The following is a 58,098-nucleotide window of genomic DNA, read 5'->3' on the forward strand; positions in this document are numbered from 1 at the left end:
TATGGACACATAAGAAGTGCAGCAATATCAAAAGAAGGCTAACTGGGAAGACAGTTTTTGTGTGGCAAATGCTCGGGTGCAACAAACACTGAAAATGTGCAGAAAACAGCTTCTGTCACATGCCAGGGGGAAAAACTAGAAGTAGTTGATAGCTTCCATTACCTAGTCAGTAGCAGGGGTGGATGCTCTGAGAGTGTAGCTGCTAGAATAAGAATAGCCTGGACATAGTTCAGAGAGCTCCTACCTCTGCTGGTGACAAAGGGACTCTCGCTCAGAGTAAAAGGTAGACTGTATGATGCATGTGTACAAACAGCCATGCTACATGGCAGTGAAACATGGACCATGACTGCTGAGGACATGTGTAAGTTTGCAAGGAATTAAGCTAGTATGCTCCATAGTATGTGTAATGTCAATGTGCATACATGACAGAGTGTAAGCGCCCTGGGAGAAAAGCTGGACATAAGCATCAGATGTGGTCTGCAAGAGAGACGACTATGCTGGTATGGTCATGTGTTGCGAATGGATGAGGACAGCTGTGTGAAAAAGTGTCACACCCTAGCAGTAGAGGGAATCTGCGGATGAGGTAGTGAAGCACAGCCTTCGAACGCTGGGCCTCATGGGGGCAATGACAAGTGACAGAGACCTTTGGAGATATGCTGTGCTTGAGAAGACCCGGCAAGCCAAGTGAGACCACAACTGTGGCCTATGCCAGAGCGGCGTAACTGGCCCATCTAAGAGTACCCTTCAATCATTGGGCGATAAACTGCACTTGCAAAGACCTGATGAGTCAAGTGAAGTCATTGTTGTGGCTGATGCCAGTACCACCTGATTGGCACCCGTTCTGGTGGCTCACAAAAAGCACCATTCGTGCATGATCGTTGACAGTGCCACTTGACTGGCTCTCATACAGGTGGTATGTAAAAACCTGATGTATAGTAGCCATCAAGGGACATTGATATCTTACATAAATGTTTGCATGTGACCACCCTGAATGTACCCTGTTCTCCTTCTGCAAGGATGGCATTTTTTTTTCCATTCCTTCTTCAGTGCTTGTCATTACCAATCAGTGGATCCTCCACTGCCAATGTCCATGTTTTGATATTTTCCTCCATCTTGATCTGTGCTAACAGATTCCCCTGGTGTTGTTATCTTTCCACTAATCCATGCATTGTTTCTATGTTCTAGACAGCTAATACACAGAACTTCTTGCCGCACCATAGTTCAAATACATTTGATAATTGCTCACCACTTTTCTTCAGGGCCCAGCACACACAACCTTATAATGCAATACTCCATATGATTTCAATAGCTATTTCTTTACTTCTAAACATATCTCTGTTGACCTCCAAGTGTTTCTGAGCTGCACAGATGATTGCCTTGCTGTACCTAGTTGTACTTTTATTTCATGTCTGCTGTTATTACCAGTTGTTATGCTTTTTAAAATATACACAATATATGTCTGACTATCTCAACACAAACTTGGTAAAAAGGAGTGAAGAGCTGTTCTTCACTCCTGCTCCAGAGCGTTGGCTGCGGGGTCATTCCGAAAAGCTCTACCTGCGACGATTTCATCTCAATCGAAGGAGAGGAGCTTTCTCTGTCCGGGATGCGGATCCGTGGAACAAGCTGCCAGACGAGATGGTGAAGATGCTGACGACCGCTTTGTTCAAAGCCTCCCTTGACCTCAAGTGGCCTGAACTCTTTACATGAACACCACCCTGTACTTAACTCCATGTCCCCCTACATGGCCTTGCTATTTGCTTTTGAGCCAAATTAACTAACTAACTAACTAACTAAATGTTTGCATAATAATGTGACCTTATTTTGGAACAATAAATCCCAAATATTAGATATTTATATCAAGAGGAGACACATATATAAGTCTTCAAATTGGCAGCAATATATTCCAAAATTTATTCCCTTAATTGTTTTGCTTCTTACAACTGATATATCAGTTCACAATGTCATCAAAGAAATAGATTATGTTAAAAATATACATATATAAATTAGTTTTACAAAGAATAATTTTGGATTAATTTTCATGCAGAAAAGAAGAAGCAATCAATTTTCTTTGGTCTTTAATCATTAAGGACATGACTGAGCCATTTCTAATTAATAGCCCAAACAATCATAGCTTTCTTTTTTACACATTTTCAAATCATTTTTGTGAGGTTGCATTGGTGCCGCAGACCTCACTTAAAGGTTTCTCAAACAGTTTAATCCATGGTAATCAAATGAGCAGGAATTATAATCTGATCTTTCCCAAAGTTATTTAAAGATAGGATCTACTTTTGGTGTAAAAAGAAGGAACAAAGCATCATCAGTTGCAACAGACTTGTGAAGCAATTTTCACTTTTGGCTTTTTGGAAATGTAGAGACTTTTTTGCCAATTGAAAGTTCATAAAGTGACAAAGAAATTAATTGAGAAACTGTTCAGAACACTTAGGAAATTTCTGGTTCTAAAGATTAAAAACAATTTCTTAAAATCATCATTTGCACTTGTTATTTGAAAGTTGAGTTTCTGGACACAGAATTTCATATATTTTATATTTTCATTCCTTATTAAACAGTAGTTCAAATCAAGAACATACAGCTGAATGTTGCAGAATCTTCAAGTTATTTTCAAGTTGTTTTGTAGGCGCAACAGCAGAAGCACTTTCACTGGCCAGCTTTAATACGGGGCAAAGTTTTTAGTTTATGTGCTTTTATCTTGAGTTTGTTCTGGAAAGAAAATACATAATTTAAGACATCACATTTATTATTAACAGCTACACCATCCCAATTATTAAAAATTAATCTATTTATTAACAAATATATCACATACATTATTAAAAATACAGTACTTATTATCAAAAATCAATCAATGCATTGTTGAAAGTTATCCCACTTATTAAGAGCTCATCAATTAAGATATGAAAAAACTATATTTCAAAAAATAATAAGGATAAATAAAGGGAAGGAAACCATGACAACTGAATGAAAGATGCTTCGAATAAGTGGCAAGATTTTAAATGGGTGATGACATTTCAGTGAATAATATTTCAAATGAGTGATGACAAACATTTTAATCAGACAAAAGTCAATAACAACAAGTGTAACAACAACAACAAATGTATCACTAATTGGTTCTCTTCTGCTGTTGGGTATCTCAGTAATATTGTTTTCAAGCCTTTCTTTTACTACAATCTCTGTTTACATCAACAACAAAAACCCTCAATGATTATATATACTCTTTTACTCGTTTCAGTCATTTGACTGCAGCCATGCTGGAGCACCGCCTTTTAGTCGAGCAAATCGACAGTAGGACTTATTCTCTGTAAGCCTAGTACTTATTCTATCAGTCTCTTTTGCTGAACCGCTAAGTTATGGGGATGTAAACACACTAGCATCAGTTGTTAAGCAATGTTGGGGGGACAAACACACACACACACACATATATATATATACATATATACGACGGGCTTCTTTCAGTTTCCGTCTACCAAATCAACTCACAAGGCTTTGGTTGGCCCGAGGCTATAATAGAAGACACTTTGCCCAAGGTGCCACGCAGTATTACTGAACTCGGAACCATGTGGTTGGTAAGCAAGCTACTTACCACACAGCCTATAAATTGATGCGCTAGTTAGCAGGCCAGAGTCTCATTAGTTATCGAAATCAACCAGACGGATGGCTCTACCAACTAAGAACAGCTGTGTATCACCACCCACCAAATCGAGAAAGAGCTATCGATCTGTCGATCCTACCGGTGTCCAGACCGGGTGAATTTTCCCATATATAGATAAAAAGTTCCACAATTACTAATGTCATCTCATTGTGAGATGCATGCACGTGCATGAATAACACTGTTAAATCTTCATCCCAAAGATCCTATTCAGAACCAGAAAATATTTCAGATCTCATCCTGGATGGATGGAAGCACTCCGTCGGTTACGACGGCGAGGGTTCCGGTTGATCCGAATCAACGGAACAGCCTGCTCGTGAAATTAACGTGTAAGTGGCTGAGCACTCCACAGACACGTGCACCCTTAACGTAGTTCTCGGGGATATTCAGCGTGACACAGAGAGTGACAAGGCCGGCCCCTTGAAAATACAGGTACAACAGAAACAGGAAGTAAGAGTGAGAGAAAGTTGTGGTGAAAGAGTACAGCAAGGATCACCACCATCCCCTGCCGGAGCCACGTGGAGCTTTAGGTGTTTTCGCTCAATAAACACCCGCAACGCCCGGTCTGGGAATCGAAACCGCGATCCTATGACCGCGAGTCCGCTGCCCTAACCACTGGGCCATTGTGCCTCCACAAAGATCTCATCCTAATATTATAGTGAATATAAAGTGAAGGCCAATGTACTTGATATAGTGAGGAACAGTGAATGGCTGAAAAGGGATGATGAAACCTTGTTGGAGACGTGATGTGTGGGTGTGAGGCAGATACCTGTTTGCTTGTATGGCAAGTCACACCTGAATGACTCTACAATTTGGATCATGGTGATGATCCTGAAATGGACTAAGATCAAATACTAGTCAGTCAATCCAGTAGATGGGGACCTCCTGGAAAGTGGGGGTGCTTAAAGCCATTGAGAGGAATGCCCCAAAGTCTTTAACTAATTGTACTTGCACAAGCAAGCTGTTTCTGAGTTTCTAAGTAAGATGATGAGAAAAAAAAAAGTGATACCTAAAATTACTAATTCTGATGAAGTCAGGGGAGATAACTTCAGTATTTCAATTAATTATAAAAGAATAAATGGAGACTGATTTTTTTTAGTAGTATGGTGATAATTGTGGACATGTTTCAGTGTTATTAAATATCATCAGCAAAAGCATAGTTTAACCATTATGTAAGATCTTTCAATGATAACAAAGAGGTATATGGGATTTTAATGAATGAACACTAAATAGCATGAGGAGATTTTTCTCACCCAATTATTCTGTACCAAGGTACATATATCATCATCATCACTATTCATTACCTATTTCTTTATTACCCACAAGGGGCTAAACACAGAGGGGACAAACAAGGACAGACATAGGTATTAAGTCGATTACATCGACCCCAGTGCGTAACTGGTACTTAATTTATCGACCCCGAAAGGATGAAAGGCAAAGTCGACTTCGGCGGAATTTGAACTCACAACTATTCATTACCATTCAACATCCAGCTTCCTTGATGGCATGGATTAGAGGGTTTAACAGGATCTGAAGAGTTGGAGGACTGCAACATGCTCTAGTGTCTACCTCTGCATACTTTTCTACACCCAGATGCCTTCCTAATGCCAGCCACTTTACACAGTGTACTGGATGTTTTTATCATGGCACCAGCACTAGTGGTGACTGCCTTGTAACTTGTAAGGTTAAGGCCTAAAATAGCTTTTATTATTATTAATAATAATAATAAACTAATTCATAGCTTATCAGTCTGAAACACCAGTACTATAGACTACCTAAAGTAATGTGAAGATGTACATAATTTTCCTTTGAGTTTTGTACAAACTTTCATATAAGTTTCTAAAGCCATCACAACTAATATGAATCCAAAATTTAATATTATTTTTCCTTTCTCTCAAAGATAAGAGCAATTAGTGATTAATCTACTTGACTGTTGATTATACAAACAAATTATCAACTCTGAATAAAATATGTGATAATTGAAACTGAAATATAAAATTGTTGCAAGGGTTATAAAATTTATATATATACCATCTTCCTCAATTCTCTGCTTTCCACAGTGAGTAACCATACAGATTCTCAAAAAGAAACTGTTCTGATTCCTCACCCTTTCTCCCATACTTTAATCCCCTTCCCCCTAGCATAAAACTGATCCCACCTTGCCTGAGGTTCATAGTTCCACAAGCTGCATGGTGACCTCAATAGTATTGGTGAGATGAAAACAAAAAAAAAACACACACACAATACACACTGTAAAGTAGATGGTATTATAAAGGGCATCTGACCATAGACACCATGCCAAAGCAGATATTGGAGCATGATACAGTATTTGTATCATCGGGTCCTGTCAAAACCCATCCAACCCATGCAAACATGGAACATGGGAATAAACAATGATGAAACTGTATCAATGGCCTTTTTTTTTTATCTGTCATAAACATTCTGAAAATCTGTACCTGAAAAGTTCTTCTCCAAGGTACTGGCCTGGAGAAGGTTATTTTATGGAAGGCAAGCAGTTGTTCATGTAGGCATGTCTCCTCTCTTCATGCCACTGATGTTGCCCAAAGGAAGGGTAATGCTGACATACCTTATCACAGGTGTTAATGTGTACAACACACAAAGCTGAAACAGATGCCACAAGTTTTATGATCTGATGCTCTCATGGTTCCACAAATCAACTGACTTGGACAGACACTTTGTTTTTACTCATCTCCACAAGGACGAAGCGTTAACCTCAGGAAGGTCTGAACTCAAACAACCAGAACAAATCCAACAAAGCACTCTAATGCCCTACCAGCTCTGCTAATTTGCTATCACTGTTATCATACATGCTGCCATGGATCGGACGGTTTGACAAGATCCTTAAAACAACTGCATCACACTACAATGTCAGTACTGATATGGTTTTTACAACTGGATACTCTTTCTGACACCAAATACTTTACAGAGTGTTTAAGTGCCCTTTTCCATGGTACCAACATTAGTGATATCACCATGCAGCTTGCAAGCCTAAGAACCTCATTGACTGAGTGGGGCTAAAGATGAGAGGAGAGGCTAAAACAGAATTGATTTCTTACTGGAGAGGATCTGAATGGCTGCTCACATTATAAGAGAAAGAGAGGACATAACTGTGGTGAAGCTGAAAGAAATAAAAATAATGGTCTCACACACACACACACACATACACAAACATTTATATTACTTAAAAACGTTACCACTTCTTTATTTTCTTCTGCTGTAGTTGTTGACCATAAACAAACCATGGAATCTTCCCCTCCGGTAACTAAACTGCTTGTCTGAAATTGAAATGTTAAAAAAAAATATTTTAAAAAATGCATTCCAGAAAACCTTGGTTGTATCTTTACAAAATAAACATATTTCTAAAACTATTGTTGATGGTGAAAGTTATTTCTGACTAATATAACATTCTGGAATAACTTAATTTTACTTTTGTGTTTAACATATAAGTTGTTTATAAAATACTATACTAGCAGTATCGCCCGGCGTTGCTTGGGTTTGTAAGGGAAATAACTATAAAGCATTTTTAGAGAGTTATAGCCAAAAAATAGCAAAAATATGCATTAAAAGTGGAAAAAATATGATGGTAAATTTTTTTTTTAAATCGTTGACTCATCGTAGACATTTTTAGAGAGTTACTTCCCTTTAAAAAAATATGTATTAAAATGGAAAAAAATTATGGTAAATTATTTTTAAAATCGTAGACTCATCGTAGACGCGCGCTAATACCCAGAAGGGCTCGATATGAATCACGACTATAAGATACCCGGTTTTGGTTAAACTGCACCGCAAAATGTGGGAGTAGTTAGGAATCTAAATCAGAGTAGACAGACACACAACCTTACTTTTATATATAAAGATGTCATGTGAAGGGATATTATTGTAATTCCAACGAAATCACTGGAATACAGAACACAGAGATGAGATGGCAGTCAATGTTTGTTGAGTGTCAGTCTTGAGTGAAGCCAAATTACCATTACAATGACAATTCTATTGTTAACTTCGTCTTTATAGAATGGTTTTATTTTATGTACTTGGGATTGTCTCCCTTTTTAAATTAGCCTTCACCAGCTGCGGGAACCCTTATGTGGTCGTACGATCTGCTAAAAATAGCAGCCAAATTTCTTCCTAATCCCCAAACTTCATCATCATCATCATCATCATCATTTAACGTCCGTTCTCCATGCTAGCATGAGTTGGACGGTTCGACCGGGGATCTGGGAAGCCAGAAGGCTGCACCAGGCTCCGGTCTTATCTGGCAATGTTTCTACAGCTGGATGCCCTTCCTAACGCCAACCACTCCGTGAGTGTAGTGGGTGCTTTTTACGTGCCACCTGCACTGGCGCCAGGCGAGGCTGGCATCGGCCTTACCATTATGAAATAAAAAAAAAAGAAAGATTGATTTAATAATGTGATTCTACATGTATTATGAGCTGATATTGAATTAACGTTCTGAGCCCACAAGTATCTTTAGCTGGTATGGTGTTGTTTGATTTTATTCCTGGAAGACATAAAAGTGGGTAGCAATATGGTTTGGGTTTATGGTTGAAAATAACAATGTTTCTCCTAATTAGTGAGCCCATAAAGGAAAAACCACATGGTGTCTGATTTTGCATCTACCAGGGGTAGAGTTAAAAGAAACCAAGCCCACTAAAGCTTACTGTAGGTTCAAACAATTAAATAACAATGTTTACAGAAAGGTAAAGACATTGGTGCAACCGGTCTGTAAAATATCAGTGCAGCATGTACCATAACACTGTGCCATTACAATGTACCCTTAGTCAAATTACATTACACTAGCTTCTGTTTAGACATAAATAGATAACAAAAAATAAATGTTACTTCATCCATACACATCTACAATTGACATAAGCTGTTACAATTCCTACAATTGTCTGCATTTGCAGACCTAACCAACATTCAAAATATTCATGAGTTTCATGTAGAAATCATTTCTGACACTGCACAAATTTTTAAACTAATACAAAACAATAAGTAAATAAAGTAGAAAGTTTATAAAAAAAAAATAGAAAAAAAACTTACCATTTTATCCCAATGAAGACAACGAATTATTCCAGTGTGACCACCACTCAGAGAACTAATTATTTCTACATCTTTATCATTTGAGAATTCTAAAATGCTCAGGTTGCCACTAGTTTAAACAAAAATAAAACAAATAATAATAATAATAATAATAATAATAACAATAATAATGGTTTCAAATTTTGGCACAAGGCCAGCAAGGTATTTTAGGGGAAGTCATTTACATCAACCCCAGTACTCGACTGATACATAATTTATTGACCCTGAAAGGATGAAAGGCAATGTCAACTTTGGTGGAATTTAAACTCAGAATGTAAAGACAGACAAAATACCACTAAGCATGTTGCCCAGCATGCTAACTATTCTGCCAGCTTACTACCTTAATAATAATGGTTTCAAATTCTGCCACAAGGGCAGCAATTTTGGAGGAGGAGAGGTGTCGACAACATCAACCCCAGTATTCAACTGGTGAAATAATACATTTATGGTCGGCGAGCTGGCTGAATAGTTAGCACACCGGGCGAAATGCTTAGTGGTATGTTGTCTGCTGCTATGTTCTGAGTACAAATTCCACCGAGGTTGACTTTGCTTTTCATCCTTTCGGGGGTCAATTAAATAAGTACCAGTTACACACTAGGGTCGATGTAATTGACTTAATCCTTTTGTCTGTCCTCGTTTAGCCCCTTGTGGGCAATAATGAAATAAATACATTTGTGGGCCAGGAGATGGAGTATGTTGGTAAGTGATTTTGTTTCAATCAGCCTGGTCTAACTGATCACAGCACTACCATCAATAGATTACTTCAGTAAACATAAAAAAAAGAAGAAAAAGAAAAAATATCCAACCACCCTATATCAACATGAAAATATAAATACTAACTCCTTTGATACCAACCCACCTGAAACCACCCCTAACTCTACGATGCAAACTTCAGTCCACAAGACTTTCTGAATGGTGTGCCTAACAAAAAATTACATTGATTTCTTTTAGTAACATGACCTACATGATGATAAGCCATGTCTCATGCAGCCTGCTTTCCAAGAAAGGTTACCTATACCTAATCAACAGTAGCTTTAGTCCTATATTTATGGACTGCCATATTAGCTTGGCGATAACTGTTAATATCCAGTACCGCTGCCATAGTCTCCTTTAGAGAGACTTAGAAATAATAATATTTCTATTTACCTATACCTGTTTTAAATTAATCTAGATTTCATCATCATCATCATCATTTAGCGTCTGTTTTCCATGCTAGCATGGGTTGGATGGTTCAACTGGGGTCTGTGAAGCCGGAAGGCCGCATCAGGCCCAGTCAGATCTGGCAGTGTTTCTACGGCTGGATGCCCTTCCTAACACTAACCACTCCGTGAGTGTAGTGGTTAATTTATGTTAATTCATGTTAATTTATGTTCCAAAACACCAGTTATTAAGCAAAGTTATTTTTACTAAATTCTTCAGTATTTCCAAAATGAACTGAAACAAAAACAGTTTATTTCATCAGGAATGCAGTATCAAAAGGGTTAATCTAATGCAGAGCTCACAGATAACTTAAAAACAAATTTTGAAAAAATGAAATAATAGACCTTACTTTTTTTGTCCAGCAAGAACCATCCAGTGGTCAGTTTTTTCACTTCCTATATAATCAACAATATATTCAACTTTGTCCTGCAATGCAAAAAAGGATATTTTCACATCATTTCTCTTGTATACTCTCTTTACTCTTTTACTTGTTTCAGTCATTTGACTGCGGCCATGCTGGAGCACCGCCTTTAGTCGAGCAACTCAACCCCGGGACTTATTCTATCGGTCTCTTTTTGCCGAACCGCTAAGTGACAGGGACCGTAAACACACCAGCATCGGTTGTCAAGCAATGCTAGGGGGACAAACACAGACACACAAACACACACATATATATATATATACGACAGGCTTCTTTCAGTTTCCGTCTACCAAATCCACTCACAAGGCTTTGGTCGGCCCGGGGCTATAGCAGAAGACACTTGCCCAAGATGCCACGCAGTGGGACTGAACCCGGAACCATGTGGTTGGTTAGCAAGCTACTTACCACACAGCCACTCCTGCACCTATAGTGTACATGATATTCATTTTATATGTTAGGGTAAAGACCCCCTTCAGTCATGTATGATCATGAGATTGCACCTAGAAAGTTCTGCTCCAAGGCACAAGTCCAGGTAAGGTTGTTATGGTTTCTATGACTTGATGTCCTTCCTAAAACCAGTAACATTACAGAGTGTAAGGGGTTTTTTTTACACAGCAGAGGCACTTGTAAGGTCATCAAGTAACTCGCAAGACAATAATTAAATAAATTCTTGTTTGTTAAATATCTAAACAAATGTCATAACATTTGGTGGTGATGGGTATATATTCTCATCATCATCATCATCATCGTTTAACGTCCGTTTTCCGCGCTAGCATGGGTTGGACGGTTCGACCGGGGTCTGGGAAGCCAGGGGCTGCACCAGGCTCCAGTCTGGTCTGGCAGAGTTTCTACAGCTGGATGCCCTTCCTAACGCCAACCACTCCGCGAGTGTAGTGGGTGCTTTTTACGTGCCACCTGCACAGGTGCCAGTGGGGTCCGGCATCGGCCACGATCGGTTGGAGCTTTTAACGTGCCACCGGCACGGAAGCCAGCCGTATATATAAAATGCAACAGATGGTGAATGCTAATTGTCACATAAATTACTTCATCAAGAAAGACCTGCAGATGTAAACAGTTTTATCAAACTTAAGAAGAAAATAAAAATACAATGTACTTACTTTCAGTTTCTCTTTCACATTTGTCATTTGATATAAAAGATCACCCTACAAAATTGGATAGATAAGACAATTAAAAAAATTATTGTTTTATGACTTTTGTAGGAAGGGTAGAGAAAAATATATGGAAAAGGAAAGAAAGAGAAGGGGGGAGAGAGAGTGGGAGGAGGAGAGAGATATGAAAGTTAATACTCAACATCATCATCATCATCGTTTAACGTCCGTTCTCCATGCTAGTATGGGTTGGACGGTTCGACCAGGGATCTGGGAAGCCAGAAGGCTGCACTAGGCTCCGGTCTTATCTGGCAATGTTTCTACAGCTGGATGCCCTTCCTAACGCCAACCACTCAGTGAGTGTAGTGGGTGCTTTTTACGTGCCAGGCGAGGCTGGCATCGGCCACGGTCGGATTGGTGCATTTTATGTGCCACCTGCACGGAAGCCAGTCGAGGCGGCGCTGGCATCGGCCACGATTTGGATGGTGCTTTTTACGTATCTCCATTCCAGGGGTCCTGGCATCTGCCGGGTGCCAGTCATAGGATTGGTTCAATTTCGAATCCTATTTCGATTTCACTTGACATAAGCAGGTAATGTCTCAATATATGGTTTAATACATGTCCTTAATACTACAAGTATTCAATATTGTATATTTTCAAATTTGACACCAGTTAATATATCAATGTTTAAGGCGGCGAGCTGGCAGAAACGTTAGCACGCCGGGCGAAATGTGTAGCCATATTTCGTCTGTCGCTATGTTCTGAGTTCAAATTCCGCCGAGGTCGACTTTGCCTTTCATCCTTTCGGGGTCGATAAATTAAGTACCAGTTACGCACTGGGGTCGATGTAATCAGCTTAATCTGTTTGTCCCCTCTGTGTTTAGCCCCTTGTGGGTAGTAAAGAAATAAATATATCAATGTCTTCAATACTGTGTTTTAATATCTGACATCAGTTACTATAAGGTTGTCCCAAAAGTTTGTAGAAAGTCTTGGAAAATAATGGTCTTTATTTTGTGGAATAATTTTTGTTGTTTTTGTTAGTACTTGGCGAGTAAAAATTCAATTTTCGCAAGTGTTTACGAACTTTTGGGACAACCTAATATATTAATGTAAATCTTCAATACTATGTTTGTTTCAGCTAACGGAGATTTGAACTCAATCCTGTCAATATCAACTTTGTCTTTCATCTTTTCTAAGTCAATATATTAAGTACCAGTCCAATGCAATGGATTGGTAGAATTGTTAGAGCAACAGACAAGATGCCTGTGATATCTTTGCATTTTAAGTTCCAGCTCTCTGTGATCTGAGCTCAAATTCTCCACTTTACAAGAGTCCTGTCAACAGCAAAGTTATTGTAGAATGCTAGCACTGAGTCCAATATAAAATGATTTTACCTATGAAACTCTAATCAACTCAAAAAATTAAAGTGACATGAATTCATAAAAGCCCTTGTACATCTACAAACTGCAGTAGGATTTATATTTCATTTCATTTTAGTTTCTGAAATATATACTTTTGTTTGACTCTAGAAATGTAATGGAACAGTCAGTTTTAGAGAGAAAAAGCAAGAGATTTAATTGGGGAGTAATTTAATGTATAATACATAATAAATAAAAATCGCTGACAGTACCGCCTGATTGGCACTCCTGTCACTGGAATGTTGAAAGCACTGTCCAAGTGCGACCATTGCCAGGGCCGCTGACTGGCTCCCATTCTGGTGGCATGTAAATAGCACCATTCGAGCGTGATCGTTGCCAGTATCACCTTACTGGCACATGTGCCGGTGGCATGTGAAAAACAACATTCGAGCATGGTCGTTGCCAGTGCCACCAGACTGGCTCCCATGCAGGTGGCACATAAAAAGCACCTTTTGAGTGTGATCATTGCCAGTACCGCCTGACTGGTCCTCGTGCCGGTGGCATGTAAAAGCACCCACTACACTCTCAGAGTGGTTGGCATTAGGAAGGGCATCCAGCTATAGAAGTTTTGCTTGATCAGATTGGAGCCTGGTGCAGCCTTCTGGCTCGACAGTCCTCAGTCAAACCAGCATGGAAAGCAGACGTTAAACGACAACGACGACGGAGGAGGAGGAGAAGAAGAAGCAGCAGTAGTAGTAGTTATTTGACAGAAAAATGTAAATCTGAATAGAGGATTTATAATGTTTACCTCTGTGGAATCCCATACATGGAATGTATCTACATGAGTTGTACAATATATTTGGTCATAGTTAGGAGAACACCAACCAACAAATGCCTGAAAATGAATAGAAAAAAAACCCATTAATTTTTAGCTAGATTTAAAAAAGTTTTAATCATACATCATTGAAATTAGATTGATCGTTTCTAACTTTGTAACCAAGTTGTCGTTTAGAACAAGATCAACACTGAATAAGCAGACAAAGATTTAAAGGTGTTCCAGTAGTGAATACTCTTACTCTTTTACTTGTTTCAGTCATTTGACTGCGGCCATGCTGGAGCACCGCCTTTAGTCGAGCAAATCGATCCCGGGACTTATTCTTTGTAAGCCCAGTACTTATTCTATCGGTCTCTTTTGCCGAACCGCTAAGTGACGGGGACGTAAACACACCAGCATCGGTTGTCAAGCAATGCTAGGGGGACAAACACAGACACACAAACATATACACACACACTTATATATATATATATATACATATATACGACAGGCTTCTTTCAGTTTCCGTTTACCAAATCCACTCACAAGGCATTGGTCGGCCCGGGGCTATAGCAGAAGACACTTGCCCAAGATGCCACGCAGTGGGACTGAACCCGGAACCATGTGGTTGGTTAGCAAGCTACTTACCACACAGCCACTCCTGCCCTATTTTTTTTTTTTTTTGCAAACATAATATCTTTACATTTCCATTATTCAACAAAACAGTAAGATGTGATTTGGGAATATTTAGCTGCTGTTTCTAACAAGCCAGGTGACCATATAGAGTGTTCCTTGTTGATTTTGCTGTTGTTTGGTGGCATCAACCGAAATAAGATCAAAAATATCAACGAGGGTAGTATAATAAGCGGTGATAATATTAACCCTTTCGTTACCAACCCGGCCAAAACCGGCTCTGGCTCTGTAGTACAAATGTCTTTTTTTCATAAGTTTTGCATCAAAATATACCACCAAACTTTAGTCGCAATTTATATTCCTAATACTAGCTTAATGATAACTAAGTTATTTTACTAAATTCTTTGTTATATTTAAAATAATTGAAAGAAACACAGAGCATCTCAAAATAAATACGGTAACGAAAGGGTTAATAGAGAAGTGACTCCAGTTAAAGACTAGTGACAGATTTCATTTACAAAGTACTTCTAATTAGCACAAGAACACACATGTATGTGTGTCTATGAAATCAGAGTATGCGATAATACATATAAATATATAGATATATATTATGACACATGGAGGCGCAATGGCCTAGTTGTTAGGGCAGCGGACTCGCAGTCGCAGGATCGCGGTTTCGATTTCCAGACCGGGCGTTGTGCGTGTTTATTGAGTGAAAACACCTAAAAGCTCCACGAGGCTCCGGCAGGGGGTGGTGATCCCTGCTGTACTCTTTCACCACTCTTTCTTCTGTTGGCCTGCTCGCTTAGCCAGCGGGGTGGCGTCACGTAATTATGACACATATACAGCAATAGAATGTGCATTAAGTGCTACAAGTGTCAGGTGGACATTAACGAAATACAGAGAAGCGGGTAAGGAACATTTCCTTTCAAATACACATTGCATCACTTACAATGAGTATTCACTTGTTAAAAAAATCTAACGTGGTTTCTAAGGAATATATCATGTATTGTTGAAAATATTAATATCATTACATACCACAGAAGAAAGTGAATTCATAGTTAATAGTAAGGAATTCTCCTCTGTATCTTCTGCTAAGTCAAATTTGCAAACCAAGCCATCTGTAGAGCCACTTGCCAATAGATTTTCATTGGTTGGATGAAATGATACCTGAAAGGTGAGAATATTGACAATTTAATTTAGAATAAGAAATATTGTAGACATCAGAATTTTTATAAATATTGGGTTATCCTGTAAATAATGTGGTTTTTTTCAATTGCAATTTCAATTGGAGGTGGACAGGATAAACTACCTGCATCAACTTCCAAAAGCAGGTAGTAATTTTACCTTGTACTTATTCTTAGTGCAAGATCTGAAGAGTGCAGTTCAATTTCAACAGTTATTTTTTCAAAGATATAATGGAAGTAACAATGGAGCATATTTTGCTTTATGAGTTCAATAAAGGCAACAACACAACAGAAAGTGTGAGGAATATTAATGCAGTATATGGGGATTGGACAATAAGCATTAAGCCAGTGTCAATGGTGGTTCCAGAAATTCCAAACCAGAAACTGCAGCCTAGAAGATGAGCCTCATCCTGGAACATCTATAGAACTTGACGAGGATGTCCTGCAAACCATGGTGGAACAAAATCCCAGCGTAACTATTGAGGAACTAGCAGAGAAGCTTGGATTTGGTCATTCAACCATTCATCAACACCTGCATGCCACTAGAAAAGTCAGCAAATTGGGTCAATGGGTTCCTCACAAACTTTCTGAGTTTAATCGCATACAGAGAGTGAATGTGCAGTCTTCTTTGCTGTCACATCTATGAATGAACCTTTTTTGGACTGAATAGTGACTGGTGACGAGAAATGGGTTCTCAATAAAAGTGCCAAGAACCAAAGACAGTGTGTAGGGAAAAGAGAAACACTGGCACCCCAGGCTAAAGGCCTTCACCCACGTATGGTGTTGTTATCTGTTAGGTGGGATACAAAAAGTTTAGTCCACTTTGAACTTTTAAACTCAAACCAAACGATAACAAATGGGGATCTTTAGATTAAAAAAAGAACTTTGTTTATCTTAATTTTGAAAAATAAAAGAAGTATTAAAAAACTGCATTATTTACGAGATGACCCAATATAACAGAAGTTCATTAAATAAGAACATTTTCACTTGTTTCTTAAAAAAAAAATCTTACCCACATTATCAAATACAAAGCAGAGTAACAGTAATAGAGTGGTTCAAAATGGAAAAAAAATTCCTATGATTAGCTGTTAAATAAACCATTAAAAAATAACTAGTGGTTAGGTGTTAAATAAACCCTTAGAAACAACCAGTGATTGACCTGTTGGTAAAATATAACCAACAGTGCTTTGTTCACAAAGTACCTGATATAAAGTAAAATAAAGTCTTCAAGTAACAAGTAAAGAAATGTAAAGATAACGTTAATAGATGAGAAAAATTGATCATTACAAACCTGTGTTATGTCGTCCATGTGGGAATCTGTGAAATCTGTGAGTAATACATTTTGCCTTCTATCCCTGGAAAATATACAAAATGTTTACATTGAATTGTGGAGCAGTTGAAGGTACACTGTCAAAAAACTTCTAAATCCCCTTAAAAACTTTCTCAACTTTACTGAAGATTTGTGCATTTCAGAAGCAGATGTGATGAAATGTGGATGCAGGCACAGCTCTGTGATTAAGACACTCACTTTGAAACTGCATGGTTTCAGGATCAGTCCCACTGCACAGCACCTTGGACAAGTGTCTTTACTATAGTACCATGCTGACTAATGCCTTGCATGTGAATTTGCTAGACAGAAACCATGTAGAAGCCCATCATAAGTATGTGTCTTTGTGTCTGTTTATTCCCCCCCACCCCCACCACTTGACAATTGGTGTGGGTTTGTTTACATCCCTGAAATGAGTGGTTCAGCATAAGAGATTCATAGAATAAGTACCAGATTTTTAAAAAGTACGTAGTGGGTTTATTTTGTTCAACTAAAAACCTTTAATGCAGGACCCCAGCATGGCTGCAGTCCAATGACTGAGACAAGTAAAAGATAGATAATGTACTACACATGCTCAGCCTGGTACCTCAAACAAACCAAGGAAATGGAAACATAAAAATATTACACAATAACATCCATATTTTTCAGATAGTATAGGCAGAAAGTTTTTTCAGTCGCTCACTTAAGGATGTGCTTTTTGTTAACCATTCCGCTTGGAGTAGAGAATAGATTGTTTAGACAATGAAGAAAACTAGAATTTAATTTATATTTTAATGCCTGTTAGAAAGCTGCTGCTGGTGAACAGGATTCTAACTGTAAAATCTGAGGAGGAGGAGGAGGAAGCACTCCGTCGGTTACGACGACGAGTGTTCCGGTTGATCCGATCAACCGGAACAGCCTGCTCGTGAAATTAACGTGTAAGTGGCTGAGCACTCCACAGACATGTGTGCCCTTAACGTAGTTCTCGGGGATATTCAGCGTGACACAGAGAGTGACAAGGCCGGCCCTTTGAAATACAGGTACAACAGAAACAGGAAGTAAGAGTGAGAGAAAGTTGTGGTAAAAGAGTACAGCAGGGATCACCACCGTCCCCTGCCGGAGCCTCGTGGAACTTTTAGGTGTTTTCGCTCAATAAACACTCACAACGCCCGGTCTGGGAATCGAAACCGCAATCCTACGACCGCGAGTCCACTACCCTAACCACTGGGCCATTGCGCCTCCAATCTATTAACAGTGTGAACAGGATTCTAACTAAAAGCCATGTAACTGAGAAAAAAAAAAACTAAATAGTACTGAATTTATAAACTAACTGGAAGCACTTAAGTTTTTAAAAAAATTTAGATGAAAACCATTATTCTCAACTTGCTTAATTTTTAATTTGTCCTTACATTTCTTTAATTATTATTTGATAAATTCACAAGAAAGATCATATCCATGAAGATAGCTTACCAAATTTTTAACTCAACTTCTTTCTCAACTGATTCTGTTCCAGCTGCTATCTTGGAATCAGAGCTATTGATATCCAAACATAAAAGACATTTATCACAACCTGAAAATTAAATTTGTATCAAATTAAAATTCCAAAAGCCTATGGCACAAGTAATTATGGTAACAACAGCAATAAAATTACAACGTTATTACAGAGACATTGTAACCATTAAAAACACATATATTCATGTTAACTGATGGAGATATTAAAGTCTTTGAAAAAAACTGCACTTGATCTCAGATACATTGTATCTCAGTGAACGACTACGACAATTCTATCATAATGTAATTAGTTTAATAAAAGAATAAATAGCTATAATATTATTCTAAGATATGAATAAAATGAATAAAATTGAAAGATAGTACATATTTGATCAGATAATTCACATACTAGCGAACAGTTCACATTGTTTATTAAACTGTTAACCCACAGTTCAAACTGTTAGATAAACAGTTAATCCACAGTTCAAGATGTAAATTAGTCATTCTGCAATTCAAACGGTTAATCTAGAGTTCACATTGTTAATCTACAATTATACAGTTACTCTACAATTCAATTATACAGAGATTCTACAATTCAAACTGATATATAAACAGTTAATCAAGAATTCAATCATCATCATCATCATCGTTTAACGTCCATTTTCCGCGATAGCACGGGTTGGACGGTTCGACCGGGGTCTGGGGAGCCAGGGGCTGCTCCAGGCTCCAGTCTGATCTGGCAGTGTTTCTACAGCTGGATGCCCTTCCTAACGCCAACCACTCCACGAGTGTAGTGGGTGACTTTTACGTGCCACCTGCACAGGTGCCAGAGGGGTCTGGCATCGGCCACGATCGGTTGGTGCTTTTTATGTGCCACCGGCACAGAAGCCAGTCAAGGCGGTGCTGGCATCTGTTATAGAAACAGTTAATCTAAAAATCAAACTGTCATAAGACAAGTAATTAGGCTATCAATTCCTGAACATTGAAATGAAATTCAAATTGAATGAGAGAATAAATAATAGCACCATCAAAGTTTCTACACTGAGCCTCAGTTTAGTGATGTCATACATTGATTAGTAATTAAGTTAATACTCTTAGTACTTATTTCTTCATTGCCCACAAGGGGCTAAACATAGAGGGGACAAACAAGGACAAACAAAGGGATTAAGTCAATTACATAAACCCCAGTGCATAACTGGTACTTATTTAATCGACCCGAAAGGATGAAAGCAAAGTCGACCTCAGTGGAATTTGAACTCCGAACATAGCTGCAGACGAAATACCTATTTCTTTATTACCCACAAGGGGCTAAACATAGAGGGGACAAACAAGGACAGACATAGGTATTAAGTCGATTACATCGACCCCAGTGCGTAACAGGTACTTATTTAATCGATCCAAAAGGATGAAAGCAAAGTCGACCTCGGTGGAATTTGAACTCAGAACGTAGCAGCAGAAGAAATACTGCTAAGCATTTCGCCCGGCGCACTAACAATTCTGCCAGCTCGCCACCTTAGTACTACCAACTGTAGATACATATAATTGATTACTGGATACTGGTATTTATTTTATCAACCCTAATGAGATAAAAGAAAAATTAAGACAACCCCAGCTGAAAGAGAATTGAGAATAATAGGATAACAAGTATAACATAACAATAGGAAGATGTGAACAAATATAATGTTTGAAATATCAAATAGCTAACTAGAAAGATGCAATGAGAAACCAACAATACTAAGTTGTGGTCTCATATCATTCTAAGTCTTTTGAAAAGCATGGGAGTTAACTTTGAACCTGTTTGAGCTTAACCCTTTAGTATTCAGATTACTCTGTCAAATGTAAAGCCTGTTTAATTACATTGTTTTAAATTAATTGTACAGCATCTTGTAACTCTGAGATTTTGATGATGTCCCTGTTTATTTTTAGAATGACTTTGTAGGGTAGGTGTGAGAGGTCAGAGCTAGCTGGTTTGAGCATAAAAAAGGAAGGCAATTTTGGCCTGATATGGCTGGTTTAAACACTAAAGGGTTAAAAGACTTCATCAGTGAATTATAGTGCCTACAGTACTTGCTAAGCATGGCATTGAGAGAACACTAAGTAAATGTACAAGAAGTATACTTGTTGAAGAAGAGTAAGTTTGTCGTCCCACTATCTTCAATATCTCCATCAGCCTCAGTCAATGATAAATAATAAAGTTATAAATTACCAGCGAATTCTTGAGCAGGTTTTTTGAAATCTGTCCGTATGTCCCAACACCTGGAAAAAAATTGGTCATTAGTGCTTGATATTAAATACTAGATTTACATTTATGTATTAGATTCTAACACTGTTAATGTAAATATTGCTATACATTATAGTAAATGTTATTAAACATAAAAGCAAATGTTATCATATATTATAATCACCAACTTGAGGGAGACAAAAAGAAACAAAGTCTACTGCCAGGATGTGAACTTGGCAGACTGGTGAATGGCTGACACTCTGGATTCAGTCTATAATCATAGTGCTTCCCATAAAAGGCAATTTCCATTTATGCCAGAATAACTGAACCGTCAGCAAGATCAATCGTGCAAGCAACGTAATGCTCAGTATCATATTGAAAATACTGAGATCTTAGACAGAAGATATTACAGTCAAGAAGCAAGTTGGCTCACATAAAAATAAAAGCAATACTGAGGGGTTTTGAACCTCCACACCACCTGCAAGAAATACTTTTGACAACAAAGAGAATCCATATCAGTGGTTTTCAACCAGGGTTCAGCGGAACCTTGGGGTTCTGCCAGTACAGTCCATGGGTTCCGCAAGAAGTTACAAAAATGCTAAAATCGACAATAATTTTTAATTCTCCTGTGCAGATATGTGTGCATAAAACAATTAAATTATTGCACAGGGGTTCCTCAAGCCAGTGGAATGTTTCCTTGGGGTTCCGCTTCAGCAAAAAGTTTGAAAAGCACTGATCCATATGTTTTCATAGACTTCAGGAGGATGTTAGATAGAATCTGCCATGATGTTTTGTGGACCACCATAAGGAAATTTAATGCAGAGCAAAAGCTGATTCATACTATTCAAAAGCTTTGCACTAAAGCAACTTGGTGTACTTGTACAAGTTCCTTGTCTTTCCACATTTTTTCCAGCAAACACTGAGATCAGACATCAGCCATATGATGTTGTTGTTGTTCTTACCAATCTGGGAAGGTGATGGACACAGTCCCTCATCTCCTGGCTAACTTATATAAAACAACTATCTGAGGAGTAGGACAGAGAGAGAGAGAGAAAACAAAAATATAATGAGAATATCATCATCATCATTTAGCGTCCGTTTTCCACGCGAGTGTAGTGGGTGCTTTTTACGTGCCACCCGCACAGGTGCCAGACGGAGCTGGCAAACGGCCACGAACAGATGGTGCTTTTACATGCCACCGGCACGGGGGCCAGGCGAGGCTGGCAACGGCCACGAACAGATAGTACTTTTTACGTGCCACCAGCATGGGGGCCAGGCGAGGCTGGCAATGGCCACGAACGGATGGTGCTTTTTACGTGTCACCGGCACGGATAATATAGACAAAATAAAACTATTTACAAAGATTTGGAAACCTACAAGAAAAACTTACTGTCTACAAATCTATTTACTAATGACATACCTAAATGTCAATTTCTTTAATTATAAAAGCAAATGTTGAGTTTACCTGATCGAACCATCCCAAGATGAAGAAAATAATAGATGTGTGTCATTGTGGGCAAATTTTATTCCTGATATAACATTCTTGTGTGCTAAAATACAGTGAAAATCACAAAATTGAGACACTAAATACAATAAATGTCATAGTTTGTATTTTGATTGTCATTCAACATACGTATTCAATTCATTAATACATCTGGATTAATTTAGATAACACATAATTACATATAGACAGTTAGAAGAAGATAATTATATACAGGTAGTTACTTATAGATAATAGATAATTACAAGCAATAAATAATTCTTATTGCATAATTTTCTGGTGGTTTTTGTACATTAATTGATTAATCATGCTTATTACACCCAACAGGATATTGACATTTTTGTGGGATTAAGAAGTTTACACTGTAACCACATGGTTTTGTGATCAATCATGCTGAACATTCCCTTGGGTAAGTGTCTTCTATCATATCTCCAGTTGACCAATTCCTTGTGAGAGAAATTTAGTAGAGAGGAGCTAAGAGAAATCCACTGTGTATGCGTATGTATATGTTTCTTCTGTATTTTACCTTTTACATTTTTCAGTCATTCTACTGGACAGCGAACATGCTGAGGCATTGCCTTGAAGGATTTTAGTTGAATGAATTCAACCCCAGTACTTTATCTTTTAAGCCCTGGCACCTCTTCTACTGTTCTCTTTTGTAGAACTGCTAAGTTACAGGGGCATAAACAATGCAGCACCAGTTGTCACATGGTGGTGGGGGACAAACACACACACACACACACATACGCTTCTTTCAGTTTCTGTCTACCAAATACACTCACAAGGCTTTGGTCAGCTGGCACTATAGAAAAAGACACTTGCCCTAAGTGCCACTGAACCAGAAACAAAGTGGTTAGAAAGCAAATTTTTTTACTATACAGCCACACCTGCACAGGCATGGCTGTGTGGTTGACAAGTTTGCTTCCTAATCACATTGTTTCAGATTCTGTCCCCTTCTGCAACACCTTGGACAAGTGGCATCTCCAGCTATAGCCATAGGCCAACCAAAGCCTTGAGAGTGGATTTGGTAGAAGGAAATGTGTGTGTGTGATACATATGTATGTATGTGCACATGCGTATGTGTTTATGTGAGAGCTTATTTATTCAAATATAGCTATTGTTAGTTCTTCTGCCAGTGGAGGCGCAATGGCCCAGTGGTTAGGGCAGCGGACTCGCGGTCATAGGATCGCGGTTTCGATTCCCAGACCGGGCGTTGTGAGTGTTTATTGAGCGAAAACACCTAAAAAGCTCCACGAGGCTCCGGCAGGGGATGGTGGTGATCCCTGCTGTACTCTTTCACTACAACTTTCTCTCACTCTTACTTCCTGTTTCTGTTGTACCTGTATTTCAAAGGGCCGGCCTTGTCACTCTCTGTGTCACGCTGAATATCCCCGAGAACTACGTTAAGGGTACACGTGTCTGTGGAGTGCTCAGCCACTTACACGTTAATTTCACGAGCAGGCTGTTCCGTTGATCGGATCAACCGGGACCCTCGTCGTTGTAACCGACGGAGTGCTTCCATATGTTCTTCTGCCTATAACTTGTCCATTTGCATCAGACTTTTGAAGCAATGTGGAATAAGAGACCTCTTGAAAAATCACTAAGAGTTAGTGTCAGAAAAGGTATTCAGCTGTAAAACAATGCCTCAGTACCATATTCGTCTAACCCAGTGCTGGTCAACCTGAGGCCTGCAGGCCACATGCGGCCTGCAGACTTTTAGCTTGTGGCCCAGATGATACTTTCTTGAAATGGGTTTATTTAAACAAATACTTAAAAATTTTTTATTGAAAATTAAAGATTGTAATAAAATGTAAAAAAGAAAGATACTACTATTTTTTGCAACGGTAGTATTTCATGTTGAATCAAAGATCATTCATTCATTATTGTAATAATAGCATGAGAAAGCAAAATGCTTTCAAATCTGTCCGTATACAAGTGGCCCTCAAAAGACTTTGCAATTAAAGTGGCCCACAGTGTAATTCGAGTTGGTCAGGCCTGGTCTCTAACCCTTGGAGATGAGGAATTATGTACATTATTTACATTCAACAGATATTTGTCCTCTTTTTTGTTGTTAACACAATGTTTCGGCTGATATACCTTCCAGCTTTCTTCAGGTGTTTTGCGGAAATTTCGAACCTGGGTTCTCATTCCTCCTCCTCCGGCGGCAGCTGCTGCTGCTGTTGCTGTTGTTATTATTATTATTGTTATTGTTATTGTTCAGGTCACTACTTGGAATCGAACTCAGAATCTTGGGGTTAAGAGCACATGCTGCTAACCCCAAGATTCCAAGTTCGATTCCAAGCAGTGACCTGAACAATAATAATAATAATAACATCGAAAAATACCTTAGGAACGAGGACCCAGGTTCGAAATTTCTCCCAAACACCTGAAGAAGGCTGAAGGATATATCAGCCGAAACGTTGTGTTAACAACAAACAAGATGAGGACAAATATCCATCGAATGTAAATAACGAATATAGAGGTACTTTGGAATAAATACTTTATGGTATTTGTTCCACCCAAGTGGCATAGATGCTTCCTTACTATTTTCACTATTGTAAATAGTAAACATATGATTAGCCAGTTAGAAACTTGTGATGAAGAACACTACTATTCACAAAATATGTTATTGTTCAGGTCACTACTTGGAATCGAACTCGGAATCTTGGGGCTAAGAGCACATGCTACTAACCTCAAGATTCCGAGTTCGATTCCAAGCAGTGACCTGAACAACAACAGCAGCAGCAGTGGCGGTGGCGACAACGACGAAAAATACCTTAGGAACGAGAACCTGGGTTCGAAATTTCTCCAAGACACTTGAAGAAGGCTGGAGGATATATCAGCCGAAACATTGTGTTAACAACAAACAAGATGAGGACAAATATCCATCGAATGTAAATAACGAATATAGAGGTACTTTGGAATAAATACTTTATGGTATTTGTTCCACCCAAGTGGCATAGATGCTTCCTTACTATTTTCACTATTGTAAATAGTAAACATATGATTAGCCAGTTAGAAACTTGTAATGAAGAACACTGCTGTTCACAAAATATGTTATAAAACAAACACATAAATAAGACAAATTAATAAAAATAAATAAATAAAAAATTTGTCTTTATCACCATCAATTTGTTGCAGTGTAGCCATATTGTGTCTGGCATGTAAGCGAATGTTATAACTGCTACTACTACATGCCAGCAGTCGGTCGTCAGTTGCAGAATCAGGAGTGTCAGCGCTAAAAAATATAAAAAATATTATTTCATAGTATTTAAAATTATCAGATAAAATTTCATTTTAACCAATATCTATCTTTTCAAATTTGAAATCATAAAAAAATCTGTAAACAGTTAACACAATTATATAACGTAAAATGTGACACTGCTTTTAAGTAAACTATCTTAAGACGAATGACTGACGTCATTATTGTGGCCAATATATATATATATATATATAGTGAAAGCACATGGCTTAGAGGTTAGGGTGTTGCACTCACAAATGTGGGATCATGGTTTCAATTCCCAGACCGGGTATTGCATTGTGTTCTTGAGCAAAATACTTCATTTCCTGTTGCTCTGCGATAATTTTGTCATCTGATATATCATATACTGTAACTATCCTTTATAAATATATATACCCTTCCATCTATCCATTCATCCACACACACACACTTACATATGTCTGTGTATTTATATGTATATATGATATACATATGTATATATGATATACGTAAAAAGCACCATCCGAATCGTGGCCGAAGCCAGTGCCGCCTCGACTGGCTTCCGTGCAGGTGGCACGTAAAATGCACCAATCCGACCGTGGCCGATGCCAGCCTCGCCTGGCACCTGTGCGGGTGGCACGTAAAAAGCACCCACTACACTCACGGAGTGGTTGGCGTTAGGAAGGGCATCCAGCTGTAGAAACATTGCCAGATCTGACTGGCCTGGTGCAGCCTTCTGGCTTCCCAGATCCCCGGTCGAACCGTCCAACCCATGCTAGCATGGAGAACGGACATTAAACGATGATGATGATGATGATATGATATAGTATACTTCATGCACCTGTACAAGTAATGTTGATTTGATGGAGGGAGTGAACTTATGCGAACATGAACAGTTTATTGCTATAAACAAATCACTATAAAGAAATCATCTGTGTGGCTGTTCAGCAACGAATTGCAGAACCACTCATACACTGTCTGACATTGGGAGAGAGTGAGTCCATGATAATACTCACACACTGTATTCTTTGGCGTAAATGAAGTATATGCATATTAGACACTCTACAATTTCAGCAGCACATATTCTGGAAAAAAAGTTTTTAGTTTAACCCTTTAGCATTTAAACTGGCCATATCCAGCCAAAAGTATTCTGCCTGTTTTATGTTCAAACTGGCCAGATCTGGTCTCTCACACTAACCCTACAATATCGTTTTAAAAATTAACAGCTACCTCCATCAAAATCTCATAGCTACAAGATAATGCATGATTAGTTCAAAACAATGTGAATAAAAAAGGATTAATTTTGGCAGAATAATGCGAACACTAAAGGGTTAAACCAGCCAAATCCAGCCAAAATATTCTGCCTGGTTTATGTCGAAACTGGTTAGGTCTAGCTCCTCACACCTACTCCTACAATGTCATATGACAAAGTGCAAATGAGTTGAGGGAAATATTTGGCATAAGAGGAATTAGATGTAGCATGCAAGAGAGAAGACTGCACTGGTTAGCTCATGTGATGCATATGGAATATGTGTAAAAGGGAGACCCAGGAAGGTATGGGACAAAGCGGCTAAGGCTGAACTCAAGATGTTGAGCCTCACAGAGGAGATACTCTTTTACTCTCTTTTACTTGTTTCAGTCATTTGACTGCGGCCATGCTAGAGCACCGCCTTTAGTCGAGCAAATCGACCCTGGGACTTATTCATTGTAAGCCTAGTACTTATTCTATCGGTCTCTTTTTGCCGAACCGCTAAGTTACACGGACGTAAGCACACCAGCATCGGTTGTCAAGCAATGCTAGGGGGACAAACACAGACACCCAAACACACACACATACATATACATATATATACATATATACGACAGGCTTCTTTCAGTTTCCGTCTACCAAATCCACTCACAAGGCATTGGTCGGCCCGGGGCTATAGCAGAAGACACTTGCCCAAGATCCCGCGCAGTGGGACTGAACCCGGAAACATGTGGCTGGTTAGCAAGCTACTTACCACACAGCCACTCCTGCGCCTATGACAAAGAACTGAAATGATTAATGATTCATTATGATGAAGACATACCCATCACAGCTCAAGTGAAGTCCTAGAATCACTATGTTTATGCCTCGACACATATACCAAACCAAACATGTTTCGTACCTATTCAAATTAAACTTGGAAACACCAACTTACCTTTGTTGAATATCCATATGAAGAATGTATTCTTCTTCCACAGGTTTTAAAGATATAGCAGTCTTTTCACAAAAGTTTAGTTTTCGCATCATATCTTCCATAGACTCCATCATGAAAATCTTCAATTACAATACTCTAATAGAAAAACACAAGAAATATATCATGTAAATATTCTCTTTAGGAACCAACTGTTAAATTAGATTTAGTGGTAAAGATGGAATTAAGAACTAAATTGGTTAGATTGCAAAGTATTTATATATTTAAATAATCTTTTTACTTCTTTTAGTCAGGTTCAGAAGTATGGAGCATGGGTTCCGCATGCTTTAAGTGACAAGAACAAAAATCAATGAGCCACAATCTCCGCTGGTTTGCTTGCTCGTCACCACTCAACTCATGGACAGAAGCAAAGATTTCTTTACCAAATCGTTACTGGTGATGAAAAATGGTGCCTGTACATTAATATGAAGCAGCGTAAGGAATGGCTTAGCCCTGATAAACAAGGGACACTGCATGTGAAACAAGATCGTCATCCGCATAAAATGATGTGCGTATGGTGGGACTGGGAAGGGATTATCCATTACGAATTGCCTGAACGGAACCAAATGGTCAACATGGAACTCTATATTCAACAGATGGAACGACTCAACACGGCTATTCAAGAGAAAAGACCTAATCGGAAGCATGGATTTTTTCTGCTGCATGACAACGCCTGCCCTCATATCGGCCAATATGACCAAGGAAGCCATTCAAACGCATGGCTGGGAAGTGCTGCCACACTCACTATACTCTCTTGATTTGGCACCAACGGATTTCCACCTCTTTCGATCTCTTTCAAATGCTATGCGTGGAGTTTCGTTCAATACTGATGCAGAATTGAGAGCTTGGTTGGATCAATTCTTTGAGTCGAAATCAGGTGATCTCTACCAACGAGGTATTGAAAATATTGTTGAACGCTGAGAAGAAGTTGTTAACGACAAGGGTGAATACATTATTGATTAATTAGTTGTTATTTTTTATTAAACCTTTTAAAAAACGGCAGGAACTTAGTTGCCAGCCTGATATATATGAATGTTAATGCATTTGTTGATCGGTATGTGTGTGTGTGTGTGTGTGTGTGAGGAGGGTGCATCTGTATATATGTACATATATATATATATATGCATGTGTGTGTGTGCATAGGAGTACCCAGAGATATAATAGTATATCTGTGTGTGAGTGATTGTATGACTATAAAGCAATTTATGGGAAAATCTTGAGGTGAGGAAAGGACTTTCGGAAAATTCCCAAGATCCAAATTTTTCCTCATTATATTCCGAAATCACATTCAACTTTCTATAGATACCCTAGCCATTGATGAAATAGAAGAGGTTAGAAGGGTCAAGTGGCGAAAACATTATTTTGCTTAGCTAAGGAATCTGGCAAATTTAACTGCTGTCACAGAAAAACTATTGTTTTACCGTGAGAAAAGTGCTGTTGAACTGTTAATTGAAATTTGGCTATCTTTTTCAAAAAATGCACTTTTGAAGGTGAGGTGCAAAACTGCATCAGCCCCCTTTCTTTACACATATTTTAAGATGACATTTTGCAGAAATACATTTTATAGAGTGTGGATTACATTAGATTGAAAAATCAAAGAACTTTGGAAACAATAATAAACAAAGAGGTAACGATGTCTGGACAAAAAATAACTATGTTAGTGTTTGTGTGAAACAAGTCAAAGTGCATTAAAACAATATCTTTTATATACCTACTAAAATGACTGGATATATAAGACCTAAGCTGCAAAACAGTTTTGTCCTTTAGTAACTTTTCAGCCGAAATTTTAAGCGGGTAACAAATACTCTTCGATTTCTTGTGGAGAGAAAGGGGGAGAGAGTGAGTAAAGGTGTGTTTTGTCATTTACTCTTTCACTTGTCTCAGTCATTTGACTGTGGCCATGCTGGAGCACCACTTTTAGTCAAGCAAATCGACCCCATGACTTATTCTTTGTAAGCCTAGTACTTATTCTATCGGTCTCTTTTGCCGAATCGCTAAGTTACAGGAATGTAAACACACCAGCATCGGTTGTCAAACGATGTTGGGGGGACAAACACAGACACATATATATATATATATATATATATATATATATATATGACGGGCTTCTTTCAGTTTCCGTCTACCAAATCCACTCACAAGGCCCGAGGCTATAGAAGACACTTGCCCAAGGTGCCACGCAGGGGACTGAACCCGGAACCATGTGGTTGGTAAGCAAGCTACTTATCACACAGCCACTATTGGGGGGGGGGGGGACTGTACATTATAAATTTGAAATGCAGGTTTTTTTGCAGATTTGGAACCCCATCCCTCGATATAGTGTGTTCATGTAAAAATAAGACCGAAAAATGTCCCAAAGGGGGTACGTTCCATGATCTTTACCTCTGCCAATTTGTACATACCCCGGTGACCGATCTATAAAATTTTGAGAATGATCTACCGTATGGTGAATGTAACCAAGTATGTGGTGATTACAATAGCTTGCCAAATAGTCAGTTATAACAGTAGTTCCTGGAAAAACATTTTATCTGATAACATTCCCCAACATCTCTGTACTCCTATCGGGTACACGTTAAAGAAATCCTTTTCTGGTTGTGGTGTCATAACATCCGACAACCCAAGTTTTGCAATATATTCTTCCTTCATTGTTCTTGCTATTGAAGAACAAGCTTTCATCAACAAGCCAATGGGAGTTTTGTCTTGCAGCAGTTTTGCCAAACAAACATCTCTACAGAACTGGTACCACTGAACGGCAGTTTTTATATCAATGCAATTCATACTTGCAGATATCTTCACAAGCAATTCGAAAATAAAATAAAATACTAAATGAAAAATTACATATAATGGCAGCTTAGAGTTTTCTGTAAATGTACCTTTCCTTTTTTTTTTTTTTACATTTAATGCATTTTCTATTGTCAAACCCGTCAATAGAACAACTAGAATTTTGAAAATTCATCGAATGTGTGCAAGTACACGTTTTTTCATTGGCAATATGTTTTGTCTTCAGATAATCTATAATGTTCTCTGGTGCAAAGAACAGTAAAAGTTCCAATCTGGGTGTATACAATGTAAAATAAATTTAGAAAAATAGCAATAGCTGCTTCTTTTTCATCATCATCATTATCATCATCATCGTTTAACGTCCGTTCTCCATGCTAGCATGGGTTGGACGGTTCGACCGGGGACTGGAAAGCCAGAAGGCTGCACCAGGCTCCAGTCTTATCTGGCAATGTTTCTACAGCTGGATGCCCTTCCTAATGCCAACCACTCCGTGAGTGTAGTGGGTGCTTTTTACGTGCCACCGGCACAGGTGCCAGGCGAGGCTGGCAACGGCCACGGTCGGATTGGTGCATTTTACGTGCCACCGGCATGGAAGCCAGTCGGGGCGGCACTGGCTTCGGCCACAATTTGGATGGTGCTTTTTACGTGCTACCGGCACGGAAGCCAGTCGAGGCGGTGCTGGCATCTTTTTAAAGGGTACAAATACTATGAAGAAGATGATGATGATTGATGCTGATGGGATGGTTGTGGTAGCTTCTTGATTTCAAATAGAGTTTACGGAAATAATGTATGAACTTGTGCAATGTTAATCCTTCGAATTTATTTTTGTAATAACGAAACAATGGGTTCAGCCCTTACCGCCAGAATTAATTTGTCTTGCAAAAGAACCCACACACACACACATACACACCTATACAATTTCAGAAGAACAGCAACAGTCGCTTCTTGTGAAGATGATGATGATGATTGTTGCCGATGGGATGGTTCACACACACACACATACAATGGAAGCACTCCGTCGGTTACGACGATGAGGGTTCCGGTTGATCCGAATCAACAGAACAGCCTGCTCATGAAATTAACGTGTAAGTGGCTGAGCACCCTTAACGTAGTTCTCGGGGATATTCAGCGTGACACAGAGAGTGACAAGGCCGGCCCTTTGAAATACAGGTACAACAGAAACAGGTAGTAAGAGTGAGAGAAAGTTGCGGTGAAAGAGTACAGCAGGGATCACCACCATCCCTGCCGGAGCTTTAGGTGTTTTCGCTCAATAAACACTCACAACGCCCAGTCTGGGAATCGAAACCGCGATCCTACGACCGTGAGTCCGCTGCCCTAACCACTGGGCCATTGCGCCTCCACGGTTGTTGCTAATAGAATGGTTGACACACACGCACGTAGATAAACATAGATGAAGTCCCATTTTGGACGTATGCTAAAGTTTTTATTAGACGTATTACGGAGAATTATTCAATATTGTGTTTGCTTCTATGAGAATCAAGTACCTTTAAAGCGAAAAAACAAGACCGATGTATACAACAGGTAAGTATAACAATGCTGTTTCACTTCTTCTAGTCGTTCATTTTCTGTGAGCTGTAAAGATTGTTGCGCTCACACACCCTTTATTGTTGAGTAGGGAGGGGTGCGTTGATCAGTTTTGGAGTTTTTCGGCATGCATATGTTCCTTATACATTCCAAAATCAAGTTGTCGACTTTCACGTATGGAGTATCAAAAGATTCAGTACTATTTCCTCTACTAACTAGGCGCAGGAGTGGCTGTGTGGTAAGTAGCTTGTTTACCAACCACATGGTTCCGGGTTCAGTCCCACTGCGTGGCACCTTGGGCAAGTGTCTTCTACTATAGCCTCGGGCCGACAAAGCCTTGTGAGTGGATTTGGTAGAGACATATTTGAATTACAAAAATTTAGAGGGGTGATCTTTCGTTACAAGAATACACGACTGCTAGTTACAAACCACGTGTATTTATTTACATTTGTGAAGATGATCGTCGATTTCCGTAAAAAAATTTTTTTTTTCATATAGGGTTGTGGGAGGGGGAATGGGATCTGTTGAAGTTGGCGTGAATCGGAAGACTTGATGTACGTGTGTGCGAACATGCGTGTGTATGTGTGTGTGAGAGAGAGAGAAAGAGAATGTGTGTGTGTGTGTGTGTGTGTTTGATGGGGGGTGGGGTGCGAGACGGAAATGTGTGGTGTGTAAGTGAAGTGCTTTTGTTAGTGTGTGTGTGAAGAGAGAGAGTAATGTTGCTGCTGTGTGTGTATGTGTAAGAGACAGAGACAACTGAAATTTTTTTTATTCACTTTTTGTAGTGAGAGAATGTGTGAGTGACTGACAGAGAAAAAGAGAAAGGTTATGTGGGAGTGTGGAAGCACTCCGTCGGTTACGACGATGAGGGTTCCGGTTGATCCGATCAACGGAACAGCCTGCTCGTGAAATTAACGTGTAAGTGGCTGAGCACTCCACAGACACGTGTACCCTTAACGTAGTTCTCGGGGATATTCAGCGTGACACAGAGAGTGACAAGGCCGGCCCTTTGAAATACAGGTACAACAGAAACAGGAAGTAAGAGTGATAGAAAGACTGGTGAAAGAGTACAGCAGGGATCACCACCATCCCCTGCCAGAGCCTTGTGGAGCTTTAGGTGTTTTCGCTCAATAAACACTCACAACGCCCGGTCTGGGAATCGAAACCGCGATCCTATGACTGCGAGTCCGCTGCCCTAACCACTGGTTATATATGGCTTCAGTGACACACACACACAAAAACACATACCTACGTACACCTATTGCATACCTTTTTTGTACGTATACATGTGCGTGTAAGAGAGGGAGAGGGAAAGAGACAAAGAGAGAGAGAGAGCGAAAAAGAGATGGTATGTTTTGTTTTTTTGTTGTTTTTGCTTGTTGTTTGCATGTATGTTTAAATTTAGCAGCAGGAACAAAATTGTAGCACACACACAGACGGAACGCCAACTTCAAAAGAACTTCCCCGATCCAATCGCTCTCTGTCTCGCTTTTACGCCGAGTTGAAAAGATACCCTTCCCCCAACCCACATATATAAAAAAAATTAAAATGTAATTTAGCCTATATACATACACACACATCAATATATATATAATACATATATATATATATATATACATACACACACATCAATATATATATATATATATGTACACATCTATGTTTATATATCTATACCGATATGTGTGTGTGTGTGTGTATATATATATATATATATATATATATATATACACACATTCATATATACATGTATATCATCATCATCATCATCGTTTAGCGTCCGTTCTCCATGCTAGCATGGGTTGGACGGTTCAACTGGGGTCTGGAAAGCCAGGGACTGCACCAGGCTCCAGTCTGATCTGGCAGTGTTTCTATGGCTGGATGCCCTTCCTAACGCCAACCACTCCATGAGTGTAGTGGGTACTTTTTACATCCCACCGGCACAGGTGCCAGACGAGGCTGGCAGACGGCCACGATCGGATGGTGCTTTTCATGTGCCACCGGCACGGAGGCCAGGCGAGGCTGATGCATATACATACACACACACACATCTATATATGTGTGTCACTGAAGCCATTCATACATACACAGAGAATCTCTCTCTCTCTCTTTCACACACACACACCAGCACCATTGCTCCCTCTCTCTCTTCACACACACTAAAAAAAGAATTTCACATCGCGCACGCGAAAGAGGGGTGGGGGAGAGGCCTCGGAATATTTATATCGGGAATTTCCGAAAGCGTCTGAACCGGGCACAAAAACAAAAACAAAAACAGCGTAATAGGTGTAAAACAACTTGCTCTAAACGACTATCATGAAAAAAATGCGCGCTCGCAAAAGGGGGATGGGGGAGAGGCTTCGGAAATTTCACATCTTCAGTCCACGGCCTTTAAACTAAGAAAAAATAGTGTAATTGGTGTAAAACTACTTGTTCTAAACGAGTATCAAGAACACACACTCACACATGAATCATAAACTCCGTATTTCGCAAAAAAAAAAAATAAAGAGAAGAAATTCTGGAAAAAGTGAAGAAATGTTGGATCTCCGCCATGTGAATCAAAATACGTGTCAGAAACATCTTGAAATACTACAGAAATTATGTTACGAAAATGATAATGTATACATACCTCTTTGAGTGGTCCATCGATAATGATGATAAAGAAATGAGTTGGATTTGAACTCAGAATATTGACTAACACAACTACATACTACAAGACTCAAAATATTCAGCCAAGTCACCACCCTTTAACTAGCAATAATAATAGCACCAATAACATAACAGCCAAAAGATTTATTTGTTCTGAAAATAACAATCATAGTAAATAAATATGTTCTTTAATATTCACATTCATGTGCACAGTTAAACACACTTACATACAAACAGTCACGCATGCATAATACAAAACGGAACACATAAATGAAGGATGCATTACTTAGTATATATTACATCTAGAGAATTTTGATTAATAAGTCAAATATGCAAATTATAAAGATAATTAATTGCTTTACTAAACAGTGTTGTAAAGGTGAAAAAATAAATTTGGGAAAAAAATACACGCCAAAACTAATTAATAAAGGATAATTTGGGAAGGATTGACACAAAATAATAATTTTTTCTCTCTCTTTTTTTCTGATAAATGCATCTTAATAAGTGAGAAGAATTGCATATATCTGAACTATTTCAAAGAAAAGCATAAATTTAATGTTTAAAATAGCTTTAACCAAGGAATGAGATCCAACATTTCTTCACTTTTTCCAAAATTTCTTCTCTTTATTTTTTTTATTTTGCGAAATACGGAGTTTATGATTCATGTGTGAGTGTGTGTTCTTGATACTCGTTTAGAACAAGTAGTTTTACACCAATACACTATTTTTTCTTAGTTTAAAGGCCGTGGACTGAAGATGTGAAATTTCCGAAGCCTCCCCCACCCCCTTTCGCGAGCGCGCATTTTTTTCATGATAGTCGTTTAGAGCAAGTTGTTTTACACCTATTACGCTGTTTTGTTTTTGTTTTTGTGCCCGGTTCAGACGCTTTCGGAAATTCCCGATATAAATATTCCGAGGCCTCTCCCCCACCCCTCTTTCGCGAGAGCGCATTTTTTTTTGTCATATTCGTTTAGAGCAAGTTGTTTTACACATATTACACTATTTTTTTTTTTTGTTTTGGTGCCCGGGTCAGCCCCTCAGACGCTTTCGGAACTTCCCGATGTGAATTTTCCGAGGCCTCTCCCCCACCCCCTTTCGCGTGCGCGAATTTTTTTTTTCATATTCGTTCATAGGAAGTTGTTTTACACCTATTACACACATTTTTTTGATTTTCTGATATTTGTTACGCCCTATATTAACCTACAATTCTGCCAGCTCGCCGCCTTTTTACCTACCGTTTACCCACAATTTTCCGACATGTAATTTTCCATGTATTTTGAGAGAGGAAACGAACATGTGGCGTTGCAGTAGGATGGTACTGAATCTTTATTGAAGAATTCCTTTCTGGAAAACACCCATATTCCGCCTTGGAAAATGTTGCGGCATTCCTTCGATATAACTCGACAAAATCAAAACATTTCACTTTGGGTATTTCTGAGGGTTGTGAAATATAGATGTAACGAAATTATGCCAGCAATGTCTCATTTTAAACTTGAGGAAAAAATGCCTTGCATATTTGTTCTTAGCTGTTTCACGTGCGTATGTAAAATCCGCAAATTTCCAAGCAGAAAACAGAATCGAACTGTCTTTTGCTTCCACGGAAATACTCGAAGTGAAATGTTTTGATTTTGTCGAGTTATATCGAAAGAATGCGCCAATGTTGCTTTTCGTAAATCACTTCCTCGGCACAGCTTGGTCGCACAGATTAATAGAGGAAAATCTCGGATTCTCCCGTAAAACATCTGTAGATTGGCGCTATATTTTTTGGATTTTCATTTCCGGGTCAAGATGTAAACATTAACCTTTTTTTTTCTTTCTTTCATATTCGTTTTCTACACATTTTTTTACACCTAGGAGGCTCTTTTTGTTTTTTTGTTTTTGTTAACGAGTCTTAAACTTTACATTGAACACAAAAGGCGGCGGGGTGAACACTTCTGTAGTTATGCGAATATATTCATATGTAAACAAAAATCTTCCGTACAAAACGGAAGCATCAACATGGTAACTACAGGAGTATGCTTGGCAATCTTACAGTTACTTCGCACCCACGCGGTCTCGGGTATGATGATCCTACCGTGTAGCATCTTGAGCAATTTTTTTTTTGTTTTCTGGTGACACTTTTGCAAATACAAACGAAAGAATTCCTTTTTTTTTTTTTTAATACATGAAAGCTATATAAAAGACCGTTATAGATTGTACCGGTTACTCAAAAAGTTACAGCGTTGACAGCGATGTACTGAATTGTCCTGAGAATTATGTTAGAGAAACACGTGTCCAATGGAATGCACAGCCATTCATTTACCCGTTAGTTCAGGAGCATGTCCTTTGGTTGATCGAACAACTGAATCCTCCTTGTCGAACGACAAAGGTATATATTTATATGCTGGCATGTAAATGCCAGCATATTAATAGGTGACGAGCGGGCAGAGATGCTTAGCAGTATTTCGTCTGCCGCTACGTTCTGAGTTCAAATTCCGCCGAGGTCGACTTTGCCTTTCATCCTTTCGGGGTCGATTAAATAAGTATCAGTTACGCACTGGGGTCGATATAATCGACTTAATCTGTTTGTCTGTCCTTGTGTGTCCCCTCTATGTTTAGCCCCTTGTGGGCAATAAAGAAATAAGTGATGTACTGAATTGGCCTGAGAATTATGTTAGGGAAACACGTGTCCAATGGAATACACAGCCATTCATTTACCCGTTAGTTCAGGAGCAGGTCCTTTGGTTGATCGAACAACCGAATCCTCCTTGTCGAACGACAAAGGTATATATTTATATGCGGTGACTATTAAACGTTACCAATTAGGTAATGCTATGATAATTACTAAAGTTTAATTACACTGTAAGAATATTAATTAGACAACAAAAATAATTAACAGGGAGAATTGATGATAAACAAAACAGAAAATGCAAGACAGAAAGAAAGGAAAATAAATTGTAAGGATCAGATGAGAGAGCATTTCTAAGTAATAATGTTAGATTGCAATAAATTAAAGGATCTTTTACGAGAGATAACAAGAAGTTAATGATTGATACATGTTTGCAAGTTGCATCTTTAATCTTATTTATGTCATCACGTGGAATTAATTACCGCCAGAATCAAGTAAGGCTCGCTGGATTTTTGTGTTTTCTACATGGATATAGAATTACATTTTCAATTACTTTTAATCTAAACAGATTAGATAGATAAAAATAATAGCAAAAAAAAAAAATTTACCTTCGTCGATTCTGATCAGCAGAAAAAAAGAAGAATCTAAAGAATCTATATGTTGTGTTCACAACTCTATCGACCGGTGTAACACGAACTTATATTCCTATTCCGATAAATGACTGCAATGAAATTATGTCAGAGTTATCTTCTGATTTTTTTTTTTTTTTTTAGTTTTCCTATCAGCTTTTTTTCAATAATTTTATTCGATTGTCATTAGAATTATTAAGGCAATCTTTCGTCTCTAGTAGACCTTTCCGTCGATTTCCGTAAAAAATTTTTTTTTTACATATGGACTTGCGGGAACTTTTGAAGTAATATACATACATATACACATACACCGAGTAAAAAATTTCAGTTATCTCTTTCTTTCACACATTACTCTGTCTCTTCACACACACTAACAGAAGCACTTCACTTACACAACATACTGTCTGTCTCCCACACCCCATCAAACACACACGCACACACACACACACACATGTACATCAATGCTTGCCATGCACGGTAACTTCAAAAGAACTTCCCTCGTCATACAATCGCTTTCTCTTAGTCTCTTTCGCTCTCATTACTTCAAAAGTTCCCGTAAGCCCATATGTAAAAAAAAAAAAAATTTTTACAGAAATCGACGGAAAGGTCTACTAGAGACGAAAGATTGCCGAATTATTTCATATGGTTAAAATAACTGATGAAAGTAAAGAATATACACATCGGTGTTTAGGGTTAAGATTAGGTTTTGGGGTTAGGGCTTTTGTTATGTCGAAAACGGGTGGTGTGCGTATTCTTTACCTCCACCAAATAACATTAAAAAAGGCCGTTCGTTGACTTTTACCAAGATCGAATATCACTAACATAAGCGTTTCTGTGAATTAATGGTAGTGGGGGAGGGAATCGATAGTTGGAGCACAATGAGTAGTTTCTCTCTACCTATTTAAAATCATCACATTGAGAGTATTGCTTCGTTATTTTGCATTGTTGTTTCATCTTTGTGAGTAAAAGATGGTCAGCATAGTTGTTGTTGAAGTTGAGAGAATACAGTTCTGTATTTCAGAGATGAGGAATTATGTACATTATTTACAATTGACGGATATTTCTCCTCATCTTGTTTGTTGTTAACACAACGTTTCGGCTGATATACCCTCCAGCCTTCGTCAGGTGTCTTGGGGAAATTTCGAACCTGGGTTCTCATTCCTAAGGTATTTTTCGATGTTATTATTATTATTATTATAATTATTCAGTTCACTGCCTGGAATCGAATTCGGAATCTTGGGGTTAGTAGCTGGCGCTCTTAACCACTACGCCATATGCTCACGGGCATATGACATAGTGGTTAAAAGCGCGGGCTACTAACCCCAAGATTCCGAGTTCGATTCCAGGCAGTGAACTGAATAATAATAATGATGATGATAGTAATAATAATAACAACATCGAAAAATATCTTAGTAATGAGAACCCAATGTTCGAAATTTCCCCATGACACATGATGAAGGCTGGAAGGTATATCAGCCGAAACGTTGTGTTAACAACAAACAAGATGAGGACAAATATCCTTCAATTGTAAATAATGAAGTTGAGAGAGTTTGAAACATGGGTGACAGGTACTTCTTTTTCAAGAAATTTGTCCTCAACTTCGACTCGATTGTAATTGAGGTTGCTAATAAAATACCTGGATAATTTTTTTGTGTCTAACAATCAATATTCTTTTCTTTGTTGGATCCCAAGTTAATTATTTCCCCAGACACAGTGGAGGCGCAATGGCCCAGTGGTTAGGGCAGCGGACTCGCGGTTTCGATTCCCAGACCGGGCGTTGTGAGTGTTTATTGAGCGAAAATACCTAAAGCTCCACGAGGCTCCGGCAGGGGACAGCGGTGATCCCTGCTGTACTCTTTCACCACAACTTTCTCTCACTCTTACTTCCTGTTTCTGTTGTACCTGTATTTCAAGGGGCCGGCATTGTCACTGTCTGTGTCACGCTGAATATCCCCGAGAACTACGTTAAGGGTACACGTGTCTGTGGAGTGCTCAGCCACTTACACGTTAATTTCACGAGCAGGCTGTTCCGTTGATTCGGATCAACCGGAACCCTCGTCGTCGTAACCGACGGAGTGCTTCCATCCCATTTCCCACACTAATGTCTAATTTGATAATTTTCAAGTTTCGGAAAACTTTGTTTAAATTGAGGCAAAATGAGTAATGACTAATTTCAATAAATGAGTAATGACTAATTTCAAAATGAGTAATGTCTAATTTCAATAATGAGTAATGATTAATTTCAATAAATGAGTAATGACTAATTTAATTACATGGTGAGAGTAAATATATCGGAAAGATACGGTATCCACTCATGCAGAAGCTATAGAGAATATTTTATGTTGCGTTTTTAGATTTAGTCGAGTTTCGTTAATTTCATATCGTGTGTCATTTTCCCTGATCCGTTTTCAATTTGCCTTAAATATTTTAATTTTTTGTTGTATTTCTCATGTGTAAGGAAGGATACTGATGTATATAAGTCTTTCTTCAAATGTATTTCTGAAGAACTGAAGAGGCAATTTACTTTATCTTGTCTTACTTATTTTGCCCCAGCCTAAATTTGTCTTATGGAGATAATTTTCTGAAAGTGTTCAGATATGTTTTAGTGTTTTTAATGCATGTAGAGACGGTTGTTTGCTTAGTAGATTTAGTTTTGTAAGGCAATGAACATTTGTAAAAATAATTTTTTTCTCTAAGTCAAAAATACATCAAATCTTACACCCTACTGAAATACGTTCTCCGATTTAATCTTTATTTTGAAAATGATTACAGAAAGGGATATCCATAGAGCTATCGAAGAGATAAATATTGCTCTTTGTCTTAATATGTGTGTATGTTAAGTATATATTCTGTTATGGAAGCACTCCGTCGGTTACGACGACGAGGGTTCCGGTTGATCCGAATCAACGGAACAGCCTGCTCGTGAAATTAACGTGTAAGTGGCTGAGCACTCCACAGATACGTGTACCCTTAACGCAGTTCTCGGGGATATTCAGTGTGACACAGAGAGTGGCAAGGCCGGCCCTTTGAAATACAGGTACAACAGAAACAGGAAGTAAGAGTGAGAGAAAGTTGTGGTGAAAGAGTACGTGCAGGGATCACCACCATCACTGCCGGAGCATCGTGGAGCTTTAGGTGTTTTCGCTCAATAAACACTCACAACGCCCGGTCTGGAAATCGAAATCGCGATCCTACGACCGCGAGTCCGCTGCCCTAACCACTGGGCCATTGCGCCTCCACATATATTATGTATTTATATATACGCAAGAGTAAATTACTGGTTTAATAACAGTGTTTTGATTCAGTGTTATTCTGTATATATGTTTGTGTGTGGTAAGAATCTTGCTTCCCAACCACGTGGTTCCAGGTTCAGTCCCACTGCGTGAAACCTTGCGCCATTGTCTTCTACTATAGCCTCGGGCCGAATAAAGCCTTGTGAGTGGATTTGGTAGGCAGAAACTGAAAGACGACCGTCGTTTATATATATGTGTGTATATTTGTGTGTTTGTCTGTTTGTCCCCCACCATCTCTTGACAGCCGATGTTGGTGTATTTACGTTCCCGATATACGAGTGCATCTTCTCCCTGACCTATGGTCTCTTAAGAGTGGCTGTGTAGTAAGTAGCTTGCTTACCAACCACATGGTTCCGGGTTCAGTCCCACTGCGTGGCACTATGGACAAGTGTCTTCTACTATAGCCTCGGGCTGACCAGAGCCTTGTGAGTGAATTTGGTAGATGGAAACTGAAAGAAGCCCGTCGTATATATGTATATATATATATATATGTATGTGTGTGTGTTTGTCCCTCAACATCGCTTGACAACCGATGCTGGTGTGTTTACGTCCCCGTAACTTAGCAGTTCGGCAAAAGAGACCGATAGAATCAGTACTAGGCTTACAAAAAATAAGTTTATTATCAAAGAATGTATATCTGTATTTTAATATTTTTGTGACAACCAGTACTTAACACAACAAAGCTTATACGAAGCTTTACATTTTACTTTTGACAACCTTTTTCTAAAAGAAGTGAAACCGGTCAAGTGAATAAACATCTTTAAAATTGTATTTTCAAACCTTTCATATTTATTTCCACTCGTGCAGTACCTTACAACTTTACTTTGTTACACACACACACACACACACACACACACATAACTTGGAAAAGGATGCGTGGCGTTCGATAATATAATAATATAGATAATATATAAATATATGCATATATACATACATATATGTACATACCTACATATATATGTATATATACATGTGTAGCGTACCTCGGTGATATCCTCACTGTTTGAGAGACATCATACAAATAACTTCATGGCAGATAGCAGCCATCCTTCGGCTGCTTAGGCCATGTTGTGTCCGCTACCCTGATTGGTTGGTTTTGGAGCAGTTTTATCTCTTGCTTTATTTCGCGCCAATGTGTAAACCAACCAATTGCGGCCTTCAGATAAGGTCCCGTGACACAGTCTTTTACATTTTCTTCTGGAGCCTCTAGAATGTTATAAAACCCAGCGATCCATTGAATCGTTCGTCTTTGGTTCTAGACCTTCTTAGGACTAACCTCTGACCACAGAGCGACCAGCCATGTTCGAGCGACTCAACCAGTTCCAGCGACAGACAGCGACGATGCCAACACCACCGCAGCATCTCAGGAACTTTCTCTACCTTCGCCATCACCTCCGTCGGCTTCAACAATATGTACACATCAACATCGTTCCAGGTTTAACTTCACGCTGTTGTGAATATTAACCAAGGTTAATATCTTCAGTCTACCTGCGAGAACTTTCTGAACCAAGTAACCCGACAAGCATAGAAGCCACAACCTCTACACGTGTAGTAACATAAGAATATTCCCCTTCTTCAGGACAACTGATGAAGGGGAATATTCTTATGTTGCATGTCTCGTTTCTCTGTTTGTTTGTTGTTTTTCGTTGCTCCAAAAAAGTTCGTTTCTATGTTTTAGTTTCTCATTGTGTTCAACGTTTTTTGCTTTTTGATGTCCTGTACACATATATGCATGTATATATACATATATATATATATGTTGTTATGTATGTATATATATATATATATATATATATATAATATATATATATATATATATATTATATATATATATATACCTACATATATATTGTTACAAAACATGCCGTCGCTCAAACTTCGAACCCGAGACCCTACCAAGTCGAGCGACGACGATTGACCGGCTCAGTCGAACGGGAATTCGCCACACAGAGAGGAAACGGTGGTGGGGGGTTGGCAGCGAACTCGAACCGGCGACCGGAGATAACAACAACAACAACAACAGGAGGAAGAGAGACACGGCGGAAGGCGATAACTTACATTTAAGAACAGTTTATAACAATTATTACAACATCAAATACAATGTGAAACATAGCAGATACAAGAAAATAACATGCAACAGAATTAACAAGAAAATAACAAAATCAAAGCATTTAAACATAACACGTCGTTCGAAAACAATCAAACAGTTCACGATACACCAAGTCCGGAGACAAATCAAAACAGTTCAAATCAATGTCCTATATTAAAGTCTTTCTCTTTCTTTTCTTCCTCTTTTCCCTCAATTCACAACGTTCTTTACAATCTCATTTCTTTTCTTCCTCTTTTCCTTCTTTTTTTTCCGACACCTCAATTCCCCTTTTTTAGTTCAACAATTCTTTTTTTCTCTTCATCACAGATTACAATTTACGTCATAATTCTTTCTTTTACATTTCACATAAAAAAATAAACAAAACTTTACCGTTACATTTTCTAGTTACAATAGCCGTGCCTTCACGCCGCAATTTCCCCCACCTCCTCAATCCTCTGTGTATGTCTTTCTCAACCTCTCGCTTGTCATCCTCTCACATTCACCGTCTCCGGCACAACTGCTAAACTGCCCTGTTGCCAAACTGATCCTGATGCCAACTGATCCTGTTGCCGACTGACCAACAAGCTCACAGCTCGCCGCATTTTAAAGGGTGGTTTCTTAAACTCTGCTTGACCGGAAAAGGGTCAAAGGTCTCTTCCAAACACATTAATCATTCCAGAAACCGACAGGACAAAGGCCTTATCCGTCTGCTTGACGCCAAATCACAAAACCAGGCCACAAGCACTCTGTTTCTCAACTGACCTCCATATAAATATGTTGTTATGTATATATATATATATATATACATATATATATATATATATATATATATAATATATATATATATATATATATATATATAATATATATATATATATATACATACCTACATATATGTATATATACATGCATATATGTGTATATATGCATATATTTATATATTATATATATTATATATATATATATATATATATTACAGGCAATAATACAAACAAATGATGGCCATGACTCCTTGTCAGGAGAATGAAAAGAAGGCTCTAAATTCTCTCCTTTACTATATCCTCCAATGAAGAAATCTTCGATTGGACAACCCCTATTACAACAACACCTTAGTGGTAAGTGGGTTCGAAGAAGAGATCACTTACACACCCAACCCGAACTCACCAAAAACAGAACAATGTCACAATGGGGCATACACGATCGCGCGCGCGCGCACACACACATATACCCGCAGACACATACACACGCACAGATTTTTCTAACATGCAATAACACAAACGCGCTTCGGCACACTCACACCAAAGCGCACACGCATGCGAATGCGCAGCCACACACACATTCTCTTTGTCTCTCTCTCTCTCTGTCTGTCTTCCTCTCTGTCTCACATCGATATAAAAATATGAATATCTGGGACCCCCTTCGGTCACGACACTGACCATGGGATTGCACCCAGAAAGTTACCCTCCTAGTCACAAGTCTGGGCAAGGTGGTTTTATGGAAGACCAGCAATCGCCCATGCATACCACGCCACCAATGTTATCCAAGGGAAAGGCAAAGGGGCTGATACAGATTGGCACCCGTGACGTCGCAACTCATTTCTGCAGCTGATTGAACTGGAGCAACGTGAAATAAAGTGTCTTGCTCAAGAACACAACACGCAGCCCGATCCGGGATTCGAGCTCACAACCTCACAATCGTAAGCTCGACGCTCTAACCACTGAGCCATGCGCCTTCAAAAAAAAAAATGAATATAGAACCTGTAAACTAGGAGACAGACAGACAGATCTGAAGCAGACCTGGAGCCGAAAGGGCATGTCATTGATGAGGTCACGAATGGTGAGGAAAGGACTTTGACAAACCTCACTAATTGATTGATTGACCGAACAGTTAGTTAATCAAACAATCGATTAGTTAATTGGTTAAATAGTTAACCAATCACTAACATACAGGAGTGCATGTAGGACGCTTGACCGACGTTCTAGACCAGTGGTTCTCAACCGGGGTCCGTATGGCCTCTGACGGTCCATACAAGATTTTTTGGGATCCACGTAACAAAATAGTAAATTAGGGCTCCACAATAGAATTTGAAAGGCTCCTGAAAAAATTACCTTAGATGTATGTATTGGTATGAATTGCAAGAAACAGCTCGGTTTCTTTCTCTAATATTTTGCATAAATCAACCTACACATGTTAATGTATGAAAAACAAAATAGAATTTTGAAAGATGTTTCTATAAAACTAGTTTTAAAACATCGAAAGGCTTTGAGGGTCCACCAGAATAAAATAATAATCAAAGGGGTTCTGTAGTGGCTCTTGCATGCATGAAGTGGATTCGATCCACCATAGCCAAATTTAAATTAACACTGCAACAGAATTTTTCCCACGATGGAACAATGGGTTTCCTCTGACAGCAGTTTTACATTTTCCAGATGCCTTTGGCTAGGCCGAAATAATGTCTTCACCACTTGACCCTTTCTAACCTCTTCTACTTCACCAAAAGCTAGAATATAAATAACAAGACCACCAACTAAATATATTGTTCTCAATGATATATCTATCCTTCTGGATAGTTATAAAAGCAAGAACATCCCAAGCAAAAATCAGTCGGTGACGACTCAACCAGTTAGTCACTTCGGTGACAACGAAGTCTGGCTGACCAACTAGAACATTGGTCAGAGGGAGGAATGAAGTTTACTGTCAGCAACTGTGAGACAACGCCCTACAACTTTCACTAGTTCTAATTCTGTTCTCTTACAACATCATCTATCGCTATCTGTGGATTACTACTAACAATTTGTGTACGCCAAACTATGTAAAAAAAAAATTCTACTACATCTAACTTTCTTTCGCTTGCCCCCGGATGTTATAACCTGCCATAGATAAAAAATGGTTAAGAACACCTGTTGGGGGTTGCATTATTGCATTATACAATATGCTCCTTTTGAAGACGGTAGGGTGGGAGTTTAATAAATATTTAGCTGCTAATTTTAACAGATCATGTAAAGATTCTTTCATTACAGTTAAGTTTGAAGAATTGCATAAAATATTGGTCGAGAGTAAACGTAGACTCTACTTCATATGTAGCGACTTTGTGCGGATATTTTAGTTTTACTGCTTTGTCATGGGTATTATTTTTAATCATTCAGAAACCAATAGCCTGTTTTGGATAGTTAAACAGGACACGGGACTATTTTCACCATTGTTAAATTTACTATTTTAACCAATCAGTAGTCTCTGAGCTGTTTTTGACTATTTAAGAGAACATATATCTGTCTCATCTTCTCTTAGCTATCGCCAGTATCTTCTATCTTATCTCTTTTTCTCACTCTCTTCTAAGTAGACCTTAGTATTAGTTTAACCTCGACGTGATAATTTCTTTCCATTAATGTACATAAACTTTATCTGCTTTTTCTATTTACTTATGGTCATTTATCTACTTGCATATACTTAACCCTAAAATCAATAAAATACATATGAACACTTTCTACAACACAAATTGTTCAATTGACTTTGTACGTTTCAAACTTGTCTTGATCGATCTTGTAAATTGAGACTTGTTATATTCTATGTTAAATTCTGTCCTACCTCAAATTTGTATTCACAAACCACGCGGTGTATAATAGTTATTGCTTTATTCTACCAATAAGGTGGGAAGAGTTCTATTTTTGTTGGAATGTAGGAAATAAACGAGGAAATCTTTATATATAAAAGTAAGGTTGTGTGTCTGTCTACTCCGATTTAGATTCCTAACTACTCCCACATTTTGCGGTGCAGTTTAACCAAAACCGGGTATCTTATAGTCGTGATTCATATCGAGCCCTTCTGGGTATTAGCGCGCGTCTACGATGAGCCTACGATTTTTAAAATAATTTACCATCATTTTTTTCCATTTTAATGCATTTTTTCGCTATTATATAAGGGAAGTAACTCTCTAAAAATCTCTAGGATGAGTCAACGATTTAAAAAAAAAATTACCATCATTTGTTTTCCATTTTTAATGCAATTTTGTGCTATTTTTTGGCTATAACTCTCTAAAAATGCTTTATAGTTATTTCCCTTACAAACCCGAGCAACGCCGGGCGATACTGCTAGTTATATATAATTAATTACTACTGTTAGTGCTGTGAATTTCTTTGAATTTCTTGCGTTTAGTATGTCGCACATTCTGCCATGGACATCCGTTTAGTTTATTGACCTTTTTAGTTTTCTATACAAAGAAGAAAGTACAAAAATGCTTGTCAAAGTGCAGACATGGCTCTATGGTTAAGAAGTTCATTTTACAACAACATGATTTCAAGTTTGATGATCATTGTTTGCCACTCCGGATGTTTTATACTGTAGCCTCGGGTTGACTAAAACCTTGTGAAAGTAATGTAGATGCCAGTTGAAAGGACGGTTTCTGTTATTTGGATGGTAGACACAATCCGGCGAACGGTTTCATGCCATCATCTAATCCTTGGGTACCTTTAATATAGTTCATTCTGTTACGAGAATTTAAGCCAACTCTCTAGTCTGAGGATAACTTCCTTTCTTTGGTGATGAAGGTTCTGGAAAGTGTCCTGAGATGTTGCCCTTTCCTCTCTAAACCATTAATAAAAAGCGAAAATTTCCCCAATCTTTAATTGTTTCACATACCTAGGAATTACAGACGTGCATCAAGGAGCATATATTTGATTGTCCAATCTCTTAAAAATTAAGTCAGATTTCCCTTAAAACTGTGTCATAAAGCACTAAAAAAAAAAGAGGCACATTAGATAACCTACTTGTAGATATACTGTGGCTGGAAAAAGATGGCGAAGGGAAGAACATCTTTGATGACAAGTTTACTCGGATATGACTGATCTGAAGCTAAACAACAACATTACATTAATGTTGCAACCTGCTTCAGACAGCCATTCAACGACTACACATACAGAAACAACTAAAACCATATTTCAACAGATAAGCTACCAGAAGTGAATGCTCTATTCAATGTAATAGTATGCATGAACGCTCGTAAAACTGAACCTATAAAGCGTATTTGCTTGATGTATCGGTGTACAGACAGCAGTATTTGAGAGCTAAAGATTAAAGACGAAGGGCGGATTTACCTAATGTTTCTATGTATCCACCACTGGTTGCACGTTCTTGAACTTTTGCAAACTGCGTCTGCCAAGAATATTAAGTAATTCCGAGCCCCTAGAAACAGCTGTCGGACCTGAAATACCATGCCTTCTACCCTTAGTTTACTATATTTTTGTACTCTCTGTGAATCTGGTCTGTTACAATATAAATATCTGTATATTTATGCATGAATGTTCATCGTCTGAATATCTTCATTTTTTGTTGTCTCTCTCTTAACATGTATATATATATATATATATATATATATCTTTATATATAAAAGTGAAGTTGTGTGAGTGTATGTCTCCTAGGATTTAGATTCCTAACTACTCCCACATTTTGCAGTGCAGTTTAACCAAAACCGGGTATCTTATAGTCGTGATTCATATCGAGCCCTTCTGGGTATTAGCGCGTGTCTACGATTTAAACAAAAAATTACCATCATTTTTTCCCATTTTTAATGCATTTTTTGCTATTATATAAGGGAAGTAACTCTCTAAAAATGCTTATATAGTTATTTCCCTTACAAACCCGAGCAACGCCGGGCGATACTGCTAGTATATATATATATATATATTATACAACTAACCCAAGCGGTTTTATCATCGGTATCTTCATATCTTCTCACTCGGATTCCTCTTATAGCCACTCTTCACCCAGCGGCTTAGCCCTCGGTAATCATTTGAGCGCTACGGAGTATCTTCTATATTAAGCATCTTTAGGTCTCATCTGTGGACTAATACATTCGGCACTTCCAAAGTTTATTCATAAAATGTTCTCACACTCGAAAAGCTTAAGGTATGAAACTAGGTATTAGTATTTTTCGGTCGATAACCAATGAAGTATTAGGGTTCTGGTGTCTGTCCTACGTGTACGTTTTGTAGTATTTAATGTATTTTTCATTCATGGAATAACTGGACGCCACGCATCCCGAATTTTGTATACATTTTTTGTGACTCTTTCCTTCTTTCTCTCTCGTCCTTTCCTTTTCTAACAACTCTACTTCCTCTCTCTCGTCTTCTAACACTTAATTGTAGACTTCTCCCTTTCTTTCCCTGCTCTCTTTCTCTGCCACTCTTTCTCCCTCCTTCCCTTCTATCTGCTGCCCACACGTGACCACTGACTGTTTTTCTATCGTCTGCCTTTTTGTCACTGGATGCCTAGCATGCTGGTCAACCTTTTTTTCTCTTCTCAATTCTGTTATTTTTTTTTCTCTTCCCAATTCTATTCTTTACATCCATTTGAGGATTCCTCCCAGGCGTTTATCCATCATTCTCTTGTTTGGCCCCAAGGCTATATTTATCTATTTATTGTCTTCGTCTTTCGTTTCAAATTACTGTTGTTTACTTTCGAACGTCAACCCTGTATTATTTTGATTGCTCGAACCCTAATACTCCACAAATCTTGCGGGTGCCGCCGATATACGAAGTTCCTAGTCTTATCGTTAAAGGCATGAAACTAGGTATCAGTACTTTTCGGTCGGTAACTGATGAAGTATTAGGGTTCTGGTGTATGTCATATACTCTTTTCTCTTTTACTTGTTTCAGTCATTTGACTGCGGCCATGCTGGAGCACCACCTTTAGTCGAACAAATCGACCCCGGGACTTATTCTTTGTAAGCCCAGTACTTATTCTATCGGTCTCTTTTGCCGAACCGCTAAGTGACGGCGACGTAAACACACCAGCATCGGTTGTCAAGCAATGCTAGGGGGACAAACACAGACACACAAACATACACTCACATATATATATATATATACATATATACGACGGGCTTCTTTCAGTTTCCGTCTACCAAATCCACTCACAAGGCTTCGGTCGGCCCGAGGCTATAGTAGAAGACACTTGCCCAAGGTGCCACGCAGTGGGACTGAACCCGGAACCATGTGTTTGGTCAGCAAGCTAATTACCACACAGCCACTTACCACACAGCCACTCCTGCGCCTGTGTACGTTTTGTAGTATTTAAAGCATTTTTTTTCGTTTATGTAACGTACAGATGTGGTTCTTACGTCGAAGCTATCAATTGTAGAAATTACTTGATTAAGTACTTGATAAAAGAAATTACTTGATGTAGAAATAGCGACTCTTGTTCTGCGTCGGGGTCGCTGTGTGTAGATAGCCGAAAGTCGGATGAGATAGCGTAATAGCAACATCGAAGAGAAAAGAATAATATTCACGGATTTTATTTGCCGGCAGTGGTCAGTAACACAAACTAAGTAGTAGTCGTATAAGTGACAATGGCAACAATATGTGGAGGCGCAATGGCCCAGTGGTCGTAGGATCGCGGTTTCGATTCCCAGACCGGGCGTTGTGAGTGTTTATTGAGCGAAAACACCTAAAGCTCCACGAGGCTCCGGCAGGGGATGGTGGTGATCCCTGCTGTACTCTTTCACCACAACTTTCTCTCACTCTTACTTCCTGTTTCTGTTGTACCTGTATTTCAAAGGGCCGGCCTTGTCACTCTCTGTCACGCTGAATATCCCCGAGAACTATGTTAAGGGTACACGTGTCTGTGGAGTGCTCAGCCACTTACACGTTAATTTCACGAGCAGGCTGTTCCGTTGATTCGGATCAACCGGAACCCTCATCGTCGTAACCGACGGAGTGCTAAGAGTGCTGCTCGCGCGCTCTTAGTGTATGTTGGAAGCTGTGTGTGGAAGCCAAGTTAACGATCAGTTGTCGGAGAGGAGGAGAGGGTAAGATTTGCGTTGTCCTTTTCCATTCGGCCAAAGGATGTTCTCGGTTAACCGGCTGAAAAATGAAGATGGAAGCGAACCCTTCATTCGTTTATATAAGGTTCGGCTAGGAAGTAGGTCAAACCTTAAACATATGTTGTGTATATTATTTTTATAAGAAAAAGGATGACAGTGACTTCGAACTTTAAGCTTAGGGATCTTTTCCTTTTGAACGGCACTTTGTAACATAATTTCTAGGTAACTAAAAAGTTTTAAACTTCGTATACTGGTAGAATGTGTTTATAAAACATCATTTTCTCTTGGCTTTATTGAGAAAATTCTATAGGTTGTAACATATTTCGTCTAAAATTTCTTGCATTTCGGCAATTTTAACCAATCAATTACCTCCATTGACGTAAATAACATTCAGTGCATAATGAATATGTCCCTCGTTTAAGAAACAGATTGGGTTTATTTACATCTGTGAAGAAAAAAATATACCCATCGCCAACCCTAACCCTAAATCTAAAATAGATTGAAATGCAATAGATCGATACTAGGGCCATAATTATGGGTGACATTTTCATTTGACAACGCTAGAAAAAAATCCCATTTTCCGTAGCGGTGTCGTATGAAATTGTCACCCATAATTATAACCCTAGTATCGATCTATTGCATTTTAATCTATTTAAGATTTAGGGTTAGGGTTAGGAGTGGGGGAAGGGTATTTTTTTCTTCACAAATGTAAATAAACCCAATCTGTTTCTTAAAGGAGGGACATATTCATTATGCACAGAATGTTATTTACGTCAATGGAGGTAACTGATTGGTTAAAATTGCCGAAATGCAAGAAATTTTAGACGAAATATGTTACAACCTATAGAATTTTCTCAATAAAGCCAAGAGAAAATGATGTTTTATAAACACATTCTACCAGTATACGAAGTTTAAAACTTTTTAGTTACCTCGAAATTATGTTACAAAGTGCCGTTCAAAAGGAAAAGACCCAAGCTTAGTAATATTATGCGATGGTATAGAAATACCAATGTTTGAACATGGGGGTACAGTAAAACTGAATCAAAAGACACACTAAAATCAAACCTCAGCTTATTTGTGAATATTCCTTTATTGGAAAAGTTTAGGTAAAATTCCTTTGAAATACATGTAGTTGCACAAGACAGAATAGGACAGCGCACAGCATACTGTGTAATTCAGTTCGGGCAGTACACCAATATTTTGGCGGGAAAATATGTAGCTAGGTACTCAATGTCGTTTTAACTATGCGAGTATGGCTTTATGTATGTCTGTATATATTTCTACAATGGTGTATCCCACAGATGACCTAAAATGAAAATATCTATATGCATGTCTTTATAACGAAGTTTTCCATAAGCTTATCTACGAACATGCATGCTAGGAGTAAGCCACAATGAAACCTTATTATTAATAACCCTTTTCAACAACTTAAACAAGTATTTCATCATTAAAGCGGTTTTTATTTACACTGTTGTTTCTATTTATGCTATCTAAACAAATGATATGGAACAAAAAAAATATGCCTACTGTGGGAGGCCTAACATACCATTCCGTTTAATAGCCCCATCGCGTCCTTAGGTGCCTTCAGCGGAGTTCGCAGAAACCCTACTGTTCCCTTTCTCCCCGTCCAAATTTTCAGACAATGCAAAGGCTACATCAATATCTCTCGTTTGCCTCTTCTGTTGATTAACATGTGTAAACACTCAAAGGCTCTCGCGTGTTTACTTTTATAACTACTATTGTATATCATTCTCATATATACAACACTTTATTCCACCATTCCTTGCCATCGATATATTCTAGGGAACTCTTTCTCGTCCCACGATTGCATCGTGTAAGAAGTAGAGAAAAAACATCGTGCCATTAGTCCCTTATCTCAGTTTAAAAAGACAAAACAAAACTGTAAAAACAACATTTCAAAACCGAAATATTTAAACATTCTAATTCTTTTTTTTCTTCTTTTAAGCATTAATAATCAAAGAAAGAATTATGAGTTGGCAAAAACTGCAGAGTTTCGGATTAAATGTTTTACAGCATTTAGTTTCGACCACAGTTCCCAGTTCAAACGTCGCCGAGTGTCGACTGTCCTCTCGTTCGCGATAATAGTATCAAATGAATTGATTTAGCATTGCTTGCAAAATGTGTCCCTAAAAAACAAAACAAAAACTAGACAACAAGCAAATGTTACAAATTAAATATAATCATTAATATTTTGTAAACATTATACTTTTACATTTTTGCCAATGCTGTCAATGACGTTATATTTTCAACCTACCAAAAATAGCAAAAGCGCTGAAACTTAAGCCTTGTGGTTTCATTCAGCGGTTTTTTTTTTGAAGACTAGAACAGACAGTTACAATAAATATAATTTTCAAAAAATAATTCTACATGAAAATATGTCTATTATATTCATTCTACGTTAGATTTTATGTAAGATTTTGGTGACGATATTTATCTGAAGTTGCAGATCATTTAGGAAAATAGGACTCAAAAGAAAATTCCTATTGGAAACAATAAAAAAGGTTTAAAGAGCAACTTTGGTGATGAGAAGCAGACGCCAGTATCATCACGTCACCCTTGACAGGTGCTCCAAGTACTTCAGGTTTGTTTTAAATTGAGAGTAGCGGCCCCTTGAAAGAGCAGAGGCCATTTAAACCATTTATCACTTACCACCACAGCCTGATGCTCGCTACTGCTTCTTTCTTTCTGTCTCCCTCTTTCTCGCTAGTTTTCTTTATGTTACCGTAATCTCATTTTCGTTTAGAGTGATTATCATAATGTCTTCGTCGTCAGCACACAACAAAATCTCTCCTGGACATGCGATTACCTACGACGTATTCGTAGCTAACCTACCTTCCGATGCCAACGAGGTAATATCCTTTATCTTTTATCTTTTATAAGCAACTAATTATATCTTATGTTTATTTCGCACATTTACGTTCATTGTTTTTAATTCATTCATGAATTACTAATGCTTTAAATAGATAATAATCTCTTCATTCAATAACACCACATGTTTTATTATTTTTCCTCTATAAAATATGATCATGACCGACTAGGTAATTTTATTAATTGTTAATTAAAAATCAATTAAAACGACTGTGATGTGTCTGTAGAGGTGTAATGTACAATACTATAGTCGATTTAAAACGACAAAAATATCCAATTAAATTAATATAAAGTACGGATTTTAAGTAAGTAGGGCTTTATGCAATAACAGCAACAGCAGCGAAGCTTAATAAGATAATCAACAACTTGAGGCAATTCAACTGCACATCATTCAAGAGGAAAACATGTGTCTTGGGGAAACCATGTGCATCGAACCCCCTTCAGTAAATGACAACATGGCGCGCCATTTTCGATTCTGTTAAGTATTTCTTGCATTAAACAGTGCTTAGTTGAGAAATTATATATCTATATACATACATATATATATATATGTATATATATGTTATTGTGCTTTGATATATTGAAGATTCGTGTTGAGTACTGAAACCTACAATTCGAATATGTTTAGAATACAACAACTGTATTGTATTGTATTGTTTGTATTATTTTATTAATGTAATTGATATGTAACAGTATGGTTTGGTCTCTGGAGAGAGAGGTTGGTTGGGGTAAAATGGGAGTTTGGTTTAATGTTTTCTCTGATAATCGATTTATATATATAGGAATGGCGTGAGTGTAGTAAGACGGTCTGTTTGTCCTCAACTAATATCTTCGTCTCTTGTTTATTAATACTATACTTATTTGTATGTGCAAGTGTTTTCTTCAAAGCCTTGCTACAAGCACTTCAATGCGAGATTTATTAATTAATTCTGTTTGTATTTTCTTACGTGCACGTATGTATATGTGTGCGTGTGTATATAATTTTAATCACTTTAGTTAGTGTTCGAATACGTCTAGTCACAACTCCAATGCCATGTTTAGCAAACTGAAAATCGATAAAGAATACTCTGCCTCCCATCGTATCCTATCAACAACTGCTACGAACAACTTGAGTCAAACTATCGATCTTGATTGCTGCCCCTCCCCGTAGACTGTTTGTCAGCTACAACGAAATAGGAATCCCTTATACCTTTGCCTGCAGCCTCTAATAAGCTACTCGTCGACACCAGTTTCCCTATGAACAACCTGTTTTTATTTTGCCTTTCCATTTTTCCCGTCACAGACATGCTGGGATAGACTTAACATTGTAATATTACTTCTCTCTTTTCATCGCCTACTTTTGCAATAAATCTTTCTGATTAATATTTTTGAGCAGTTAGATACCCAAGACATAATAATAGCAGACAAATACATAGACATACATAATTCTGTCGTTCTCAGTTAAAAGATAATTGAAAAAATGCTACCAGAATTCAGAAATACCATGTGCGTGTGTGTATATGTATCTCTGTTTTTGTGTGTGTGTGTGCATGTCTGTCTGTGCTGTGTGACGGACGCTGGTTGGTGTGTTCCAGTAGTAGAACTACCTACTCAATAATCTAAGTTACTCAGTATTCCAGTTGTACTATTAACGTAATCAATTCTCAAAACTGAATTTTCGTGACAAGGCTAAAACAGTGTCAGCCTCTTCGATCTCACACGTGTATGCAATATATATATATATATATATACATATATATATATATATATATGTGTGTGTGTGTGTCAGTCATTAGGTTGCGGCCATGCTGGGACTCCTGCTTTGAAAGGTTTAATCGAACAAATCAATCTCAGTATTTAATTTTTTTTAACGTCTGCTACTTATTCTAACGTTTCCCTCCCCACCAAACCGCTAAGTTGCAGAGACGTAAATAAACCAACACCGGTTGTCACACGTATACAACGTACATCCTCATAGTTTCCCTCTACCAAATACATCCACAAGGCATTGGTTAGCCTGGAGCTATAATAGTGTAATAGAGGACACTTGCTCAAGGTGTCACGCAGTGCCACTGAACCCAAAACCACGTGGTTGCAAATCGCGCCTCTTAACAATACAGGGATATCTGCGTCTATTTATCTATCTGTCTGTCTGTCTGTCCGTCCGTCAGTCCGTTTTTTCCCCCTTCTTAAACCTTTCTGTTGAAGAGCATAGGCTCGAAACGTTGAAGACTTTTCCATTCTTCCCAAACATTAAACTAATGCACCTGTTTGTTGTTCCTTCACGTGTCTTCGTTTCTATAAATTTGAATCTTATAATATTTAGCAAGTTAAAAGTTATGGCCAGTCATTGGCCACTATGATTAGCCATAACATTTAACTTCCTAAAATATATCACTGCTCTAATGTTTTAGAGTGTTTCTTTTTTGTATATATGAACTACTGACGATATATACATGTATAGATAGGTAGATAAGTGATAGAAAATTAAATGAATAACATTTTTATTTAAAATCTCCACAATTGATTTGACACATTTTTTACACCTGTAGTACATTGGTGAGATGTATAATCATTATCAGCCATCCAATGTGTCTCCTCAGGTTAGATCCTACTGTCATTTGACACAGTGTGAGAATGCATACCAAAAGTAATGTCATTTTCAGCAGTTTACAAACAAAACTAGACACAGATATTGTGACAAACAAAATAAATTTATAATCAAAATACAAAATACTGAAATAATAATGAAGGTTTATATCAAGAGCACTAATAATAACAATAAAAACAGTATAAGAAAAGTTAGAAATGGAAGAAAGAATGGCTGTGACCGAATAGAAAACTGTGGTCAAGCATTGAAGTTGTAAGGATAGGAATGCATGTCCTCTGGGAAATGACTACCTTTGCAAGAATGTAATATACAAATGTACAGTTAGTAGTCTATCAGATGTATTAATGGTGCAACCGCCATTTGCTTCAAACATTGATATCAGAGTCACATTACACTGTTTTGAAAGCATTAATAAGATGCTGCACATCTCTTGCTGGTTGGGTTTGGAAACACAAGGAAGGAAAAGTGCAATACAGTATCACATGGACGGTAACGAAAAATGACTATCCATTTGATGAGTTCTTGAGATCTTGCAATATCTGTTCTGAGGAAGCACAATGAATTATAATGTGTACAGATAAATTTGTGAATAGGTACTCCAAAAGAGTTATTAGATGCAACCACAAGCTAAAATGCTCATTTTCACAGTTTTCTAAAAGCCATTAATATTTGAAACTTTATTGATTCAACCTGTTTTAAATTTTCTTTTTCATATTGTATGTATCTATCTCTGAAGTTTTTAAAAATAGTTAAATGGTTGTAAGAAGAATCTCTCTCTCTCTCTCTCTTTCTTTCTTTCTTTTATGTATTGATGTATATATATGTCTGTCTATCACACACACATCAAACTATATAACATCACCTATATACGTGTCCATATATAAACATATATGTGGTATATATGAGCTGGCAGAATCGTTAGCGCACCTGGCGAAATGCTTAGCAGTATTTTGTCTGCCGTTACGTTGTGAGTTCAAATTCCACCGAGGTCGACTTTACCTTTCATCCTTTCAGGGTCGATAAATTAAGTACCAGTTACGCACTGGGGTCGATGTGATCGATTTAATACCTATGTCTGTCCTTGTTTAGCCCCTTGTGGGTAATAAAGAAATAGGTATATATGTGGGTATATTGTATTTTACTTATATGTCTGTGTATTATATTTTATTTAACTTTATCATAGTATATTATCTATTTTTTATTTTTTTACAAGCAGTTGTATGTAAAAAGTGTATATGTGCGTATACAAATAGGTAAATGGATGCTTTTAAGAAAGTTTTTTTATTTTACTTTCTCTTAGTCCTGTCTTAGAAATAATATGTATATAAGAAGTGTATGTGTGCACGCACAAACACACACACATGTATATACATTATACTATTTCTTTCCTGGTTCTATAATACTAAGAATGTATGTAAGAAATATATGTACATGGTAAGTAGCTTGCTTACCAACCACATGGTTCCAGGTTCAGTCCCACTGCGTGGCACTTTGGGCAAGAGTCTACTATAGCCACAAGCCAACCAAAGCCTTGTGAGTGGATTTGGTAGATGGAAACTGAAAGAAGCCCATTGTATATATGTGTGTGTCTGTGTTTGCCAACCATTGCTTCACAACTGATGATGGTGTGTTTACGTCCCTGTAACTTAGCAGTTTAGCAAAAGAGACTGATAGAATAAGTACTAGGCTTACAAAGAATAAGTCCTGGAGTCAATTTGACTAAGGGCAGTGCTTCAGCATGGCCATAGTCAAATGACTGAAACAAA

At 38.1% G+C, this 58,098-nt stretch overlaps 2 protein-coding genes across 3 annotated transcripts in view; one reads left to right on the forward strand and one right to left on the reverse strand.

Moving 5' to 3' along the window:
• Positions 1–1,879: 1,879 nt before the first annotated feature.
• LOC115211959 (WD repeat-containing protein 89) lies at positions 1,880–37,757 on the reverse strand. Its single transcript, XM_029780726.2, has 14 exons — positions 37,635–37,757; positions 27,409–27,543; positions 25,131–25,243; positions 21,970–22,054; positions 20,490–20,539; positions 18,263–18,362; positions 16,778–16,841; positions 15,338–15,469; positions 13,661–13,747; positions 11,504–11,548; positions 10,314–10,390; positions 8,726–8,834; positions 6,880–6,960; positions 1,880–2,721 (listed from the first exon to the last, which is right to left on the reverse strand). The coding sequence occupies exons 2-14, from the start codon at positions 27,519–27,521 to the stop codon at positions 2,659–2,661; spliced, it is 1,119 nt and encodes a 372-aa protein (XP_029636586.1). The 5' UTR covers positions 27,522–27,543; positions 37,635–37,757; the 3' UTR covers positions 1,880–2,658.
• Positions 37,758–53,486: 15,729 nt separating this feature from the next.
• The window catches only part of LOC115212285 (serine/threonine-protein kinase 31), an 83,059-nt gene continuing 78,447 nt past the window's right edge, over positions 53,487–58,098 (forward strand). Inside the window, exon 1 of one of the 2 annotated variants that reach the window (XM_036503092.1) lies at positions 53,487–53,723. In XM_036503092.1, the coding sequence (XP_036358985.1) occupies positions 53,631–53,723 (93 nt within the window). In that variant the 5' untranslated portion in view covers positions 53,487–53,630. The remainder of the gene's footprint in view (positions 53,724–58,098) is intronic. The other variant, XM_029781128.2, reaches the window with a different exon arrangement.

Source organism: Octopus sinensis, linkage group LG5, assembly GCF_006345805.1.
Source record: "Octopus sinensis linkage group LG5, ASM634580v1, whole genome shotgun sequence".
In the NCBI taxonomy this organism is placed as follows: Eukaryota; Metazoa; Mollusca; class Cephalopoda; order Octopoda; family Octopodidae; genus Octopus; species Octopus sinensis.

Bases quoted from the DNA above. Each gene is read 5' to 3' on its own strand.
- LOC115211959 (XM_029780726.2), bottom strand. From the start codon at position 27,521: ATGATGGAGTCTATGGAAGATATGATGCGAAAACTAAACTTTTGTGAA. The intron at 10,391-11,503 runs GTAAGTACATTG...TTTGCATTGCAG, and splicing joins ATGTGAAAGAGAAACTGAAA to GACAAAGTTGAATATATTGT. The intron at 8,835-10,313 runs GTAAGGTCTATT...TGTTTAAACTAG, and splicing joins GTTCTTGCTGGACAAAAAAA to TGGCAACCTGAGCATTTTAG.